We start from the raw sequence: 72,089 nt of genomic DNA, 5'->3' as shown, positions 1-72,089 counted from the left end.
TTAATATGTGTGTTTCTAAAATTGAACAATTAACACAAGAAAATATCACATTAAGGAAACAACTTCAAGAAACCAAGATGGATCTGGATGAACTGGACCAATATGGAAGGCGAAATACCCTAGAAATTCAAGGTGTTCCTGAACAACCAAATGAAAATACCTTTGACGTTGTAGCAAATGTAGGGACAGCCTTAGATCTAAATATTACAAAGGACATGATAGATGTTTGTCACAGGCTAAAAAAATTCCCACATCAAAAGTCAAGTGGGATAGTTGTCAAATTTGTTCGTCGTATTGACAAAGATATGTTTATTCAGAAAAGAAAAGTAAAAAGAAATTTAAATACTTCTCACTTGGGTTACTCAAGTAATGACATGGTGTATATTAATCAATCTTTAACTCCCTATAGAAAGCGTATATTCAGTCAGGCCAGACATATTAGAAATGCTAAGAACTATGCTTATTTATGGGTTGATTATGCAGGAAATATCAAACTAAAGAAAAATCAAGATGATCAAAATATAATATTACTGAAAACAATTGAAGACGTGGAGAAGTTAATGTAATGGCGAATTCTGAGAATGTCACAATTTACTATCAAAATGTAAGGGGGCTCAACATAAAGATACAAGAATTTTATGTAAATAACATTGCAAATGAATATGATATAGTTATTATTACTGAAACTTGGCTACATAAAGGTGTATATAGCAATGAGTTATTTACTGATAATTATAGAATTTATCGTCATGATAGGTTAGATCGGAATAGAGATGGTGGAGTACTTATAGCAATTAAGCAAAATATTATGTCTAAGAATATTATACTGCACGATAATTTTGATTCTTTATGTGTCAAAGTAAATCTAAAAAATGTAATTTATTATATAGTTACCGTATATTTTAGTAGACGGTACTACCCTTGACGTCGTCTTTCATCGATTATCTGTCATTTTTAATTATGATTAATGTTTTTTTAATTCAGTATCGAGGGTGACGCTATTGTTAATTAATCTAGCGCCACGTGTCGTGGGTGGAGGAGGAGATGAGTCATCGATGACTCATGCACACGTGTGAGTTTGAAATTAATGGTTTTCCATTAGTGCACAAAAGACACTATTATGTATTCCGTTTTCGGCCTAAGCTAACACTATTGTTGTATTTTATTAATGCGTTTCTGCCGGATATGAGTCATGGGTGCTTTATGCACACGTGGGAACTTGGAATTAATGGTTTTTCCATTAAGGTACAAAAGACACTTTCGGCCTATTCTAAGGCGTCATGTCCGGCCATTTTGGCGTCGGTGGTGAGTCATATTTGGTATAATTAAGGATCCGGATTTACCCGAATTCAACCGGTGTCGACGCGTTCGATCGGAGGTAGAAGATATTATAACACATGTTCGCTTTAAAGGCGAAGAAATTGAACGATGTATCCTATATGCAAACGAAGTATGCGGGCAGAAGATATGTTATTAATATTAACCTGTTACGGAAGAACCTGTTATGTGGTTGCATTCATCGGCACCCCCAAACCGCGCGCGTTCATGGACATGTGAGGGGGAAGAAAGGTTCTCTATTGTTACGGCCCCCATCGCTTGGTCTTCTTCCGAAGTTGAATGGAAGTCAAGTGTCGCCAAATTTTTACACACGAGTATTGATTTTCTTTGAGGTTCCAATTTTATTTGGCAGAAGTAATCTACGCGGTATTTCTGCCGCCTTTCGTAACATTGCAAAGACTATTTGACCAAAACCGTAAGGAATTTGGCTGAACTAGGAACATTCAGTTCCAGTATCTACAAGTTAAAGTGGATGGCATCCACTATTTGCCCTTATTTCGGGGTTGCGAACCACAGACCATTTGATTATTGCCTTATAAACATCAGGATTCACGTAAAATTGACCAGATGTTTTTACTGTTAGAGACAATATTTCGCATTTTTTGTGTATTTTTACTCAGAAAACGCTATTTGAACGATTCAAGCAAGAGTTCGCATGGGAATTTAGACACACAAACTGTGTTTCTTCAACTTTAGCTGAAATTTAGGTTTATTTTTTTACTCTAATATCACAATTTCTTCTATTCAGGCAACATTTTTTATTAAATTTTGGACTCACAAAGACATTTTTCAACTTTTAACTTGATATTTTAAAAGTTTATTTCCATTTTTTACTCTAATATCACAATTTCATCTATTCTTGCAGAAGTGTTTATTGCAATTTTGACTTGCAAAGATAATTTTTTCAACTTCTTTTATTATTTTTTCTATTTATTGCCTTTTGTATCTTATATTTTTAATTCTTAACTTTGAGTTTTGTTCTTTATTTAAAAAATTTCTCTAATCACTAAGGAAGAAGTACTTTTAAGTAAAACTGTACCCACAAACTTTATTATTACTATTATTATTATTATTATTATTATTATTATTGTTGTTGTTGTTTTTGTTTTGATGTAGTTGTTGAATCTTGTTGTTGTTGTTAGGGTTTATTGACTTCCACTACGCTATTTTTGGTTTGCTTCGTAGGAAAGTTTGTTTATTTTAGAGTTTCCTCGGTATTTTCTTACTGTTAGGGTAGGTAAAGTTTCTTAAATATATGAGTAGGGTTCCATATATTCTTGTTCTTACATGTTTTTCATATGATGTGATCACAACAACTCTCCAAGTGCTTTTACTGCATGTTTCCATTTTTATTGAGGCTTAGTGATTCCTAGAGCCGCTTTATGCATGAGAGAAAGCTTGAAAATTTCGATCTCAGATAGCCGTCAACCTTATGTCAGAGTATTTTCGAGTATATTTTAGACTTATTATGGAGCAGTAGAATATCACGGCTTGCTTATTTTTTAAGTATGTTGCGCAGTTATTGTATTTTTGCTTTTGCTTTCTAGATAAACTGTATGAAATGTTTAATATTTGTACTTTTTTTTTGCACTTATAAGAGGCCAAACTTTTACTGTAACTAAAATTATTATGTCTCTAAGCACTGAAACCCCTTTACCAAGAGTACTATAACTGAATGTTTATTAATATTGTTTCTTTCATCCCTTAAATATAACTACTTAACAATATAATGACAAATCACAGGACAAGACGATGTTAGCAGATGACTACGTGGCTCTTAAGTCCACCTGCCAAACTTTTCTTACCATGCTATTTACCCTTATAGTCTTTTATTCGGGGTACGTTTCAAGTACTATTGAATTTTTGAGTGTTTGATTAACACCAGGGGTTATTTGTATCTGTTATGCTGTATTATTTGAGGCTTCTTTTTTTATTCTACAATCACTATATGTCCCTGAGAACTAAATTTCCACTGACTGAAGCTTAAAGCTTACGCTCTACAGCATGTTGAATGGTTAAGCACTGGTCAATATGAATTTTACAGAGGCTAGTAGGAGGCATAGGAACACACGCCAGAGCCTTATTAGCATGCAAGAAGCATTTTCAGGGAGTACTACGAGGAAACGAAGTTGATTTTTTGAGTGATTTACCAGTTACACAGCCAATATTTGCTATTTCAAGTAACTATAGGTACCAAAACATTTTACAGCCCAACACTAACTAGACTTCAATTTATATTTTATTAGGTGCTAAATGTAGCAAGAACACTGATTGTACATACTTTTGAGAATCCAACTATTTCAGGATTTTTTCTATGTAAGCATATTTTTATTGATTACTAACTTTAACAGACCAATCAGGAAGACGCCAAAATTCACTAAACTTAGTACTATAGTGTAGGTGATTGCATGAAAAGTAGAAATTATAACAACCACAAGATTTCGCTTTTTTGCTTTTGTGACTAATTGTGACGCTGAGGATGAATGGATGGCCAAAAATCTTAAGGACTGGATGTATTTTACCACTACAGGCGCCTATGTAGAGACACTAGAGTACTGTTAGCTTCCAAAATTGAGGTTATACTGTACTGTTTTTTAAATATTTCGTATTTGGCACGCTTAACAAGTTACATTTATATCCATTTCAGGACAAATATTGCTAAAACTCTCAAATTAATGTGTACAACTTTATATTTCTGCTATCAAAGGAATTAACAACCCTATTTTACAAACAAAGGGTATTGTTTACACTTTATTTACTTCAATCTGAGACTAATATTTTACAGTAATTGAATCATTCAGCCCTAGTCAATATTTTACTGCATCAGAAAGTTTGTTATTAATCTAATAAGTATGCTATTTTGTGCTATTCTAACGCAAACGTTGTTTAATTCACTGGTTATAATGCAAACTTCTGCACAAATTCGATATATTCACTACCTTCAAACCAAACAATTGTATTTATTTAGCGCATTTCATTTATATTTCTTGTAATTAACTTATGTTTCTTATAATTAACAATCTAAACTAATTACTTTGGCATGTTAAAAACCTTATTTTTTACTATTTCCTATTCTATCAGGTTCTATATTGCTGTTTTTATCAATTTATGTAAGACCACACTCTGGTAAATGCCTATATATTCTTTTTTATACACACGCACGCACGCTACACACACACTCACACACACACATTTACACACTTATACGAACATACATCTGACGTTTTTCAATATTTTGCTATGAAGTTTGCATCCACGCTATTCAAACAAGGGCAGGCAATGTAGTATTTATGAGTATTAGTAATCCAAAAGTGGTGTTTTTGGTGTCCAAGTTCAGATGAGAGTCTGCTATGTGCCTTTTTGCAGGGGGATTGCATGTGAAGTGTATGCATATTGAGCATTATTGAGTGTGTATGCTTCCAAGTTTTGCTGTTATTTTCCTATAATTCTGCGAGACTGTAGAGAGTTCTCCCTTTTCAACCAGTTTTCTTTCATTGATTGGATACTTTTTGGGAACTTAGCAGTTTTTTATGTTATGAAGCAGATTGTTGTAGAATATTTTGCATGGTCTTTTGTGATATTGAGTGGCTGCTGTAACGGTAGTAAGTATCTTTCCTTCTTGTGTTGATGTTCTCGTGTAGGTTTCCTATTTTCGGTCAAGTTGCAGTAGGGAACTTAGCAGTTTTTTATGTTATGAAGCAGATTGTTGTAGAATATTTTGCATGGTCTTTTGTGATATTGAGTGGGTGCTGTAATGGTAGTAAGTATCTTTCCTTTTTGTGTTGATGTTCTTGTGTAGGTTTCCTATTTTCGGTCAAGTTGCAGTACTTAGAATATTCGCCATTGTCTTATTGATCTACGAAGCTCCTTTGAATAATCATTTGCATGTGACCCTATACTCCACGCTGTACTTTGTTCTGGGAGCTATCTTTTGAAGCCTTGGCATTCTGCTAGTACAGCATTATTATCGTAGAGGTAAATTAGTTCGTGAAAATATGTATTTTTCTGATTAACTATAGTCGCTTAGTTGTTCTAGCAGGTATAAGTAGTTACTGGTGATGTTGTTAATTTTCTATTCGCAGGGGCTATGTATGATGTAGCGTATTTGTGTTGGCTGTCCCTTTTATTCCTATGTTGTTGAGTTTCTCCATAAGCATGTCCTGTTTTACTCTATTCTATGCCTTGTTGCTGCTAGATATCTGAGGTATGTTGCTGGTTCATATCTGAGTTAGCTTGTTTGACTATCTATTATTTTTGCTATGGCTGTGGCTATTGATGTCCCTTTCTGAATTCCATGTTGGTTTCTGTTTATCCTTGTTGCTGCTTGTTATCTGAGTTAGGTTGTTTGACTTCAGGACTATCCTTTTTTTAACTTTATTGTTGATTGCTTTTTTGTTTATTTCCTTATTTGTTTTTATTTGTTTACTGAATCTATTTGTTTTGTGTCTTGTAATATTATTTACTATAGTAACAAAATTATTTTCCTTCCATCCCACATATATTATTCTGAGCAACAGAACTTCTCCTTCTTTCCCATATATTTGATTATTTCTGGTGTAAAAGTACATTTTTTCAAAGTGAATGTTTTAAAAGTACAATTTTTACAAAGTTAATGGTGTAAAAGTACATTTTTTCAAAGTGAATGTTTTAAAAGTACAATTTTTACAAAGTTAATGTTTTAAAAGTACATTTTTTCAAAGTGAATGTTTTAAAAGTACAATTTTTACAAAGTTAATGTTTTAAAAGTACAATTTTTACAAAGTTAATGTTTTAAAAATACTATTCTTTCAAAGTTAATGTTTTAAAAATACTATTCTTTCAAAGTTAATAATTTAAGAGTACAATTCTTCTGCTATTTGAACTTTTGTACAATTTTGTTATTATTGTTAAAATAAATATGTTAGTTGATATAAAATTACAGTAAATTTTCAGGAATTTATATATTAAATTTCAAAATAGTGTTACTTGCTAAAGATAGCGGACAAAATAAATTAAACTTTGACAAATACTGAACAAAAAATATACAAGTATGTTGATAAATATCAATTTTTAAAAATAATTTTGTTACTATAGTAAATAATATTACAAGACACAAAACAAATAGATTCAGTAAACAAATAAAAACAAATAAGGAAATAAACAAAAAAGCAATCAACAATAAAGTTAAAAAAAGGATAGTCCTGAAGTCAAACAACCTAACTTAGATAACAAGCAGCAACAAGGATAAACAGAAACCAACATGGAATTCAGAAAGGGACATCAATAGCCACAGCCATAGCAAAAATAATAGATAGTCAAACAAGCTAACTCAGATATGAACCAGCAACATACCTCAGATATCTAGCAGCAACAAGGCATAGAATAGAGTAAAACAGGACATGCTTATGGAGAAACTCAACAACATAGGAATAAAAGGGACAGCCAACACAAATACGCTACATCATACATAGCCCCTGCGAATAGAAAATTAACAACATCACCAGTAACTACTTATACCTGCTAGAACAACTAAGCGACTATAGTTAATCAGAAAAATACATATTTTCACGAACTAATTTACCTCTACGATAATAATGCTGTACTAGCAGAATGCCAAGGCTTCAAAAGATAGCTCCCAGAACAAAGTACAGCGTGGAGTATAGGGTCACATGCAAATGATTATTCAAAGGAGCTTCGTAGATCAATAAGACAATGGCGAATATTCTAAGTACTGCAACTTGACCGAAAATAGGAAACCTACACAAGAACATCAACACAAAAAGGAAAGATACTTACTACCATTACAGCACCCACTCAATATCACAAAAGACCATGCAAAATATTCTACAACAATCTGCTTCATAACATAAAAAACTGCTAAGTTCCCTACTGCAACTTGACCGAAAATAGGAAACCTACACGAGAACATCAACACAAGAAGGAAAGATACTTACTACCGTTACAGCAGCCACTCAATATCACAAAAGACCATGCAAAATATTCTACAACAATCTGCTTCATAACATAAAAAACTGCTAAGTTCCCAAAAAGTATCCAATCAATGAAAGAAAACTGGTTGAAAAGGGAGAACTCTCTACAGTCTCGCAGAATTATAGGAAAATAACAGCAAAACTTGGAAGCATACACACTCAATAATGCTCAATATGCATACACTTCACATGCAATCCCCCTGCAAAAAGGCACATAGCAGACTCTCATCTGAACTTGGACACCAAAAACACCACTTTTGGATTACTAATACTCATAAATACTACATTGCCTGCCCTTGTTTGAATAGCGTGGATGCAAACTTCATAGCAAAATATTGAAAAACGTCAGATGTATGTTCGTATAAGTGTGTAAATGTGTGTGTGTGAGTGTGTGTGTAGCGTGCGTGCGTGTGTATAAAAAAGAATATATAGGCATTTACCAGAGTGTGGTCTTACATAAATTGATAAAAACAGCAATATAGAACCTGATAGAATAGGAAATAGTAAAAAATAAGGTTTTTAACATGCCAAAGTAATTAGTTTAGATTGTTAATTATAAGAAACATAAGTTAATTACAAGAAATATAAATGAAATGCGCTAAATAAATACAATTGTTTGGTTTGAAGGTAGTGAATATATCGAATTTGTGCAGAAGTTTGCATTATAACCAGTGAATTAAACAACGTTTGCGTTAGAATAGCACAAAATAGCATACTTATTAGATTAATAACAAACTTTCTGATGCAGTAAAATATTGACTAGGGCTGAATGATTCAATTACTGTAAAATATTAGTCTCAGATTGAAGTAAATAAAGTGTAAACAATACCCTTTGTTTGTAAAATAGGGTTGTTAATTCCTTTGATAGCAGAAATATAAAGTTGTACACATTAATTTGAGAGTTTTAGCAATATTTGTCCTGAAATGGATATAAATGTAACTTGTTAAGCGTGCCAAATACGAAATATTTAAAAAACAGTACAGTATAACCTCAATTTTGGAAGCTAACAGTACTCTAGTGTTTCTACATAGGCGCCTGTAGTGGTAAAATACATCCAGTCCTTAAGATTTTTGGCCATCCATTCATCCTCAGCGTCACAATTAGTCACAAAAGCAAAAAAGCGAAATCTTGTGGTTGTTATAATTTCTACTTTTCATGCAATCACCTACACTATAGTACTAAGTTTAGTGAATTTTGGCGTCTTCCTGATTGGTCTGTTAAAGTTAGTAATCAATAAAAATATGCTTACATAGAAAAAATCCTGAAATAGTTGGATTCTCAAAAGTATGTACAATCAGTGTTCTTGCTACATTTAGCACCTAATAAAATATAAATTGAAGTCTAGTTAGTGTTGGGCTGTAAAATGTTTTGGTACCTATAGTTACTTGAAATAGCAAATATTGGCTGTGTAACTGGTAAATCACTCAAAAAATCAACTTCGTTTCCTCGTAGTACTCCCTGAAAATGCTTCTTGCATGCTAATAAGGCTCTGGCGTGTGTTCCTATGCCTCCTACTAGCCTCTGTAAAATTCATATTGACCAGTGCTTAACCATTCAACATGCTGTAGAGCGTAAGCTTTAAGCTTCAGTCAGTGGAAATTTAGTTCTCAGGGACATATAGTGATTGTAGAATAAAAAAAGAAGCCTCAAATAATACAGCATAACAGATACAAATAACCCCTGGTGTTAATCAAACACTCAAAAATTCAATAGTACTTGAAACGTACCCCGAATAAAAGACTATAAGGGTAAATAGCATGGTAAGAAAAGTTTGGCAGGTGGACTTAAGAGCCACGTAGTCATCTGCTAACATCGTCTTGTCCTGTGATTTGTCATTATATTGTTAAGTAGTTATATTTAAGGGATGAAAGAAACAATATTAATAAACATTCAGTTATAGTACTCTTGGTAAAGGGGTTTCAGTGCTTAGAGACATAATAATTTTAGTTACAGTAAAAGTTTGGCCTCTTATAAGTGCAAAAAAAAAGTACAAATATTAAACATTTCATACAGTTTATCTAGAAAGCAAAAGCAAAAATACAATAACTGCGCAACATACTTAAAAAATAAGCAAGCCGTGATATTCTACTGCTCCATAATAAGTCTAAAATATACTCGAAAATACTCTGACATAAGGTTGACGGCTATCTGAGATCGAAATTTTCAAGCTTTCTCTCATGCATAAAGTGGCTCTAGGAATCACTAAGCCTCAATAAAAATGGAAACATGCAGTAAAAGCACTTGGAGAGTTGTTGTGATCACATCATATGAAAAACATGTAAGAACAAGAATATATGGAACCCTACTCATATATTTAAGAAACTTTACCTACCCTAACAGTAAGAAAATACCGAGGAAACTCTAAAATAAACAAACTTTCCTACGAAGCAAACCAAAAATAGCGTAGTGGAAGTCAATAAACCCTAACAACAACAACAAGATTCAACAACTACATCAAAACAAAAACAACAACAACAATAATAATAATAATAATAATAATAATAGTAATAATAAAGTTTGTGGGTACAGTTTTACTTAAAAGTACTTCTTCCTTAGTGATTAGAGAAATTTTTTAAATAAAGAACAAAACTCAAAGTTAAGAATTAAAAATATAAGATACAAAAGGCAATAAATAGAAAAAATAATAAAAGAAGTTGAAAAAATTATCTTTGCAAGTCAAAATTGCAATAAACACTTCTGCAAGAATAGATGAAATTGTGATATTAGAGTAAAAAATGGAAATAAACTTTTAAAATATCAAGTTAAAAGTTGAAAAATGTCTTTGTGAGTCCAAAATTTAATAAAAAATGTTGCCTGAATAGAAGAAATTGTGATATTAGAGTAAAAAAATAAACCTAAATTTCAGCTAAAGTTGAAGAAACACAGTTTGTGTGTCTAAATTCCCATGCGAACTCTTGCTTGAATCGTTCAAATAGCGTTTTCTGAGTAAAAATACACAAAAAATGCGAAATATTGTCTCTAACAGTAAAAACATCTGGTCAATTTTACGTGAATCCTGATGTTTATAAGGCAATAATCAAATGGTCTGTGGTTCGCAACCCCGAAATAAGGGCAAATAGTGGATGCCATCCACTTTAACTTGTAGATACTGGAACTGAATGTTCCTAGTTCAGCCAAATTCCTTACGGTTTTGGTCAAATAGTCTTTGCAATGTTACGAAAGGCGGCAGAAATACCGCGTAGATTACTTCTGCCAAATAAAATTGGAACCTCAAAGAAAATCAATACCCGTGTGTAAAAATTTGGCGACACTTGACTTCCATTCAACTTCGGAAGAAGACCAAGCGATGGGGGCCGTAACAATAGAGAACCTTTCTTCCCCCTCACATGTCCATGAACGCGCGCGGTTTGGGGGTGCCGATGAATGCAACCACATAACAGGTTCTTCCGTAACAGGTTAATATTAATAACATATCTTCTGCCCGCATACTTCGTTTGCATATAGGATACATCGTTCAATTTCTTCGCCTTTAAAGCGAACATGTGTTATAATATCTTCTACCTCCGATCGAACGCGTCGACACCGGTTGAATTCGGGTAAATCCGGATCCTTAATTATACCAAATATGACTCACCACCGACGCCAAAATGGCCGGACATGACGCCTTAGAATAGGCCGAAAGTGTCTTTTGTACCTTAATGGAAAAACCATTAATTCCAAGTTCCCACGTGTGCATAAAGCACCCATGACTCATATCCGGCAGAAACGCATTAATAAAATACAACAATAGTGTTAGCTTAGGCCGAAAACGGAATACATAATAGTGTCTTTTGTGCACTAATGGAAAACCATTAATTTCAAACTCACACGTGTGCATGAGTCATCGATGACTCATCTCCTCCTCCACCCACGACACGTGGCGCTAGATTAATTAACAATAGCGTCACCCTCGATACTGAATTAAAAAAACATTAATCATAATTAAAAATGACAGATAATCGATGAAAAACGACGTCAAGGGTAGTACCGTCTACTTATTTCACACCAAACAGTGGTATTGATCAATACACAGCATTTAACGATTTCTTTGAAAATAAAGAAGAATTGCAAGGCAGTAATGTAATAATTGCTGGGGATTTCAATCTCCCATTAATAATTGATTCTTCATACGAATTTCAAAAAGGGGGGCCTTGTTATAGAGCATTAGATAATTTTTTGAATTTGTATTCCTTACACTCTATTAATGATGTTCGAAATGTTAACAATAGAACATTAGATTTAGTACTAACTAATGATGATAGTACCATGGTAGTAAGTAAAGAGGATCTACCCCTTGTTAAAGAAGATCTACACCATCCAGCTCTAATTATAAAATTAAATCTAAGAAAAGGAGGAAATAATACAAAAAATGAAGTGGTATTGGATTATAATTTTTGTAAGGCTAATTTCCCAAAATTGTATGAAATGCTGCGCGATACAGATTGGAATTCTCTATATAAATTAAAGGATGTGGAAACAGCTATTAATTTATTTTATGATAGAATAAATTTTGTATTTGATTCAACTATACCAAAGAGAAAATTTTACAGGAATAATAAATATCCCTGTTGGTTTGCAAAAGAGATTATAAAAACATTAAAATTAAGAGTATTATAGGAAATGTATGAAAGACACTGGGAAATCCATCAAATTTATTGAAGAAAATAACATGTTATATAAAGAAACAAGAAAAATAGTTAAAACAATGGTACGAAGGGCTTATTCTAGGTATGTTAAAGAAACCGAAGAAAATATTAAAAATAATACAAGATCTTTCTGGAACTTTATACAAAATAAAAGAGGGAGATATAACTGTACTAAACAGACTATGGTTTTTGAAAATAGAAAATTAGAAACAAGTCAAAGTGTAGCAAATAGTTTTGCGTCTTTTTCAAATCTGTATATGCGAAAGGTATAAGCTCATATGATATTCATGATGATGTTAAAATGAATGTATCATATTCTATATCAAATCATAAAATTACTGATAATGAATAGTTTGATGCTGTAAAGAAATTGAAACCTAATAGAGCTAGTGGTCCTGATAAAATTTCACCCTATTTATTAAAGGCATGTGCAGATATACTAAAGAAGCCACTCTGTTTTATATACAATTTAGTTCTAAAATATCAAACTTTTCCGAATATCTGGAAAACAACTCGAGTTTGCCCAATTTTTAAGTCAGGAGACAACTGTAAAATAGAAAATTATAGACCTATAGTAATTCTCTGTGCGCCCGCCAAAATATTAGAGCAAGTATTGTACACAAGAATCTGGAATCACAGTAAATGTTACATAAATGAAAATCAACATGGTTTCATTCCTGGAAGGTCAACAACAACACATTTAATTAATTTTGTTCAAGATGTTCATGCAGCATCTCAAAATCGATTACCTATACATCCGATCTATCTTGATTTTGCTAAGGCTTTTGATTCAATTAATCACAATATTTTATTACGCAAACTTTCAAGTTTCGACTTGACTAGTGATTTTCTTGCTCTCATGGCCTCATATCTTAATGGTCGAAAACAATATGTAACCTATAGACAATCGAAGTCGTTTGAATATATTGTGAAGTCAGGTGTACCACAAGGATCGAATCTTGGTTCACTACTTTTTGTATTGTTTATAAATGATCTAGCATTACAAATTGAATATTCTAAATGTCTCATGTATGCTGATGACATAAAGATTTATAAACAAATTAATAATGATGGAGACATTAGGAAACTTCAAAGAGATTTAGATATGGTGTATGAGTGGAGTATAAACAATGACCTTAATTTTAATATCAAGAAGTGTTCTTTTATGGAGTTATCAAGTAAAATAAATACATCTAAAATCTCCTATTTTATGTGTGGAGAAGAGCTTGAAAGAATAAATTTTATTAAGGACCTAGGCATTATTATGGATCGTAATATGATGTTTAACAAACATGTATCATACATGGTAAACAATGCATTTAGGTCATTAGGTTTTCTTATAAGAAATACGAGGAATCTAACTAATGTAGACAGTATTTCTCTCTTGTATAATGCATTAGTTAGAAGTAAGCTTGAATATGGTTCTAATGTTTGGTTTACATATTATAAATCCCAGGAGTTGGTAATTGAAAGAATTCAAAAACGATTTTTAAGATATTTGTATTACAAAAAGTATAATGGACCATCATACTATAATAACTTATCATACAATGACCTACTTAATGAGTTTAATTATGAAAGTCTTATTAATAGAAGGGAAATAACACAACAAATATTTCTGTACAAAACAATGACTGGTATCATAGATAACCCTACTTTTCTGCAAAAGATATGTTTCAATGCAAAGAAATGTGGCTTAAGGCTGCGGCAATTGATGTTGTATGATATTCCTAAAACAGAAAGATTCAAGAATTCGCCATTATTTAGAATGTCCTTTGCATACAACAAAATATCTATATTGCAATCTAATCTTGATTTTAGTATCAATCAATGAGTACAAAAAAATATTAAGACAAGTGTTTACAACATAAATTATAAGATTTAGTGTTATACTTAGCAATATATCACTGCATGTGAATAAAAATGACTTTTTTTTGGTCTTGTTCTGTATTGTTTTGGGTGAAGCGCTTCTAAATTGCTAATTGAGTGTTATATGATTCTATAGTATAGTTTAGTAATTTATATTACATTATATTTGTGTATGTGTTCTACCTGTCTTATGTCTCACTGTATTATATTATGTGTTTCTCTTGTTTTTGTATTTGTATTTTTATTTGTATTTTTATTGGCTACCTTCTGTAAAGGGAGAAAATTTCTCTGTTGAAGGAAATAAATAAATAAATAAATAAACAGCTTCGTGTTGGTTTACTCGTACATTAACAAAGCACACCACAGGCTAACTTCACGAGCAACAATCACAGACTCGGCTTACACAGAATCGGCACAGTGTTGCCAATCCACGAACTTTCGGAACCTCCCTCGTATAAATATAAACTGGGAAGTGTTGGAATTGGTCTTATATGAGTTCAGATAATTAAAAACAGTATTGTAACTCACAAATATTTCTTGGCAATTATATTCGCTCGCATATGGTTGTGCCACGTAAACTTACCTAAATATTTTTCTTCTAAACAAGAAAACAAAACAAACAGAAGAAGGAGAGAAACGTTAAGGAAAGCAACTAACTTTCATTAAAAAGATGTACATTATTATTACAAAACAACCTTCTCACTTAGATTTAAACTTTAACCGGCTAAAGGTAAACAGGGTAAAAAAAAAGTTATCGTCTGTGCATTTCACTATGCTATGCAGGCACACAGTGAAGGTGATGTGTTCAGAACGTTAGATCTGTAGAACATTAGATAAAATACAAATCTGGGAGACCCCTTGGCTCTTGGGACTACAGATTTTATCTTTTTATAAATGTTTTCTACTTTCTTACATTAGGTAACTTTTGTGGAAATGAAGAAAACTTTGAGAGCTGGGGGGGGGGCTCTTGGAAAAGGGAGCCTAAGGAAAAGTGCCCCATTTGCCCCGTAACCCTGTCGGTGACCCTGCATTTATCAAAGTACGAGGTAAATATTTGCCTTTTTTTACATTTGTTCTTATTAAACAAACACATTATTTTACAAACACAAACATAAACAACATGCTGTACACCCTGTTAAATTGTAGTTCAATCACGTACTTACCGAAGCAATAGATGTATGCACCACACCAAAGGAGCAACCACGAATTTTTGTCTGAGTGGGGGGGGGGCACCAGGATAAACGTGCCAATAATAAAAATATTATTATTATTAATAATAATATTGGTAATAGTAGTAGTAATAATGGTGGTGATAGTAGTAGTAATATCAAACACATTATCCTCGTAAATCACGCAAGAAGAGGGTAGAAGTCGGCGCTAAAGCAATTGTGTCGGAATAAAAGATATCAAATATTTATTTCAACACGTTCAATTTCACATTAGCTAATAATGGAAAACAAACACAAAAACTGTATTTCTGAAAGATTGAAAATTCTTTCTTATTGTACGTATGACAATTGCATGTATATTGCGACCGATCCAATTTTTTGCAAACTGAAAACAATATTGATTTAATAGGGCACAAATAATTTCAGGCCCCCCGTGGTTGCACCACTGCATCACACAACATCCACAATACACCTGTTGTACTCTACAGCCGAGCCGAGCGTGACGCATGCCGGAGCTAAACGAACAGACGCGAAATTACACGAGAGAGTAGCTGACGTAATCAACGGGAAAACTTCCACCCTAGAAACCTGCAGACTTCTGGCCGGAAATTCCTTGCTTCGTTCTCGGACGTTTCGCTGTAATGGACTTTACACCATTTGATTTCAATAGTAGCAGACGACAGAAGTTCTGTTGCCGGATTTTTCCGTGTTTCCCCGCGTCTCAGTGAGGGAGGTCCTTTGGGCCGCGTTCATACGGCGGTAGCGTCGTTGCCTTGTAATCAAGGGGTCCCGAGTTCGATTCCCGGTGGAGACACATATTGGTTCGGATCCCACTTTAATCTGTAGGTCCAGTCCCGATTAGACTTACTGTGCATAAAGTGAATCAATACTGTCAGGCCACCAAGGACGCACATGTGGAAATCTACTGAAACTTGATGAATTTCCGTAACAAAAAAAGAAAATCCTAGCATTATTAGTTTCGGAAATATATCATTTTCATTAGTAGTAATTCTACCAATATACACGCACAACACACATATGGAACGTCGGAACTTATTTAAATAATATTTTGAATAAGTTCCGACATCGCTGGTACAGGTAGCTCTCAGTAGTTAATAAGCCCCACAACGGCGTCAACGTGGCTACCATCTGTGGGGGCCTCTTTTGTTTTAAGTTGGAGAGGGACGCAAGGCCACCTGTACCTTGCGACCTTGCGCCGAAGAACCAATCTGTTTGCCTGACCTGTATCATAGATTGAATAACATAATTACAGATGTGCATAAAATAATACCAGATTTTCATTAATTATGAACAAAGGATTGCAGCTTCTTCACAATTAAATATCGAAGTTTCAGTAACAACTATGATTATTTATCTTTCCTTAGGATATAGACACAACTTCAAACTATATATGTAGATGAAACCATCACTCATCCTCAGTGGTAGCGGTTAGGTTGCTAATGCCCCCAAACTTTTTGTCACGTTTTATCCGCTCTATGGCCTCTTAATACTAAGCCTTGTCTACCAAGAGATAATAAACTGTCCTTGCACCCCCCCCCCCACCGCCTAGTTTTGGCACTAATCGCCGCTTCTGCAACATCCTCATCGCCGAGATTAGCCGAAAGTAGCAGAAAAGCTAAAGAACAAAATTACAAACATAATATGTAAATATACAAAATTTCTGTCCCACTTGAGAAATTTTGCGAGGCGTGCCTTGTCCTCCTATGAAATAGGAGGTTTGTTCACTAGGTTAGAAGGAATAGAAATATACAACAATGTACTGTACAGCAAACGACGTTTATGTTTAAGCCAAATGCACAATTAGTAATCGTGGCGAGCATATATTTTTCTCAGCAACTAAGATCATTTCAGAGAGGTCTAAAAAAGGTGTTACAAAATGGTAAAAAGCACAGCACTTCTTGTATTTAAAGAAATTTTGTGTTGAGCTTGTGTTATGCACAAATTCAAACTGACAGATACCAAAAACAAGGTTACACTCAGTTCTATACGAGATTTAACTTACATGTAGACCTGAAAACATGCAATAAATTTAAATTTATTTACATTGCACATCAACCTGAGGAAAAGAAGAATGTGTAGAGGTGTGCCTGTCGCGTGTTTCTTTGTTTTAGGGAAGTCTCGGCTTCGTAGTTTGGGACGTTAAGAAGTATTTACAATTCACACGAAATAATAATTTGTATTGTTAATAATTGTGTTTTTCCAGGGAAAATACAACATATTTAAGATATACGTGCGAAGTTGATTGCATTACATACAAAAACGCACCTATGTCCAATAAAGTATGTAATGTCTCATCCAAACCTATTACTATTGATAAATGAAATGTAATAGATCTCAATAGATGGCAGGGACAATTTAAATAAAAAATAACATGCAAATATGAATATAATATAAATATTTTAAATATACTTAGACTTTAAGTTGTAGGAACTTGGAAATAATAAACTAAGATTATTGCTTAATTCTTTTATTCATAAATAATGAAAATCTGGAAAAGAGTCTAAATTCTCAGAGGTGTTTTTTATATCGTGTATTATAAGGTGACACAGGTCAAGTTTTAGATAACACCAGATACCGATAATTTTTTGACCAGGGCACGCATTCTCCAGTGTCGTTTGTCCGTAGTCGCCTCTTGAAAAACGGAGGTTTCGGACAGCGACCTGTCGAGCGTGCCCTCAAAAGAAGCAATTAACAATAAAATAATAAAGGGCAGCATTCTCAGTGAACAGGGACCCACGCTCTATAGAACGTCCATAGTTTCTACAGAGCCTTATTCGAATATCACATGTGCTTTAAGGTCATGATAGCATTTTGCAATGATCACATTGATTCAATGTGTGACAATTTTATATGAGTTATGTAAATATGATATGTGTCTTTCATAATAAAATATTTAAAGCAGATAAATGAATTTATTTTTTCACTTTAAGTAGTATTTTAATCCAGAAGCTAAATAATTTTTAGCACAGCAGATTAAAATCCAAATTAATTATTTAAAAGAAAAGTCATCGGTTGAAAACAATGTTAACCACCAAAGAAAGAAAAATACCACTTTTCATGATATTAAATTTATATTGATAAGTTTGTCAAAAACTTTTCAAACGTGTGCCGGAATCTTCGTTCTGCAAATGTAATAAATACACTGACAAGAATTTATATCTAAGAAGGAGTAGTTTTAACATGGCATCTATATTGTTTTGGTATTTTACTATTTAATAAAAGCTTGATAAAATGCAATTTGTCGGAATATGAAGCATAATTGTATAAGAAATGATTCATTATGAAAGTTGCACCATCTCACCTACCCTGAATTATCTCCCGATAAAACTCAAAAGCGCAGTAGTTTTTCTTAGGGGGGAGCAGTGCAATAGATACGTCAATCTCCCAGTTAAGAAAATTCTCAGAAAGCTACACAAATCCAAAATTATATATGACTGAAAGTAGTGTTTTCTTGGCATTTTTTACTTTTTGCTCGTTTTCTGTATATTTTATCTTAACTTTTATTTTCAATTAGTATGCGCCGTTTCATCTACTGATTGTTGATTTCACACACAATTAGAATTATATACAAATTTGTGTACTTAGGCCTAATAAGATATGCCATTTGTAATATTTTGGTATCATTGAACACTTATGTTCATCAATGAATATAGCTGAGACAATAAAGATGATGTTTTCTATACAGTACTTATGTGCATTGGTCAACGAAAATAAATTATTACTATTCAAGGAAAAAGTAGGACAAAGTAGATTTAATGATAATGCAAGTCTGAGAATAATATAGGTAATATTCCTATTTGCAGTTATTGTGTGTGCGTCATTCTGTTAATTTGCTAAGAGGGAGTGAATAGTGAAAAATCCTAAAGCCCTGTAGTAAACTAATGACTTGGGACGGTCTATAGATTAGCAGGTCACGTTACACTCGGGCGATTTACAGAATAAATTAAATTAATTAAATATATTAAAAATAAAACCGTTATATATAATTCAGTTCGTTAAAGAAAGATATAAACTAGATACGTCTATCGAAATTAATACAGTGAAGCACCGATTTTGCGTTTCCTTATTTTAAATTTTCGTGAGTTTTAATGTTATTTTTTCACCTTGTTTCCCTGAAAAAAACCTTATATTTTTTACTTAACCGCAATGGACAATTTGTAAGACCCGTTAAGACACTGTTCCAGTTCAAAATAATACCAACGTTTAGCACCATCTAAAATATTAGCGTTTGCTTACAAGAACTGGAGCCTCGCTTACTCTACAACAGTGATTAGGATTACTAATCGGGAATAGACAAATTGATCTTCTATATCGTAGAACTGTCGGAAGACCTAGGGTCATTAACGGCGTCAATGATAGTGCGAGATGGTGCTTGCGCACCCTCTTTATTCAGGCAAGCTTCCCCTTCCGCAGCCTCAATTTCCATATTCACAATATGTGGATATATAGCTATGAAGGCAAGTAGGGTTTAAGTACTGACTATGGCATATGTTGCAATAAAGTGATACACTCTTCCCTTTTGGGTAGCAATAGTCATATTCAATGTGTAATCCAGCTGACGATTAACCTCTGTGAAATAGGAGGAACCTTTTTATAAAAAAAACAATCCATTTTTAAAGCTGTTTTATATAGGTTGTCGCTTATATAAATGCGTTATGAAATTGATGGTGTTATTTTTATTATTCTTTTAAGACATACCCTCGTCTATACTATTACTGCAATTTATCTACATTTTATGTAATATACTAAACTAATTCTATCTTATAATAAAATACCTGCAAGCGAAGTTCTTTAACTCACATATAGAAAGAGTTGTGGTATCGTAGCAATTCTCTTCCTCTTCAACAATGTTGAAATATTGTTGTTCAAAGACAATTGTTGAATTCTTTCTGCCTCCAAATAAGTGACAATTGGTGACTCAACATGTTCAGTGACTGACAGCTATTGTTGCGCGAGATTAAAGTTGAAGTCCTGATTCGAATGCCATTTTACTTCAAAGAAAGTTACGAAAGATCAGTTGTCCTCTGAAAACCATATGGAAGGTCTACGTGGAGCCCAGTATATCCTCCCCTCAAACCTATCCCACCAATAGCGTCCGTTTTAGGAACTGACAGCTCTTGTCAAGTCCACGTGCAGTAAATGAGATGTCGCCAATTCAGTTTCTTGAGAGATTTCATAGCGTGAGATTGCGGTTATCTTTTAGGTTGTGTTATTGTGTTGTGCTATTTTTTTTTTTTTACAAATAGAGCGTGGAGACCTTGGGAGTGTAACGTCGCAGTGAATGAATGGATGCCTAGGCAGTGCAGGTAAACTTGACAACAGCGCTTCTCAGAAAAACAGGTGGTGGCTCGAAACCAGATACGTCTTCGATCGGCTTCTTCTCGAGCTATGTCAGATATACCAAACTGGCGTTCGAATCAGGACTTCAGCTATACCTTGAATGGCAGAGACGTTACAACCCGGCGTTGGGGCTATTTGCCTTCATAATCATCATTGAAGAGGTAAGGCACGCCTATGAATATAATGGAGATAAAATAATTTTTGTGTTTACTACAATCAGTTTAACTACACTCTTTTGTTTTGTCAAATTTGAGGGCGTGCAAGGAGTAAAATTTGGATTGAAGGGTTTAAGGGGTACTGTAATCCCCCTCCAAAATTTTGCAGGGGTACAAAACTCCTGAATCGCTTGTTCACTGTTCGTAACAGCTTATATAATTTACTGTAGTCACATTGTACTGTAGAAGAACCCCGCACCAGTGCTGGATCTACAAATCTTGCCCCCCCCACAAAATATTACCAAAGCCCCCCTACCTACCTACCTTCACACACACACACAGAAATATATATATATATATATATTATGTATGTGTGTGTGTAATTCTTGATCTCATGTTGACAAAGTCAAATATAGCGCCTAGAGGGTGATTACCTATAAAAAGTAAAGGAGTTAGGCTGGGTACAATTGGTCATTATAGAAACAACAGGTTAGGCTTATGGCCTTAGGGGAAACCATATTGGTGTGATCCAAGCGGACGTCCGCCATATTGAGTTCTACTATTTTTTTAAAAAAAATGCGAGAGGGTTGATGCCCGTTTCAGAGCAGAATCCTGAGTAATTTCCCACTTGTGTGCAAAAGTTATATACCAGGTGGTTATAAATAAAGTGACGGTGTTCAGAGTGGTACGTACAGCACGAGCTGTAATGAGAGTAGAAGTCTGAAACTTCGTAGATATGCTAATGAAGCAATGCGCTCGCGAATTATGCAAAAAAAGTCCCAATTCTCGCCACCAGGGTAAAAAATGGCGCTGTAAGCAGTCAAAACGTGGAATTTTCCATGACTCTGACGTCGAAGTCGGTGACATTGCCTAACCATTGTGTGAGCTCCCTGGTTGTTGGTGACGCTTGTTGCTTTTTTTTCCTTTAAAAGTTTGAATTTTTCCGTGTAAAAAGCAATGGCTATTGCGAAGAAAGACCGTGCAATGCTAGTGAAGTTATTTTACCAGAATGGGAGCAATAGCAACTCTGCACTGCGGAAATATCACCAACAGAAAGGGTTGAGAAGAGGGCCAACGTCAAATAATGGGCTGAAGAAGATGATGAAGAAACAGGTGAATTGGGTGTTGCACCAGGGAGAGGAAGGCGGCCCATCCCCGTGGAAGTTGTGGACGGACAAAGTTGCTGTAGCTGTAGCTGATCATGCAGCACATGCCTCAACTTCTGCAACCAGTGCTAGAGCTGTGGCACGTGAATTGTCACTCCCCTGGTCAACAGTTCTCTAGGTATTGCGGTGCATTTTACACTGGTATCCCTACAAGATTCAAACTGTGCATCAATTGAAACCCTAAGATATTCCACAACACCGTGAGTTTGCGCATCGGTTTTTTTCACACATGGAAGTGGATGACATGTGGCCGGGGAATATTCTGTGGACTGACGAGGCGCATTTTACTCTGGACGGTGCAGTGAATACTCAGAACTGTCGCATATGGGGTTCCACTCGTCCACATGTTGTGCAGAAACAACCATTGCACTCAGTTTACGTGACTGCTCGGTGTGGGTTCACTAGCTCCTTCATTCTTGGTCCGTTTTTCTTTGAGGAGATGACACCTCGAGGGCCTGTTAGGTGTACAGTGACATCTGCACGTTATAGGGACCTCCTTGTACAACACACGTGATTCCAGCTTTGCAAGAACGGAGCTGTGAATACACCACCATTTTCATGCAAGATGGGGCAACACCACATGTCGCTCGCCACGTGAAAGATTTGCTGCGAGAAACCTCACTAATGACCGCATCATCTCTAGGCAGTTTCCAGATGCATGATAGATTAGGGTGGGCAGTATAAATGTAAGACCATGTATGTGTATGTAAGACGTATCTATCCCCCTCTCTCTCACACTCCCGATTTTCCTCTTACTTCTTTTCCCTTTCCTTTTCTTGTTTTCATCTTTATTCTTTTCTAATCTATTGTCGCATCTTGTTCCATTTCCTTTCGCTTTGTCGCTGATGGACACAATTATTTCAAGGAAGTGTTTACCCATGTGCAGCCATACATTCTAATCACATTCTTTCATGCATGTTAATACAGTGAAATAAATGTGAAGTAGGTTTAAGCTTGTTTTGCAAATACAAGGCACATACTTGATTTTATGTATTCGGCGACAATGATAGAAAGTGCGATGGTAGACAATCGTAAAGTTTCTCGTAATTTAAATGCATGTTCCTGAGCATAGTATTTTCATCGTATGAGTTTTTGACTGAAAGAGTTATCTTACTCCTTGCGGGTCACTTTTCTTAGCTTAGAAGGTTTATATAACTGACAAATCTATCTGAATGTTTGTAGTAGCAGCGATTGGGTGCCAACATTTGAGGGGCAAGGACAATATACGCAGGGGTGCCCATGCCCCCCAAGGCCAATGGCGCATCCCCACAAAAATCATGTCCCCCCCCCCCAAATCATATCATTTGCGCCCTGAAACTATATCGTAATCCCTACACCGAAAGTAACTTTTTCCTTAGCTTTTTGTTACAAATGATGCACCTGCTTTAAAATAAGCAGTATACCAACACTAAGCACTATATTTTAAGAAGTGATGTTACTCATGAATATGGAGAATATTGCTCATGTCTTGTAATGCAGCTATAGCATAAAAATTCACATCCACCTCAGTAAAGCGCCAAACACGCATTGTTGTAACAAACACATTATTGCGAGCGAAGCAAGCAAGAACATTTTTACATCCATTTCTTTGCAGGCTTTCAAGAATATTAATTTAACTGGGTGTCAATACTTTCTCAGGATCCCGGGATATTTAGTCTTTTCCAACTTCTGTTTTGTCACGTTCGGGGTCGAAAACGTGTGGATACCATATCGCTAAATACAGTCTCCAAAATTTAATGTTCAAACTCTCTCTTCGCTACAGAAATTCCTTGACAATCTAAGATTTAACACTTTATCAAAAGCTTCCTATCTCCCCCTTTAAATTTAATACTCAATCCTACCACAAAAATGTCCATGCCAATTTTAGATTTACTGTTGATATTGAAGACTGGGTATTTCCTCCTCCAAAAAATTAATTCTCAGTCTCCACACCAGAATTTCTGCAACATTCTAAGACAATAGTAATACACAATAATTGAATACCTTAATCCTCAATGCCCCTCTAACTAAAATACCCGCCATAATCTAAGACTTAGAGTTGAATACTGTCCCCGCCAACGTTTAATGCAGAATTCCCCCCAGAACCCACGTGTCAATTAAGGCCTAATATATAAGAGTTGGATATTTACCCCCCCCTGTTCCTCGCACCTTCAATAATGACCTTAAACGCTTTCTTTTCTTCATCTAATGGATTAAATATGGTGAATTTAAGGTGTAAAATTTTTACCTGTATTTTGGAAAAATATATAAATGTTCAATTTTACATTATTTGAAGGGAAAAAATCCCCCAAAGAATCTCGATGGCGCAGCCTGCGCCATAATCCTCCCCTGTGGGCACCCCTGAATATACGTTTTCTTGGTAGAAAAGGCTTAGCATATAGAGGCCATAGTGCGGGGGAAAAAGTGGTAAAATGTGGCTGGGGAACTGCATCCCCCACTTCCCGCTCCTCCTAATCGCCGCCACTGAATATTTGGATTAAAATGAACGTCTTATTAGGAATGATTTAAAACACATTATTTGAAACAAAGTAAGAAACAAATTATTTGTTCATTGTCCATTAAGTATCCCTACATAAGTAATAAACAAGTAAGATTGAGAAATCTGTTCAGAATTTAAGAGATTCGTTTTCTGAAGAACTGTCATATTACTAATGCGGGAGAAGCAATACACGTATGGTTACATGAACATATTTTTTGAGGTAACAAAATTATTTAGGACACAAGAAATTCATCGAAGTTGATCATCGTACCAGTAATACTTCATCTATTTTTCATTGGATTGTATGGCGTGACCATTTCGAACACACTAGAATGTCAACCTCTATCCTGTGCAGCATACCCTGGAAACTTTATTCTTTCAGGGCAACGAGTCCCTGGCGCCTGGGACACCTGTCAAAGTAATAATATATGAGGGTTTGTATTTTGAGTGTCAGCGTGTGTTTGTTTTCGCTCTTTCGTTACTTTCATCTAATCACCATTGAATCTTATAAAGTCGTCATTATTAAAATTAGCAAAAAAATGACTTACAATAAAACAAATCAACCAGAACTTACTCTTCCAAAAATGGAGTTTCATTAGTTTATACCTCTTAGAAAGTTGAGGTGGTAATTTCAATCGCACAGCGTTTCATTAGTGGATCAAGGCATCTAATTCCGTGAACAATGACGTTGTTTTCCGAAAGTCTCAAATATTTGTCTCAGGCAATCACCTTAAAATAGACGCATCTTCTGTGGTGATAAAATGCCACGTTTGGTGCGAGTTCTTTCTGTATATTTTTCACCAATGGCATAACGCTGTCGCATTATAATGAAGAGGTTCTGTGTTTGACTCCCCCCTCATCTGGTGGAAGCACAATGCACACTGGTTCGGACTACACGTTAAACTGTAGGTTTAGTCCCGATTAGCCTATCTGAGCATGAAAGTGGGCTTAGAAACAAACTAACAAAATCTCTTCTGGATACTTCGTGACATAACTTGTTTTTCTTTACTTCAGCTGTATCCTCAGATTCTGTTGACTTTTTCGGCTGATTCATGTGGCAAAATTTATGTGTGGAACGAGGATTTCTAAATAGGATAAGCCACTAATTAGCAATTGAATAATTCTGTAGCTTTTTCCATTTATAACTGATTTATTAAAATTTATTCACATCGGTATTGTAGTGATTGTTGTGATTCCTTCTTATTAGTAGAACGAATATAAAGTTGATATTTCGTATACCATATTGATATTTGAAGATAACAGGTATATAAAAATTGTAATGAAAAAAAGGGGCACTTCTGGAATTTCAATGCAGAGCTAATTAAAATTATATTATACTCTATAGCAGGCATGTCCAACTTCAATCAAGCAGTGATCTACTTTTTACTGTCACAACAGGCAGTGAGCTACTATTAATCTTTCATCTTTGCAAAAATTTGTACCTACTCAGCCACTATACATTATAGAATTTGAATTCAAATAACGTATATTCGTATAATTACAATATATAACTGCGATCGACGCGTTGGATATGCCTGCTCTATAGTATACTTAAACCCGAAGGTTTATGGCTGCAGCAACACAAGCCTTCCATCTGTCCCTATCCTGGGCAAGATCAATCCAATCTTTCCCATCCTTACGGATTTATTTTAGGTCCATCTCAACGTTGTCCCTCCATCCTCGTCTTAGCCTTCCTACTGGTCCCTTACCATCAGGTTTCCCAACAAGAATCCTGTAAACTATTATTTCCTCTGCCGTTCGTGTCACATGGCCTGCCCATCTAAGTCTTCTTGATTAAACTATTCTAATATTAATTAAAAAGTCGAAATAATTTATTGTGTTGCTGTTGGAAGTAACGCTAAGATAATGTTTAGATTTGTTTATTTGCAGATTATTTTAACCATAGCCAGGCCGGAATATATATACGTAGTGGAGACCCGGATCTGCAGCCCTCAAGTTCACCCGCAATTCTGATTTACTCTTGATCATACCCTGCATAATTTTGAGTCTCCTAAGCCTACTAGCTGCTTTTAAACATAGAAGTATTCATTTGATCACAGTTTTTGTTTCAACAATGACAAAAGTGGCTTTTTATGGGTTGATAATATGTGAACATTTCCAGCATAGATAATATTCACAAGTAAAATATACATGCTATGAACACCAGGTTACACTTAAATATTTAATCATTCATATATCCCCGAGTATATGTACTTATTGAATTTGATTGGGTGGGCACACGAATTTTTGGGTGGGCGCTTGCCCACCCGTGCCCACCCCTGTCGCCGTCCCTGCATGCCAGAACCTTTGTTCTCATGTGTTTGATCTTTCCTGCCTTTTTCCTGTAACTATACCACGTTTTGACTGCTTACAGTGCCATTTTTTACCCTGGTGGCGAGAATTGGAACTATTTTTTTTCTTCATAATTCGCGAGCGCATTGCTTCATTAGCATATCTACGAAGTTTCAGACTGCTACTCTCATTACAGCCTGTGCTGTACCACTCTGAACACCGTCACTTTAAATATAACCACCTGGTATTATGTTAAAAGTTATACATTGTACCCCTTATAGGCGCGGCAGGATGGGGAAGGAGAACTGGAGGGGACCGGGCCCCCTGGCCCCTCCGGTTTCGGCGCCCGTGGTGATGTGATATATGCTACAATATATAACTGTGTTCTCACACCTGGAAAATGATACATGTGTTACAATCATGCAGTCATAAATTTTCCTGATTGAAGATAGGTTGAAGAAACTTTCACCACTTCATTTCTCGTGAAATTCTAACCTGACTGCCACGCGGGAGACCCTAGGTGGGTGATCTAAGGTCGGAATTTTTCCGGCTTTTTCCCCGCATAAAGCAACTCCAGGGTCCACCCAGCCTCAAATCAAATGGTACCCAGCGGGGAGTAAAGGCGGGCAGAGCGTGTCGCTGATCACATCACCTCCAAGATGTCCGACATCGGAAATTTGGAGGGCCCCATTCTCACATACCCTAAATGTATGTGCCTTCATGGCACAGTGCTATATGCACAGGGAGCTTTTCCTTTACCTGCATTTATTGTATTCGTTTCTGCACCCCTGAGCAAGTACGTTCTTTTTACATACGCGAACCCTCTACTATGTCAATGGCTGAGGGTAACGTCCACCTTTGTGTTGTCTGCAATAAAGTAGATGCGGAGACGCCCCCGTGGTGACCCGCGTGGGAGGGAGGCCAGCAGTCGGTAGATAAGCCTTGGCCCAATATTGGGCTGTAGTGCTATAGGGTTACATTTTATGATTTCAATTTTATTAAACTAGTTTTGTATTGAGAAGTTTCAAAACTATTTGCAATTTGTATTAAAAAGTAAAAACATTTGCCATCAAATACCCAATAAATATTTCTCAGACTTACATTAATTGGCATTCTATCGTTTAAAAAAAGTGTTGTAGGGGAGAATCGAACCAGGGACCCTTCGTTGGCGAGCAGGTATCATAGTGAGTGGACCACACCGTCCTTCTTGACCTATCGCTCATATGCTCCTATCCATATGTTGAACCATATTGCACTATTTTATCTGCTATTCATAGAAAGTATTTCAAACAGAATATTACAATCAAATTGGCGGTTTTCGAAAGTACGAAACATTATGTTTTCTTGTTAACTCTAAATATTGAAAACGATAGAATTGCGAGTTCGGTCACAGACAGGATAGCCCATGTCATGTATGATTCCCTCAGCATTATGACGTCATATTTGGTTGATTTGCAGCGATGTGCCCAGGAATTTGTAAACGAGGTATATGGATTGTAAGGCTTCTACTTTTTTAAAAACATTCAACTCATATTTTACCTCACAGTTGGGCTATAAAGGGTTTAAATTTTCACCAATACCTTTTTGTTTACCCTATTGCTTCCTGCAGGAAGTAATTTAGTATTGGAGAAGCTACATGAAAAAAAAAAAACATCCTAAGTGGTGCCGACAAGTAATTAGATTTATCAAAAGAAGAGTTTTCATACATTCTCCCTCTTATAAATGTCCAAATGCAATAATTCTACTAAATAAAGAAGTAGGTTCTACAAAAGGATTGAAACTGTGATCTTCAGACAACTGGGCCAGCTCTTTACCACTTTCACTCGATCAAACCAAGTTTAAAATTTGTCCTAAGAGTCTTCACAAATCTTGCAAACTTTGTTAACATACCTGCTGTTTTACACTAGTGTATTTTTACAAGCTGGAATAGACTTGAGGTCTGCTGCCACTCAGAACTAGACTTCTGTGGTAACTTATTCTCTCCTGTCTACTGTAATGTGACAAATCTCATGTATCGTAAATACGAAGTGGCATTGTCACACGTTGCAAATAATTTATCATACCAATGTTAGTTCCAGCTTTGGCCACATCCACCGAGCATTTACTTTTTGGACACATAGTACATATACATTGCTACATTACTGGAAGAAGTTAAGAAAAAGTACAGAAAAAGACATTTTTATTTCGACGTAGAAGACAGTTTGTACCAAAAAAAACGACATTTTCGACTGACTCAATACATAGGAACATTAATTGTACACAAATACGGCATTGTTTTACAATGAATATTTACACCGCAATATATTTACGTACCCCAACATCCTCTTTCGATGTGGTTTTAAGTCTTTTTCGTTTCCGAAGTTGGCGGTGAGGCACTCGTTTCTTAGGAACTACAGTGTTGCCAGACACTTTTACATTGCTTCCACTTTGGATCGTGTCAGTTTGTTCAACGGTTTCTTCTGTGGAGAGAGATTGTTCGTCAACTGTTTTCTTGTCTTCGGTATTCGTCCCCACCGATTCTTGCTGCTTTTCCTTTTTGAACACTGATTCAGGGATCGGTATAGGAATTGGTATGGGTATAGGGATGGGTATAATGATAGGGTGGGGTACCAAGACCGTGACTGGTGGGAGCAGGGAGGGCATAGGGCGGAAGGGAGGCTGGAAGGTTCCTCTGGGAGAATTCTGGGAAGAAGGAGGCGGGCAAGATGGCGGAGAGTCTGGCGGTGCCGGATGTGACGTCAGCACAGGTGGGCGAAAAAGCGGAAATCGTGGATGTTCCGACGGTAGCATGTGCGGAGGGAACAGATTGGGTTGGAGGTAAGGGGAGTGGGGTACTTCGGAGGGCGGGAACATGTGCGGAGGTATTCCAGGAGGTATCGGGTTCAGCGGGAGTAGATGTGGAGGAGGAAATCCGTGACTCTTTGGCGAACTGGCAGTGCTGTGAGATGCGCTCCCGGAAGTACTTTTAGGCGATGACGTCTTGGCTCTCTCCGGCTCTGCTTCTCGACTCGGAAGCTGCAGGTGGCTCCGCTTACGTTCGGGTTCTCCCGACCTGTTCCTGATTCGAATTCGCGTCGACGACTTGGTAACTGTCGCCGCGGGCTCGGTGTCCTGCCGCGGCGACGTCGGGGCGCAGCTCTTCGACGAACTCACCGTCGAAGTGGCCGAAGAGGTGCTGGTCCTTTGCGGCGGCGCTTCGGTCGCGGTATGCGGCGGTGGCGAGTCGCACGCGCGGCAGTCGCGCAGCCACAGCTCGGGGGTGATAAGAGCCTCGCTTCCCGCAGCTTCCTGAAGGTGAGGATGCATTTTTAGATGGGCTTGCGTCTCCTTGCAGAATATGTTCATCTTGTACTGGTTCAAACACTTGTCACTGAAAGAAACAAAATTTATATAACGCTCTAGAAAAAGTACACAACAACAAAAATAAAATGATGACATTACAGTAGAAACCGGATAATTCGATGTCGACGGAATCAAGACTACTTTAATTACATAAAACTCGAACTAGGGAAAACCGGAAGAGGCGAAATAAAATAACAACTGCAGCATTTGAAAAAGGGGACATACAGTAATGTTATGAATACTGTACTTACATTTCTAAATACAGTAGTGTAACATAGACAATATTGAACTTATACTTTGAAGAAACGGTCAAGTGTCTTCTGCTTTAGGACGCTGCGTCATTTCCGAGCAACAATGTCACAGCATTGTCTGAATAATCGATTGTCGGCAGGTGTTGCCTCTAGCTATTGTTCTACTTGGTACAGTGCAATCTCCAACGCGGGCAATGGTATTCCTTTAGGGAGTTTCTTTTTTTTTCCTCGGATTAACGAGACTCGAATTACCGAGACTCTACTGTATGTACCAAATGCAAATGAGATGGGTGTTCAATAATAGGACAAATACACATAAAAACAATGAAAACTTGCCTCAAAATGTTATTTTTGGAGCTTCGGCTTTGATTAATGTTGTTAGCAAATGCAAATATGAAAAAAGTGTAAAAATACACAAAAAGTGATACATGGTATGGAATAATACCACTGGTGACAACGAGAAGGAGAAATAAGGACATAAAGAAAGGATTTACCATAAAGTGCGGCAAATTTATGATAAATATGTTTCATGTTCACTCCATTACTAACATGCATTTTTGTAGGCGTATATCAACGAGAAAAAAGGTAAAGATAAATTTATCCCTTGTTCATTATAACATGCGGTGAGAGCACAGAGAGAATGCGAAGGTAGTGTTCCCACACATTAACAATCTCGGCCATTTGTGGAGCAGATGTGATCATCACCACGCTCCGGCCGCCTTTACCCCCATCTCCAGGGCTTCATTTTATCTGAGACTGAGTGAACCCCAGAGCCCCTCAATGCAGGGACATTGCTGGAGAAATTCCCACTTGAACAAACTTGGGTCTCCTGCGTGGCAATGACGCTCTACCGACTGGACCACCCCGCCTCTGGTATACTGAAAAAATATTAAACACAGGAAAAATAGCAACTTAATATTTTCTGTAGTTAAAATAATGATTTTGATGCGGTCTCATTTACAGGAAGAGTTTACAGGATTCTTGTTGGGAAACCTGATGGTAAGAGACCTGTAGGAAGGCCAAGACGAAGATGGAGGGATAACGTTTAGATGGATCTAAAGGAAATCGGTTAGGATGGAAAATGTTGAATTGATCTTGCCCAGGATAGGGACAGAAAGAAGGCTTGTGTTGCTGCAGCCATAAACCTTCGGGTGTAAGAAGGCTAGAGAGTTAGTTAGTTATGTTGGCGCATTAAGGAGTATTCTACCCTACCTCAGGCGTGAGATTTTCATTCCGGTTCCCATGACTATGCAAGCGTGTGGACCATATTGAATGCATTCTAATATTAACGGATTTAGCGGGAGGGGCACGGAGGCACGTGCCCCTCACAAAAGAGATGACTAAATATTATAAAAAGTATTGACAACAATATATTGCAACGATTTTCTTGCAATTCTATTGTTATCAATGTTTAAGCAGCAGTGGCGAAGCGTGACATTTTTACGTAGACATCGCAAGACTTGCCAAACGTCAGGATCAATCTTTCAACCGTGGAGAGGGGGGGGGGGTTCTACATTGATAATTATGATAACAGTGATCGTACAGACGTGTGAAGTAGAGATGGCCAAACTCATTCTTTTCTACGGAGTATATGATTCTAAAATAAGGAAGACTAAACTATCTTAAATTCTACCCAGAAAAGAAAAATTGTTAAACCTATCTCTCCGAAATTTGGATTGCCTTCAAAATCCGGGTAGTAAAATTTCCGAATCGAGATTTTAAATTTTCCGGAATCCTGATGTTTTTGACCATCCCTGGTGTGAAAGTAAGATATGTTAGGGAAAAGGTTCTGTCTAAGTAAGTATGTCTGTCACCTCGAGAACACAAATTTTGAACAGTCTTGTCATTCGTAAGCATAGTAAACACAAAACAACATGAAGTAGACTTCGTGTTTTATAAAGCAAGAACATTGTTTTCCGAAATCGATATTTGAACAGCAGGATCAAAAAAAAAATGAAAAGGAGAAATACTGTGAAGGAAACACAATGGACCCAGACTTCAATGTGTTTTTCTCTTAAAAACAAAAGCGTTGGATGCTTTAGGCCTACAGTGCTGGACATTCTGAGAAGTTTCATCTTGATGACGTCACAGAAAACCTGCCGTGTTTGTAAACTAGGGGACTGAAAAAAAGGTCTCTTATGACCAGACCTTCAAAAGCGGGGGAACAGTAATCGAAGGACCTTGGATTCGCAGACCTGCTGCGATGACTTGACCCGCCTGACACAATTGCACTCAAGAGAAAACGTAGCGGGACGGTTGGGCACGGGGGGTAGAACTGGGCTCTCCTTTCGATGCGCTAAACTTAGCGAATCTCTTGCGTATTTCTAGCTGTTTCATTGCGTCGCGTGACTAATTTCGCTCAAATATGCGAATATTCTGACTTATTTTTTACTTCATCTCTAAAATATTTTAAAATGCATTTTTTTATTATTTTGCTTTGTCATCGCCGCATCTCTGTTAAGCAGTCCAGCAAAATATTATTCGAAATGTTCATTTAGTGTATTTCCTTCCCTACAAGTACTAACAGTTCTGTATTAAGGGTTTAACTTTCATAAATGTCAGTTAAATACAATCATGCTCAAGCTTGTTAAAAATTCTCGAATTATTTACCTGCAAAACTGCAGTTGTTGCTCCCCGTCCTGGAAATCCACGTAGTTGACGGTGTGCCTCACGTGGCGACACCAGTCGCATATCTTGTTCTTTTTGAACGACGCACGGCGACACTGGGTGAAGCAGAGCTCAGAGCAGAATTCCTTCTGGCCGAAAGCAGTTTTCAGAGTGAACAGCTTCATCCCCAACTTCTGGCACCATGAGCACACGATGTGGTTGCCCTGACCGCTCGAAGATTCTGGAATGGAAGTATAAAGAAGCAGGCATTAGAGATTCGCATCTGGTTTCAGGCTTGCAAAAAAGGAGTTGCTAGATTATCCCTGTTACACGAACATTATAAGTGCACGAAATCTTTCCAAGGAGAAATCTAGGAAATCGGAAAAATACACATAAGTCAGAAATTGTGATTTTCTGTATCTTTCATTTAAGTCACACTGAATCAATCAAAGAAAATATTATCAGTATAATTTCATATTATGAATGTGTAATGATTCTACACAAATAAAAAAATAATATCTGCTATAAAATTGCATTTTTTGACATGAGTGTTTTTTTCTCGAACAGCCTAGAAATTATAACTGTACTTCAAGGCACATGCGCTAAGAATGCATATATATATATATATGTGTGTGTGTGTGTGTGTGTGTGTGTGTGTGTGTGTGTGTGTGTGTGTGTGTGTGTGTGTCTGTATGCATTAGTATGCACGTGTGATGTATGTAGATAGTAAAACTTAACTCCGTGGAGCAACAGATCTTTGAAATATATATATAGGAGGACTATCTAGAAAGTCTCTCACGTTTCGGCGGGGTGCCGCTAGGGGCGGGGCGAGCGCCGCCATTTTGAGCAGGGACTTCCGCCCGTTCAGTGTGCATCCAGCTGTGGACGTGTGAAGTTCGTGTCGCTTCTGCTCTGTTTATAATACAATGTTAACATGAGTGCTCCGATTGAAAAATCCCGCCAGTTGTGAAGTGAGGTCGGTCATACGATTTTTGTTGGCGAAAGACACTAAACCGATTGACATTCATCGACAACTGTGTGAGGTTTACGGTAAAGATGTGATGAGCGAAAGTGGAGTGAGGCGGTGGTGCCTCATGTTTAAAGATGGCTGCACAAACGTTTACGATGAATACCGAAGTGGGCGAAGAGCAATTCAAAACAAACGCCGAGGAAAACTGAGTGCAAAAGTCCTGCTGATTCATGACAACGCCCGCCCGCAGTCGGCCAACCGGACGCAGGAACTTTTACAGGCCTTTCATTGGTAGGTTTTCGATCATCCGCCATATAGCCCGGATCTCGCACCAAGTGACTACCACTTGTTTCCCCACATGAAGACCTGGCTAGATGACGCTTTGATGACGACGCAGACCTTCAGGCTGGTGTGCAGAAATGGTTGAAATCACAGGCGTGAACTTTTATGACAATGGACTTTGTAAGCTTGTTCGCCTGAACTTGTACGGCGACTATATCGAAAAGTAGTGTAAGAGTGTCGCTCCAAAATGTCTATAATAAAAAAATGTCTACTTTCACTTCTCTTCTGTGTGTGTATCGTACTAAAGAAGTTAGTTTTCAACAGTTTCCTTTGGCCTGGTTAGTGGGATTTACACACATTTATGTATTCTCGTGTAGCCAAAATAATAATAATAAATAAATAAATACAATATATAAATAAATACTCTAAGATAATTCAACCGAACTCTAAAACCATTACTTTGCCAGCCAAAAAATTATCAATGCATATTTGTAAGTCAATTTTTGAAGAAAAACTTTTACCTTTAAAAACTCGAAATAAGACTTTTTCTACTTAATTGATGGAATAATTAAAAAAATGGGAAGTTTTTTTTTTAAATTGGAACATCTTTTCTTAACGCAGCATAGGCTGATTAAATGTGCAACCGAATCTCGTATAATTAAAAGAGAGACATCATTCCGGATGTGCATAATGAATGTAATTATTACTAAGCCTATATTGGGTCTCATTAAAGGCTCTCGGAAGCCAACTTGATCAGTGCCGATGTATCAGGTGTTGCCGTCTTTCTTACAAGAGCATCTTTCTTCTGGATTGTTATCCCCGCGTGGGATAACTTTCCAATGCTCAATTAGTGATAACTCGCTTTTTTTTTCTTTCTTCTTGTCAGAATCGGCCACAAGAAAACAAGGACATTGATGAAAAAATTTGTAGCTACGAATGAATTCAAAACCACCATTCATGCCACCCCACACGGTACATTCCTTGTCTATTGTTCCTGGACCTTCAAGCAGATCCAGAACTTACAGTTGGGAGGAACGATTTCAGTCGGGTAGCTCACCACACCAAGAATCAATTCTAACTTACACTTGCACTGTTTTATGTAGACAATATATGGCACTGCGAGCAGGAACAAAGCAGACTTCCATGTTCTAGAGATTAGAGTATTGTTTTCCAAAAATAAAGGTTTAGGGCTGGAATAGATTGTTATGTTTTAGGGCCCGGGACTTTATGTTATAACATATTTTTTATTTGACATCGAATCGAATACTGGGGTGAGATCTGTACGTATCTGATGAAAATCAGTTGAAATAGACGAACTTGATAAGGCATATTTCGACATATTTTACCAATTTCGCGTATTTACAACATATTACTTCGATTTTTTCGTAATAAGACATATGTCTGTGTAATTTCGTAATTGTGTTTCATAGAATCAGTTATTTTATAATTTATTCCTCGTACCTTTAGCAGATCTTTTCTTACCAACTACCTTTTTTGTGGCGAGCTGCCAATTATACTTTAATTCCCACAAATGTGTATATCTGACACGATAATTGCAGTGATTCTCAAGATATTTTCAGTATTTTCCCACTACATTCTACGGTTAAAGGGATTCTGGCTTCATTTAATACCCTACCCACAATTCTAGTCGATCTTCCCTGGAAGATGCTGACATCCTGCATGAGAAATTCGAAAGTTGCTGTTGTGCATATTTTTGGCTTTACTGGGAATATTTCTGCATTTTTCATGACAAATTTTCCCATTTTCATGACAACATTACATACATATTTTACAGTTTTATAGGGCATAAAATCCCGGGCCCTAGTTATCATAAATCTTCCCATTGCTACGGTAAACTGAAAGATCAGATGGAACAAAGTGAATAAACAAAGAAAACAAAAACCTATTATGAAGAGCTCTTGGGTTCAGTTCCACTTGGAGGCACAGTGGTTCGGATCCAAATTTAACCTGTAGGTCCAGTTCCGATTAACCTATCCAGTGGACTTAAACAAAACTTTAAAATATTATCCAGTCTATTATACAAAAGGCAGAACATTTGAGTCTTCAAAAATACGAGGCATAATAATAAATGTATATTAAAAAAACATGGCAGTTGGGAGGGGCGACCGCCCCTATCACCCTCCCCGTGGATCCGCGCCTGCCTTTAAGATAACTACTGTATTCGTTAAGGGGAAGAGTGACAATTACGCACCAGTTTTGCATTTATTTCAATTTCGTCAGAATGGGCACTACTGCTACAAAAAAAAAAAAAAAAAAAAAAATTGACTATACAAGAGAGTATGCATTTCTCTCCATGTTGCATGTGGAAGCGCTATTTTAAGGTGATTATTAAGCTAGACACGATGTTTGAAAATACCTATGTAACGTATTCCTTATGGGAAATCAACTTCAACTTCCTTCAATAAAGGAATTCCGGATAACAATATTATGTCATCTTCACGTCAGCCACGGCCCTATGAAAAAGTAGCTGGGGATGTAAGAGGGGGTGAGGCGACGCAGCCAATATAACAATATCACATCACGTGCAAAATATATACTCATGGCAAAAGTTGGTCTTTGTAGGCCGGAGACAGTTCTATCTCTCTTGCTCTCACTAACAATTTCTATCTTCGCTTCTTCATTTCTCCCTCTTTTCAGTCACTTTCATCCATTCTCTCTTTCTTTTTCCTTCCTCAATTTCTCTCTTCTCCCATCTTTCTCTATTTTTCTACTCTTCTCTCTCTTTTTGTTCTTTCCTCTTCTCCCTCTCTCTTTTCGGTCTCTCTTCTCCTCTCTCTCTCTGTTTGGTCTTTCTTTTCTCTCTCTCTCTCTCTCTCTCTCATACTATTTCTTCCATCCCTTCTTTACATTTTCCTACTTTATTTTTCTACCTATTTCTTTATTCCGTTCATTTCAATCTCTCTCTCTCTCTCTCCGTCCATTCTTTCTTCTCTACTTTTCCTGCTTTATTTCTCTCACTTCAATTATTTCCTTTAATTTAACTCTTTATTTCATTTTACTCCTTTCTCTCTCTCATTTTTATTCTACACATTTTCTTTAATCGTTCTTCTGTTTCTCTATTCCTTTTGCTATTCCTATTATCTTTCCTTATGATTCTGAAAATTACTCATGCAGGCCATTTGGGTGGGCAAGAGCCCACCTGACAGGGATGCCTCCGTTTCCAAACAATTCTCGCTCACCCGTGCCTGCACACAAGGGTCCACGGCGAGCTAGAATTCACGAAAATGGGTCGGTCGCCTTGAAACACAAGTTGCGCGATAGATAGCCTATCTGAAACGCGGAAGGAGCGTCTGACGGTGGGAAACCTTATCCGCCGTATGCATCGGGGTGGAGGGGGAGAAAGGGGGGGGGAAGGGGGCAGCGCGGGAAGCTTGAGAAATGATCTGGCGTGGCTGTGCGGACAAAAATAGAGATGAGCAACCTGAGGAGGCTGCGTGATACTCGGGCCTCCTCCGAGGAGTGTTTTGTGCAAGTTGGATTCCTGCAAGTCGAGCTGCCGCCCCATCCGAGGGGATTGGGTTACCACATAAATTCAAGAGTTCTTTTGTATTGCGTAGGAGCTCCGGCTGATATTATTACAGGATGAAACATTATTATAGAGACGCCAGGGGTTTTTAATTCACATCCCGAAAAACAGTAACCCAATACCACGCTCTGGCAGTGAGGATATATATATATAGAGATGTATTATATATGTATGTATATGAAGACAGACACAAATATACATACGCCCGTGTGTGTGCATCTTGGAGTAATGTTTCCCAGTGTAGACTGTGTGGGGTTTCCTGTTTTCAGAAAATATGTTGTTTACTTGAGGAAGGAGAATTGTTCGAGTTGTGATCCAAATGCGGGGGGCTTCAGAATTTTTTAAATCCATGTTTAGATATTTCAAAAGGACAATTGAGCCTTTTATTATTGAAAGGGCACATGTCCATATTGGGGTGGGGTTTGCGAAAATAAGTTTTTGGCGTGATCTTATAGACGATTCTGCCTGTTTATTGTTCAAGCGGTTCATAGTTAATGCAAGTGTCTGTTCATATGGCCTACCAATTCCGACGCGAAAACACGAAAAAAACAACGAAAAAAAAAAAACCGCCATTCAAAATGTTGGAAAGTTTTATGTCATGTAAAATAATGGACAAGTGACCTTTCAATAATAAATTATTCAATTGACTTGTATCACCACAATAACAGTAGTAACGATGTGTACTATTTAGATAAAGCATTTGTCAAGGTCACAATTCATTGTTTTTAAAAATACTATTTTACATCTTGTGACTTATAATCTCACAAATTACCTTTTTCTCAGAGATTTGCCATGCCAGTAGTGGAGTTATCACTTAAATTAAGTTCTAGTAACTAAAAATATATTATGAATAATTAAAAATAACTGCCCGGGTTTTGCATAAATACTCAAGTAGAATCTTAGGTATTTGAACCTAAAAAAGATGAAACAAGAGATTAGTGAACAAGGTTACATAATACTGAACTGTATAGATTATATATTCGTCTCCTGATATTATTAGAATAATTACATCAAGGAGGCTTCGGTTGGACAAGCCATGTATTAGCAGGATAGAAAAGTTTGCAATATGCATTATGGGAAACCTCATGGTAAATAACCTGTCGGAAGGTCAAGATGAATGGATTGATCTTGTCCAGAATAATGACAAATGGACGATTTATTGCTGCCAGGGAATGAAGTTAGGATATTAGACAGCTTGACAGATGCCTTTATTCAGAATGTCCATCTTAGGGTTGTGATAATGTTTCTGGGAGGGTGATTAGGGGACGTGTGGATAAGTCACATAAGTCACTCAGGGAGGGGGGTAACAAAAGGATGCCATAAATCAGTGGATATTCATTTACACACATAAAACTTGACCGCGAATATAATTTATTCGTTTAATGGATAAAGCGGCCTTGGATAACACAGTACAAATAACTACAGAGTGGATACAACATGAAAATGCGTTTCAGAATGAATGGCTGCATGTAGCACGAGCCACAGTCCGGTCTACACACACTTGCAAATTGTTGTGAAGGCTACATGTAAATTTTAAAATATATTTACTCCCTTGTATGGAAAAAGAACATCACCCAGTTTTAGTGGGATGCAGAAAATACATGGGAGCTCAAAGTATTTGAAAATGAGCAAAATCAATTGGAGGGGGGCTTTTCAACTTTCAAAACGTCGAATGCTTGGTCAAAAAGTGTTGGAAATAGTTATTTGAACAGGTATTAACGATCCTTAACTCGAAAATAAGACCGGTTTTTATCGTCATTTACTATAGCTTGATTCGTTCCCGAGAAATATGCATTTGACAATACCAGTAACACATGGCCATGAGTTTTGGTTGTCCCACAGTTTTACGATTTTAACTCATTTTCATCTGACCTTTTCTTTTAATGAAAGCTGGATCAAGACAGGGGAGAAGTACAAGTCATCATAAGGTGGGAGAACAGTATATGATTTACCTCGCCCGCTGAATAAATATGTATTACTATACACATTGCAACATTTTTACTGACCTGGTAAATGCAGGTTGCTCTTTTCTTGACTAGATATGTCCAGCTTCCCCGAGCAGGAGCTCCGAGTGCCTTCGGTGTCCGACGAATGCTCCGAAGGGGAAGAGTGGGCGGCGAAGTGGTGGAGATTCAACCCCTGCGTGTCTCTGCTGTCCACCTTGTCATAGCCGTACCAGCCCAGAAGCTCGTTCATGGCCGTTTCCGCATATTCCTACAGTGAAAAGAGAAGACGTTTAACAGCTATCAAAAGCACCATAATCTATTATAAAGTTAAAGTCTACAAAAAGCCGTTAAATTTGTTGCAGAACGATAACACGAGTAATATGCGTGAACAATGAAAATTCAATTGGTGGAACAGTGAAGCTTGGGTAATATGGTTCATTTGGATTTACTGTTAAGAATAATAATGTGCATTTGCTGTTTACACTCGGATATACAAGGCAAGGAATTTAATTCGTGTACTGATGTTAATCAGTTGCTAATGTTGCGTTACGTTATGTTGTTGTTTTATGAAGTGTATTATTATAGTGTCGGCGAAGAGAATTAGCCAATGCATGATTCACATATTGTTTTATGAAAACTCAACAAGTCTCTCATTCATTACTATTCCAACTCTTATGCACAGTAAGGATAATCGGAACTGGACCTACGGTTTAAGGTGGGATCCGAACCACTGTGCCATGTGCCTCCACCTGGTATCGAACCCAGGACCCCTTGATTACAAGACGACGACGCTACCACTGCGCCATCGGGGAGGCTCCGGCAAGTAAGGAAGTGTAAACCCGAAGTAGTGGAGGCACACAGTGATTCGGCGTCCACTTTAAACTACAGCTCCGGTAACTCAAAACACTTACTTCTCTTATAAATGAATAAGGAAGATGATAACACCATTAAGTCTTGTTTCCATTGTATGACAAACTCAATATGCTGACCAAGGCAGAAAGTTATTTTATTATAAAACATAAACTAAACGTAACGTTTCAACTTTCTAGCAAGGTCCTCTTCAGACTCTGCACCAAGTACAAATGTTCATTTAATGTCTGAAGAAGACCTTGCTAGAAAATTGAAACGTTACGTTTAGTATATGTTTTATAATAAAATAAATTTCTGCCTTGATCAGCATATTGAGTTTTTCATACAAAGGATGATTCTTTGATTTTTTTGTTATTTAGCGTTGCTTTTATGCCTTTTGTCTAACCGTGACGATGAGGATGAGTGATGAAATTTATGAAGGGACACTCCCAAAGAACACCAATGCCCGGACCAGGATTCGAACCCAGTAACTCTGGCGTCGTAGCGCTCTCTGCTAACCACTCTGCCACGAAGGTCGGCTAGAAAATGAATCCACCAGCTCATGAAATTTCTGGTGAAACGACAACCCAAAGGAAAGAACAAGAAAGATGCAAGTGCAAGGAAAGAAGTATGAATTCAAAACAAAATATTTCCCTCAACAATGTACAAAAGAACATGACTCCACCAGCTGATTAAATTTCTGATGAAAAAAAAACCACAAGTCAGAGGACAAGAAAAAGCACACGGGCAAACAAGAAAAGTGTGTACTCAAAACAATTACTTCTCTTGTCAATTGATATGTACAGAACATGAATCCACTACCTAACGAGCAAGTAGGCGTTAAGTACGAAAAATGTTTCCTTCTGAAAATAGATCGTTACACACGCAATGCAACATTACACTTCACTATCAGTGCTCACGCATCCATCCACATGGTATGAAGTTACCCGCGGTTCGGGTACACGATCAATATCCACGCTTTGGTAATATCGGGTTACATACGGTGTCAGGTTAACTGATGGAAGAATTTGCCTTGGAAATGTAATCAAACATATACATTTACATGATGTAATTTCTGCGTAGCGTTGACTGTCTGACATTCTTGTCTCTTTTTGAAGACTAAGCAAGGACTATCATGTTACGTGGTATCATATTATCATGTAGCGCTGCACAAATAATGCGCGAAGCTGAGTAATGGAAAAGGTTTCGGGCAACAGAGAAATCGGTTCATGAATTTGTATTGACATCCAAGTTTCTTTTTTAAAGTAAAAAATGAGTAAAAATTTTGAAACTGCCAATGTGATATTTCGATATATCAATCTCTAATTCGATATTTATATGTATTCAAGTTTTGAAGTACATGACACAGGCTCTGTCCGAAAGGTACAAAGTACAGACTTGAAGTATGGTCTTGGCGGAAGTGACGTCACCTAGTACAGTTCGAAAGCGCCAAGAACAGAAGGACGCAAGTACACAGCGTACAGTACAGATGGTTGGTGACTAGGTCACGTGGTTTCCACACTCGTTGTTCATTTGTTTAAAATCACGGAGGTAGAAAGCGAGCAGCAAGTTGTTGGTTATAGTTCTTCTAATGTGTGGAAATGTATGTGTACGAACATTTGAAAATGCTATGTGATTTCTATTGTGAGAAACAAGTGTTTAAATGGCAAGGAAAATAACGAGTACTCAGATTTATCTCCTGATCGTATTTGGCACTGCAGTCGAAGTGCAATTCGAAAGACAACACTTCCAGTCCACGACTTGAGGACCGCACTTCAAGACCATACTCGGAGGATGCTCGCTTCAAGTACAGTCTTGCACCTTTCGGACACGGCCAGAGCTAAAGATTTTAAAAAAGAAAAACCTTATACAAGGTAAAATATATAGTTATATCCCTTGCGCATTGCACCATGTCATGAATGCATCACATAAAAAGGTGTGATTGTAGAGCCTCATTCATTCTCTATCTGGGCCATAGTGGAGATGTTATCGACACCAAGCTCCTGTCAGCTTTTTTCGGAGGGAGCTGGAATTGCAAAGATAGAGATTACCAGCGCTTAAAGTGGAAAATGGCTGTGGGATATTTTGTCGAGCCTTGTGGTTAGCTAGTGAGGAATGCTCATATGTCTAACACGGAGATAATGAGACAGCTGGTGGGATGCTTTGCGAAAATTTTGCTAGCTGGGGATGTACCATCCTCCCTCACTTTGAGTACAGATATTATTATATAGCTGCGTTCTAGGGGGCGGGAAAATATTTCGTTATCACACGTTTCAACCTTCGTTTTAAAACTTATCCCGGCTGTTAACTGTAATGTCGCTTATAAATCACTTCGTTTCTGCCCGACAGAAAGTCTGAAACTATCAATGCTTTAATTAAAAAGCCTCCCCGATGGCGCAGCGGTGGCGTCGTCGCTTTGTAATCAAGGGGTCCCGGGGTCGATTCCCGGTGGAGACACACAGTGGTTCGGGTGCTACTTTAAACTGCAGGACCAGTCCTGATTAGCCTTACTGTGCATAAAATGGACTTAAAACACCAACTCAATCAATCAGTCAGAATTAGTCCGAAACTTCAATTAAGAACATGAGGGAGTAATTTTAAAGGCTCGTTAATCATTTTTTAAAGATAATATACCATTCTAATTCGCATAAACCCATCAAATGTTTCATTTCTGCTAAGTGACTTCACGTATTAAGCAACGGGAACAAATAGCATTAGTGGTCAGGATCGCGCACTTCAAATTTTAACACCCAGTTGTTCCCAGCCAATTGTAAGTAAAGTTCAATTTCTGTGTGTGGATATGAACTGTGTTAATCATAGATATGGTTATGCTGTAAAGCAGAAGATATAAAAATTGCAAACTTTACATTTTGTTGTCCGGATAGGTTAGATAGATTCGTCCACAGACTGCTCACAGCGAAACGGCAACTGTTTTCCATTCTGCCGTCAGTTTGTTATGCCGGCTGCCTGCTTACCAGGAGCTTTCCAAGTTAGTCAGGTTAGGCTGGTCTTCACCAGCTATCAAAACCTTATTCGCGAATTGTAATGTTACGCACATTTGTCACGCAGTGCACGGCTGTTCTTTACCGTAAATTTGCTGCAAGGCGAGCAAAGTTCCAAGGTTGAGTGGTGTCATATTCATGTCCCCCAAGGCTGAAAGCGCATCCCTCCAGATCATGCCATAATCCCCATAAAGTGTTTAATTAGGACAACGTGTCTCCTACTATCCTATTACTGAAAGTCACTTTGTTATGCTTTACTGAACAATTTGCTTCATCTGTCCCAACTCACAATTCTTCCTTTTCTTCATTTAATGGATTAAAATTGGTGCATCTAGTAGCAAAAGTGACTTGGAACCAGCTACAGTAAATGAATTACTAAGGAAATATATTCTGGTTCCTCCCAGCCCCTACTCTTTGCTAATATTGCAGCATGGTGCCAAGGTGTGAACTTATATATATATATATATATATATATATATATATATATATTAGAAAAATATACACATCTTGAATATTATATTACTTTCAGGTAAAATTACTACCAACTCAAGGTTTGATGGCGTGGTCAACGCCATTATTCTCCACCTATACTCCCCTGTTTTCACGGAACCAGGAAAATGGCTAATATATCAAGTTACTTGGAAGTACCAACAAAATGAGGGGTCTCACCGATAGGGTACAGAGCGACCATAAGAAAAAGTCCCAAAGTCTCCGCGCACCTTCTCCTCCATCGGTTCAACTCTGACCATAAGGAAGCATGCTCCACTCTGCCCCTACCCTCCACGCGGGAGAGTCGCGGGTGGTTCCACTATAGTGGTTAATATTGTCACCTTGAAACCAAAGTGACCCGGGTTCGATCAGCGGTGGAGGCATATTGAACCAGTGGTTCGTATCCGACGCGAGGTTCAATCTCGTTTACTTTATCTGAGTATCAAGTGGACTTACACAATTTTTGACGAACACAAATGGCATGCTATTTTCCCAGTTATGTTATGAAACGTTTCGAAAGAAGCTTGCTTTTCAGAGAAAATGAACACATAAAAAAAATGGAAACGAGGTTTTGTTATTCCAAGCTACCTTCTGGAAACTTGAATTACGCATTAATTGCGCAAGTTAAGTTGCACATCGTTACTAGTTCTCCGAAAATTAACGGCATGGAGAACGAGAGACTGAGGGGGGGGGGGAGGAGCGTAGTGTTTCCGCTGGCTCGAGTTGAGTCGAGAGAGAGAGAGAAACTACCCGGCGAGGAACTGCATGTTATCAGAAACCATGAAATTTGATCCGATCAACATCCAGGAGTTTCGTCTTTCTGAATCAATCCATTAGCCTTGTTCTGGCTGATTTATTAGCTGAAACTCAACTCCCGGTGTAGGATTTCTGCCATCCGGCACTTCATTTCTCGACGGACGGGGATCGGGTTACACCGTGCTGAGCAGTGGGATACGTGACACACCGCTGTTTCATCAAGGCCAGCTCCGGAGACAGAGAGAGCTCGGTTGGAAGAGGCGAATTCTGTGCCCACGCACCCGGTTCTTGGAACGGCGTCAGATCGCGCTCCTGACGCAACTCTTGCTCTAGTCTGTGTTCATTTTTTGTTCAAATGTTGCCTTGCCTTCTTATTAATGAACCTTATTGTCGTTTGCTGAACCTATCCTGTTGCAACATCTATCAGGGTTGGGGCCTCCCCGATGGCGCAGTGGCAGCGTCGTTGCCTTGTAATCAAGGGGTCCCCGGTTCGATACCCGTTGGAGGCACATAGTGGTTCGGATCCGGCTTTAAGCTGTAGGTCCAGTCCCGATTAGCTTTACTGTGCATAAAGTGGACTTAAAACACCAAATCAATCAATCAATCAATTCTATCAGGGTTGATATTTAACGTAGTGTTTATTTCTTACAGCTCCCCGTCTTTCTCTCACACGCCAGAGAAAAATAAACACACACATACACAGTGGCACATAGAGAGAAAGAGGGGGATGGCCTCGATGGCGGAGTGGTCAGTGTAACATGAGACGAAGCCAGAGGTTGTAGGTTCGAACCTTGGTTAAGACATAAATGTGTCTTCTGCTTATCCATTGTCCAGTTCATCATTCATTCTCATACTCACGAGGGCCTCCACGATAGCGCAGTGGTAGCGTCGTCGCCTTGTAATTAAGGGGTCCCGTGTTCGATACCCGGTGGAGACACATAGTGGTTCAGATCCCACTTTAAACTGTAGGTCCAGTCTCGATTAGCCTTACTGTGCATAAAGTGGACTAAGAACACCAACTCAATCAAAATCGTCGTCACGATTGACGCAAGTGAGAGAAAAGCGACGTCAACTAACCGAAATAGTAGAAGAAAAAGAGGATACAGAGAAATACACAGAGAAAGGAAAACAAAACACACACACACACACACACACACACACACACACACACACACACACACACACACACACACACACCATCACACACACACAGAGGGAGAGGGAGGAAGAAATATACATAGAGAGAGAAAAAGAAACAAGCATACACGCACGCACACACACACAAAGAGAGAGAGAGAGAGAGAGAGAGAGAGAGAGAGAGAGAGGAAGGGTTATAATTAGGGCCTGGATTCTCAGGTTTTAACCTATTTTATTCCTTACTTGGTAACGTCACTATTCTAACATATATTTTCATTTTAGACATTTCTTAATGAAATACATGAATCCTACAGGTCCTAAAAACGTCTAAAAGGAGTTCAGATCTTAAAAAAGGCTAAATTGAACTTTTCAGCTAAATAAATTTTAAAAAAAATTAAAAAAATGCTGAAACATTGTTTTGTTTCATCAGAGTGAACACATTGTTAACTGTACGGCAATATGAAACCTTATTCTCCCTCCCCCTCTCTCTCCCTCACACACACACAGAAGGGGGGTGGAAATGAGAGGAAAAAAGGAAAGCAAAGTTGGCATTACAAAAGAAATAGCTTAATAATGACACGTTTTATTTTTTTCCGAAATTTCATTGTTGTTGTGATCCAACAGATTCCCGTTTAAGATTGTTGGTTGGTTGGTTGAGTTGGTGTTTTAAAAAAGTCCACTTTATGCACAGTAAGGCTAATCGGGACTGGGCCTACAGTTTAAAGTGGAATCCGAACCACTATGTGCCTCCACCGGGTATCGAACCCGGGATCCCTTGATTACACAGCTTAAGATTGTAAATGTAAGAGAAGCAGTTACAGTTTAGAATAGAGAAGAGAACAGCGCTAGTCCAAGTTTTTCCTGCTGCAACATGTCTCAAGTGAAAGCCGCAAAAAGTAATTTACTTCGACAATGGATTGTTAAGGATTCCCGTTTTTCAACAGATGGTAAGGTAATATTTTGTCAAGTGTGTCAAAAACAATTAAGTTGTGACAAAAAATCACATTTTAAGCAACATAAGGAGTCGACAACCCACAAAAACAATTTCACAAAAAAGCTGAAAAACATTGATTCAATCATTTATTTCTTCATCTACGACAAGTTCTACGGTGGATATTTTTAATATGCGGTTGTGTGAGGCATTTGTATCAGAAAACGTGCCATGGAATGTGTTGATGAACAAGGTTTTACACAATTTCCTTGAAGATATTAGTGGTCGCAAAATTCCAGATGAGTCTACCTTGGGGAAGAACTATTTGAGGCCCCTCTATGAGAAGACACGAGATACCATAAGAGCCGACATAGGTGACCATTACATGTGGCTTTGTGTTGATGAGACCACGGATAGCTGCGGCCGTTACGTTGCCAATGTTGTCATCGGGAAGCTCGATTCTGCCGAACCTGGAAAACTGCATCTAGTCCTATGCAAAGAACTAGAGAAAACAAATCACAGAACTATAGCTCGTGTTGTTAGAGAAGCCCTACGTATCTTGTGGCCTACAGAGAATCGAGATGAAAAGTTTCTCCTCCTGCTTAGTGATAGTGCCGCCTATATGATTAAAGAAGGAGAGGTTCTGTCAAGTTTCTATGTGAATATGATCCACGTAACGTGCCTAGCCAATGGTTTACATCGGTATGCAGAAGAAATAAGAAACAATTTCCCAGGAGTAAATGATATTGTTTCTTCTGTCAGGAAAGTTTTCCTGAAATCACCAAGTCGCATTCAGACATTCAAAGAGTTGCTACCAGAAATACCTCTTCGTTTTGTATGCTAACTTTAACTTGGTATTTTAAACACTGGAACTTTGAGTTTTTATTACTTTCTGTATTTTCTAAAAACTGTGTTTTTGTATGCTTTAAGTTTAGTAAACATGTAATATTGAATGAAAATGTGTTTGCAGTATTGATGCTCATGTAAATGCAAAGATTTGTGATTGATTTCAATAAAAATACGGGTAGGGAAAAAATCCTAAAAAGGGCTAAATCATTATATATTTCTTTAAAAAGCCTAAAATGATGTATATAAAACCATAAAAGTTCGGGCCCTAGGTATAATACACACACACATAGTACACAGAGAGAGGGGGGAGATATGGAGAGAGAGAGAGACGAGGGGGAACAAAGCACAGGTGAAGTGTACTTCTGAATTACGGAGCTTGCATATGCAAGCTTATCGTTGAGAACACATTTCAGCACAGACGTACTAATCATATTTAAACATTTTCAGTTAAGAACGGGACAACAAAGCGAAATAGTTATATTAGCCTATTTTCTTCAGGAAAATGAGTCCAAGTACGAAGTTCAGACCCGCATAAATCCTACCACATATTAATAATACGTTCATGCATGACGGTACTGTTAAGCATTCAGCACACGATATTTTATCTCTACAGCTTTAACAGTTTCTGAAATCTTGATACGATAACTTTTTCACGCAGTCCTCAGCGTAATGGTGGGAATACTCTCTGTTAAAAAAAAACGCAAAGTTTGAAATATAAGTAGATAAATATCATGATGCACTATTCACTGTGCAACAAAGTTGACAGTTTCTAACAGCCACCCTCTCCCGTGCGAATGGTATGCATGTAATGTGACATGAGCCCGACGATATAATACGAAATCCGATATCAAGAGCTGCAGTCTCTACGTTGGACGTTTTTGCACATGGATAACGATGTGTATACATTTCATATGTACACAGTAATATTTCCCTTTCGTCTGCTCTAATTTCGCATTATGTCACTATTTGAAAATACTTTCCTCTTTTCAGTCTCACAGCTGAACGATATTGCAACAGTTTCCACGTTCATATCCACAATAAAATCTAGCAAGCAGTGAGAATATGTGTTGGTTTGTAGCTAAGCTACATTATAACGACGCACGCTTTTAGAAGCGATATCGGTTGGGCCACGCAGAGGGTGTGCGTGGCGATCAACCAATGGCAGGAGTGCAACGTTGTACAGTTAGGAGACTGCGGCGCGGAAGTTAAAAGCCGTGTTCTGTATTTTTATTGCGCGCAAGAAGTTTTCATAAAACACGTCACTTTAAGGTTCATCATAAGATGGGGAAAGACATTTTGAACCTGACTGTCCAAGTCCCATGAATTTCCGTCGCCTACAGCCGAAGTTATCGCTCCTTGAAGAAACAAGGGAAACAACACCTTTCATTTCCTTCAGCCTGTTTTTTTCGTTGACACCGTGTTGACGCAGCTGAGTTGTGTCTAGGGAAAACTGTGGGTGTTAAATTCGTCTCGATATAAACAATGACCCTTCATTGTTCTGGGCGTTCTCGAACATTGAAAGTCTGGGTCAGTTTGAGTTCAGCGTTTTCGTAGCAAGGCCGGTGTAAAATTATTCGCTTATCGTTCACTCGTGCGCCACAAAGAACAGTTTGTGAAAAGATTAAATACAGCCCTTTCGTGCGATAGTGTGTGTTCCGTGTGTTTTTTTATTTAAAATAATGTCACTCTCAAAACCTAGCACCAGTAGTACAGGCACCAAGGGTGCAAAATCTAATAATTAACCTCCAGGAGAGTGACTCGGAAATGAGTGAAATCAGTGGCACGGAGACCGAGGAAGACGACGAGAGCGGTGATGAATAAATATCTTCAAGCTTCTTTCAGGTATGGGTTTCTCGTATATGCTACAGTGATATGATATTATAATCCTGTGTAGAAATATTCACTATATTATTGCACTGTACTCATATATACTGTGCATGCATTATCAAAATAATGGACACCGCGAATTTGCTGTCCTTCCCTTGCGCTAACAATTAATTTGGCAACAGCGCAGTAGCATTGGCTGGGTATTGGCCGAACTCATGTTCCTTCTAAAGGCGTGTGCCGTGATACATACAAAACAGAAACCTGCACTTTCTGAAGAATCGTTCGTGCACAGTCCGGAAAGATGTCTCAATTTCTTTTTCGGTAAAATAAACCTTCAAGATTAGTGTTCAATAAACGGTTCAGAACAGCCAACTATACGAAGTTTAGTGTAACTCTGAGCTCATCGCAACAGCGTGGCAGAAAAGCTAATCGGGACTGGACCTACAGTTTAAAGTTGGATCCGAAACACAATGTGACTCCACCGGGTATCGAATCCACGACCCACTGATTACATGGCGACGACGTTTGCGCATCTGTCTTGAGAGAATAGTGTACACGTGTCGGATCTTCTGTTCTCGAAATTACTTTCCTCTAATACAGGGATACTATAAATGATTCATTCCATTTCAAAACACTGTATTTTCCAAAGTATTGCAGATACAGACATGAATGATACATGAAAATAACTGTAAACTTACCAAGTTTTCCTCACATTAATGATACATGAAAATAACTGTAAACTCACCAAGTTTTCCTCACATTCTACGAACGTTCCATGTGTGCCCCTCTGGCCACACGACACACACACAAGAGACAGTCGAGTTCCACCCATACATTTTATAACAATCCCCTGGCCAATGGTCATCAGAGAAGCATTGATGCGTTCCCTGAGCTCTACCAGTGTTCTTGGGGTACGTAAACAAATGCTCTGTTTACATGGTGATTATTTTCTGTATTATCTTCTGAATGCACGCTGCAATGCAAATAAAGATGAACATCTCGCATATTCCTACACACAAAAACTCTTTTCTCGATTTGTCGCCATTTTGTGCAGGTGAGTTTACAGTTATTTTAATGTATTATTCATATCTGTATGTACACCACTTTGGAAAATACAGTATTTTGAAATCGAATGAATCATTTATAGTAGCCCTGTATATTTACATTAGTGTAAAATGTAGGGTTTGCACTAATGAACGTAGTGCAAATATGAAGCAAATTCATCAGGTTTGTTCCCAAGTAGCATTAAATAAACAAATATACCAGTGAACGGAGCACTGCTCTACTTTAAGTACACGAAGCAACGTCCAGCAACGTTATTTCTTATTTCTCTTTGTACTGCTCAGTCTAGTATTGACATGTACTGTACATCCATGAACAGCAAACGAGCACAGATAAACATTTATCTGTGATACAAGTCGGGAGAATTGTAACGTTATTTGGGTTGTCTACACACAAGGCGTTAGCGGTGAGATATGGAGAGCTTGCTTCTATAGCCCTTCAATAGGACCGGAACAAACACGGAACTGGCTAAGCAGTGCCGGATCTACAAATTTTAGGCCCTCCTAAAATAAAATAAAATACACATACTTGTGAAGGGAAATGCCATAACTTGCCGTTATTCACTTTCTTCGTGTATGTACATGTGTGCCTCCTCCAGAAATATTTGATTTGATATTTGTTATTTAGCGTCGCTCTTCTGCCACTTTTGCATAATCGCGACGATGAGGATGACCGAAAATTTCTGTATTTCCCAGGCCTCCCAACAAGAGCCCCACTTCAATTTCTCCTCATTTTGACATTTGAGGGGGGGGGGTTGATACGGTACCCCTTTTTAGATTACCAGAAATACTTTGCTTAATCCCCCTGGTGGAAAGAAATACTAAATCGAGTGGCGCTAAGTATGACAAATATAAGAAAATGGACATTTCGAGGCTTCCGTCACTTCCCCACCATGACACGGAAACAACAGAGATGTGTGCTGTGCGGGCCACGAACGAAATCAAAAGGAGTTACCTCTGACTGCACCGTTTCCTCAACCATTCATTTTCTACACAAACCGTATGCCAGAGACCCTGGTTCGGGTCATTGCAGTTTGGGGTGTACTATGTGGAAGTTAGATGCCCAGGACCCCTTGATTACAAGGCAATGCCCCGGAGAGAGGTCGGTCTGACGCTAAGGCTAATTGGGACTGGACCTATTACCACTGAGGTGAGGGCACAGTACGAATCCCAAGGACCCGGGCCACCGAGTTTGTTTCGGGAGGGAAGGGGGGGGGGGAGGAAAAGGAGTTTCAAACGAAAAAAACTTTCGCGGTATAACTGTTTGCCCAGATGATGAGAAACTATTTTGCATCTAAAGGAACAGAAGAAGGACAAAGAAATTCATGAAATTGATTATGGCACACTCTGGAGTCGTAAAACTCTGTGCTAACCACTCCGTACGGAGGTCGGTATACCTCTGGACTTTTAAATAATTTGCAAGTCCACTTTTTTGCACAGATAGGGTAATTGGGACTAGACATACAGTTTTAAAGTGGGATCTGAACCACTATGTGCCTCCACCCGGTATCAAACCTGTTATACCTATGAAGAACAAGGTAGAATTGTATTGTGCTTCTCAAACATAATTTTTCAAAATCATGTACAGATGAAACTTCTTGTTAGTCAATTTTGAGAGATTTCTAAAGAGACAATTCAGTTGGAAATGATGGTCTAATACCTGTTTCATAAAATTTCTGTAATTGCTCTGATTTAGTTATCAGTATCATGAGTTGGGTTGGGTATGCAGTGGTGGATAGGTAAGCAAATCAAGTTTGATGGCCCACCAGAGTAAATAGTAATTTTGTTCTAGACACGGGATTTGCGTCTCTTCCTCCGCGGTGCTGGAAAAATTACAATGTTTGTTGTTTTGCATACAAATTTGAGTATGTAGCTTTAGAAATAAATGGAATCTTTCGTAAGTGACACGATACGCTGTACGTACGTGTCACTTGTCTCCACTGTACGAATTAAGCTTCTTGCTTTGGGAGGGGGGAGGGGATGTCTACTCAGTGGCCAGGAGCGTATATTCTAGGCTATCTGCGAAGCCTGAAGTCTAGAGAATAAAATGCAGGAGGAAAATCGATCAGAAATTGTAAATAAAATTATTCATATCAGTGAAATGATGATGGTGATTCTGGAGTTGGCAACCTGATTTCTTGTGAGTTGGCAACCTGATTTCCTATGAGTTGGTAACCTGATTTCCTATGAGTTGGCAACCTGATTTCTTATGAGTTGGCAACCTGATTTCTTATGAGTTGGCAACCTGATTTCTTATGAGTTGGCAACCTGATTTCCTATGAGTTGGCAACCTGATATCTTAGAAGTTGGTAAACTTATTTCTATTCATAGCCTAGGGCCACGTGACATAGTGAGATAGCCCAGATCTTGGACTCAGTATACGCCACTATCAGTGGCAGTGGCGTATTTGTGATTTCATTTCGGGAGGTAGTTTTGTTTTGGGTATGTAAATTTGTATATGTTACCAGTCAGTCAAGTATTGCCTTGTCGTGCTAAGTACCTTACAACAATGGTTAGTCTTATGATAACATTTACAAGTCATTTAGAAATGCATTCTAAGAAATCAGTCATACACAAAAAGAACTATCGAACTAGTAACACCGAAAGCTTGACAAAATTTCCATTGCCAAGTTCAAACTTAATATCCATCTAACGAGTTTCTTGTAAAGCCCGCATCACACGGAACTGGATTTCCAGTAGGTATGCCCTAGTTGGCGCTGGACTGGTTACCAATTTGCTAATTTTCGCCTCACACGATACTTATCAGCGTAATTGTCGATAGACTTTTGTTCCCATACGAGGAAAGTTGTAATGGCGGCCGCGTGAGATAAACAATGTATCACTTCACAATTTTAAAAGCTGATAACTATTCAACCGAGAGGAATAACGTTTCGTATAAAACGTTATTAGGTACAAAACAATGGCGCTGCTTAAATACATACTTTACAACGTTTACTGTACACGTAACATGTTATGGAAGAATATTTTAGTTGTTTCAAATGTAAACACCGTGCACTCAGCATAGATTGTGTAACGTAACGCGCCTTTCATGCTGTATACGTTATACATTGCTGGAGTAACACTCGGAAACCACAGACAAAAACGCTCCATTGCACACTCACAGATTATCTTCACATGGCGAAACTTTGCTCTGATTGGCTGTTCCACAGAATCCAGTCGAGGAAAGCAAGTAGCAATTAGAACATGTCATATTCCTCCAAACCAGTCAAGCAGTCAGCCAGGCGGCCATGATTGCTACCTAGAACGTTAGTTCAGCGACAACTAGGGCATTCCTACTAGAAATCCAGTTCGTGTGATAAGGGCTTAATACATATAAAATATCAGCACTACGCCTTGAAAACTAAAGTGGAAAACAGCCTGCTGTGTCTTGGATCGGTGAGGTTGGTCAGTTGCACAATGGTGGGCTTCTTTTAATGCACAAGGCTGCATATTGTTCGGCAGGGAAATCTTTGATACCATAAATGGACACGAATGATTTTTCAGTTGTGTCTGTTACATATTTAAGAAATGATATACAATACGGTTTCAATCTCATCTTCGTTGAGGGAGATAAAAACATCCCTGACAGGGATAAAAATAATTTTCTTTTGCCAGGGATAATTTTTTTGTGGGGGCGGGAATACAATGCCCCCCGTTAATTCGCACACTGCTGGTCTCTCAGACAGGGCTCTTTTCTCAATAGCGTGCCAAGTATCGCCTTGTCTGGTGGTGGCACATGCGGAGTGAATGCAAATCTTACAGACCAGAGGTGCCCCGTGTCGCTTGTCACTTCCGAGTCTACTTTCTGAAGTCTGAATTATCCTGTGAGTTATGCAAAAACTACGGAAAAATTGATTGTTCTGCTGCAAAAATTTGAGAAGCAGAAATGAACTCCTTTACACAGGAATAATCATAAAACTCTGATGATAATTTTTAATACATAAATGTGCTATTAGAAGGGAAATGTTCATTTTGTGTAATAAGTACAATTTTAAAATCAAATTTACGATTATGTTCACCATTTTAACACCAAAATACCATTTTATATACCGTCTTTGATCCCAAAATGTGCCCAGTTTTTGCATACAATTCTTGATCATTTATTTACCGTATAACACTACTAATATTTTGCCAGTTGCAGTGATAAAAGAAAATTGTTACCTACGCTCTTTATACCCTTCTTGTCCTCCTCGACCATGAACTATATTTCAAAAATTCTCGTACTAAAGTACAGTCTCTTCTTTTGGAGGCACCTTAGCCCAAAAGCACCACACTTTGTAGAAGTTTGTAGCTACCTATTATAAGTAACGCTACAAAGTGGTACGGGTTTTGTATCTAAATCTGTGTGTGTGTGTGTGTGTGTGTGTGTGTGTGTGTGTGTGTGTGTGTGTGTGTGTGTGTGTGTGTGTGTGTGTGTGTGAGTGAGTGAGAGAGTGTGTGTACTCCCCCCTCCTTCAACAGGGGTGTAAGGGATGACCTTCACTTAACCATGCCTGTTGCTGGTTATTGTCCTCTTTTTTCTTGTAATCCCTCAGTCTTCGGTCTGCAAAAGGGCTTCCGGGAAATGTCTTTGAAAAGGGCCACAAAACTGCCCAAAAAATATGCGACACTTTTCTTTCGTATATTCTCCCTTTTTATGAGCATGAATAGATGAAATGATGAAGGAACACACACAAGGGGGCACTCACACTAGAGCCAGGACTCAAACCCGTAACTTCTTCTGTGGCGAAAAATGTTAATGCCAGTCCATCGCCAGTAGCTGCATTAGGGGGGGGGGTGCATCTACGTCCTGGGGGGACGGACACCCCAGGCATGAACGATCATGTGAGTTTTATTGCTGACATGAGGTCAGAAAGGGCAGCCTCCTCCTGCAGACGGATATAATAGAGCACGGTTGGTTATTGCCCAGTAGTGTTGCTCACGGGACGGGACATGTCCCGTCTCGTCTCGAAAACGAGATGAGACACGAGACGGGACAAGCCTTTTGAAATTCGAGACGGGACGAGACGGAATGTCTTTCTCGTCTCGTTTTCGAGACGAGACACGAGACGGGACGGGACGGCTTTTGAAAAGTCTCGTCTCGTCTCGAATGTCTCGAAAAAATAAAAGCAAAATTTTTAATCAGTTGCAAATACTTGTTTGCTTGGAATAAAGTATTTCAATTAGAAACGTTGATAAGCGTGTATTAAGTCAAAATAAGAAGACTATTCTAGAGAGAGGCATGAATGAATACCTAAACTTATTTCCTTACTCTTTTGAAACAGAGCGTTACTCCCCATTTTTTTTTTTAAAAAAAAGAATTATTCCAGGTTAATAACTTTATGTTACGATAGTACTCCAGATACTAATACAATTCTGAATAACGTCAAGTAAAAGGGCAGGTAGAGAAAGAAGGTGGAAGGAGGGGCCAAAAGATCGTGGAATGTCTGTGTCCGAGGTTTATCTTGTAAAAATAGTCTCAGCTCTATAGGTTGGAAAGATAAACGGACCGACGGATATGGTTTATTTTTATTATTTAATTTTTACATCAAAGGCTGTACAGAAGTGATTGTTATTAGGAAGTAGGAAAAACATTGTAGGAACATGGCAGTACAAATTGATAAGGAGTTGTTGGGAAAGTTATTAAGGAGTCCAAGATATAAGCAAGACTAAGAGAAGGAGATAATTAGGGACAAATAATCCAGCATTATCCCACTCCGAACAGCTGAGAGCTAAAGAGGAGGAGAAAATACGGGAAATATGGAAAGAAGTAATTTGGTGATTTTAGTGTTTACAGGGAACCACGACAAGATTTTACCACATGATTATTTGCACGGGTTGCGAAATTATTAGAATGTTATGGAAACTTCGGATATGTCTTTGTTGAGAAAATTCTTGTTGTTTCCCTCAGGCATTCTACAGGTGGTTGGATTCGATTTTTTTACGCCCGTTTGAAGATTATTTCCAATGTTTTTATTTATTTCTTATTTAAGGAGAATACTATTCCTTGGATTGTAATAACGAAATACTGAGGCTGATATAGAATAGATTTCAAATTAAGGAAGTGCACTAAGTTCTGTATAATCGTCGTAGAAGGAAACTTTGTTCTATCGGGGACTCTCCGATAGTACAGTGGTAGCATCGTCGCCTTGTAATCAAGGGGTCCCGGTTTCGATACCCGGCGAAGGCACATTGTGATTTGAACCCCACTTTAAACTGTGGGTCCAGTCCCGATTAGCCTTTCTTTAAATCAGATGAAGGAACGTTGTAGCTGTTCTTTTTATTCTGTAAATTTAGCCTTCAAGTTTATGAGCAAAATACATGTATAGTATCTACTGTCTACATTTTCACTCTTTATTAAACACATTTCACAAAGTAGTTTTATCGAACTTCAGAGGGAAGCTGACAGCAATGTCAGGGTGGCGGGAGCTTGTTTACGACCAGGGTGTATTCCGAGACTATTTTTCGCCGTTCCCCACTGACAAAGGTTTCGCTTTGAACAATGGACACCGTTGCTTCAGGGGGCAAACACCAAACATAGGGCGAGGTTGACCTGCAGTAGCGGGTACGTGCCATAAATCCAGGCCTAAAGTAGGAATGAAAGTTGATGCAAGGGAGGGGCAATAAAAATTCTGTAATTTGGTTTGCTTGCTGACAGGAAGTTTTGCAATAAAAGCTGAAAAGGAAAACGGCAGACTTTGAATGAAAGAGGGACAGTGAACACAAGTTATTTGTATTATTCGCCGACACACAAGCTTCCATTTCGAAGGTGAGGCTATCAGCAGCGAAGTTATTAGAGGGTTGGAAGCAGTGACGACGCCAGAGGGGCAGGGGAACGCCCCATGTCAGAAACTTCGCCCCCCCCCCAACCCGGGGCCCCCAACTGAAGTTAATTAAATATCGAATAATAAGAGAGTTCATTTATAAGGGTATGACGATTTTCACCTTTTCAAAGTGGTGTATTCTGCATGATATCACTTTCCTGCTTATAATACCAACTTGATTAACAAATATTAATTTGTTTAGTGTGTATATATAGAGCTATGTGTATGTGACTTTCGTTCAAGATTCGAGCACCGACCCGGGCATAGGTGATTTCTCATTCATTTATGTCCTGTAATAGCCGAGATTAACCTAAGTTTTAACCAGTCTTAAGAACTGGGGAAAAGTGTTGAATGTGGATGATTTTAAAACATCACGAATATTTTCAGGACCACAAGACATCATCTGTAGTACGGGCAAATTATTCTATTCGTGGTCGTTAGTGACAACGCTAATTATTAAAAGACATTCAAAGTTGATTCAAGATTTGGTTGGTTGGTTGATTTGGTGTTTTAAGTCCACTTTATGCACAGAAAAGCCAATCGGGATTGGACTAATAGTTTAAAGTGCCTGCACTGGGTATCGAACCCAGGACCAAAGGTGATCGGAGAAAAACCGACACTACATGTCAGTTGTTGTGGATTCATCGCGGTTTCTTACTATTCAGGGACTTGAATTTCGAGATGATGAGTCTGAGGCAAACCTTAACAAACGGAATTTCTTCGATACTCTTGAAGCTAATGAGGGGATATTATTTGGAAATGTATTGAACGTGAACCTTAAAATGCAAATTACACTTAAAATTCGATTCAAAACATATCGCGGGCAGGTAAAAGAACGCTTATTAGGATTTGGCACTCTTCAATCATCAGATGCAGGTTCGCTCTTTCTCGTACATATCAAAATCGAAAAACTTCTTCCCACGAACTCCATAGGTGCCTGTAATTGGGTAGCACAGACATACGTTGGAGTGGTAGAGTAAGAGTAAGTATTAACAGGGTCAGAATATTTCTTGAATTATGAGATAACTGTAACCTTTGTCTTATTTTTTATCCTGTGATAACATTTCCCTGAAAGGTGAAGCACAAATTTTGCCCAAAACTCTTCAGCGTTACGAAGATGGTTGTCCTTAAAATCTTTGAAAAGGCTTGCTCGAAACAGGATGCTGGATGCAAACTGCCTCATTTGGCTGTTCTTGCCATTGAGAAGAAATGTCAAGTCCTGGACGTACCAAAGGTGCGCAATGTGTTCTCCAAAGCACATAGAGCAGAATTCTCCTACAGGAGAATTGCACTTCACTAAGTGCCTCACATTGTTCCTAGTACTTAAGAAGATTCATTTCTTCCAACGTCACGTTTATTTTGCAAGAAAATTAAACTCTTAGAAGCATAATTTTCATCATTTATATTATTATCTTATAACTAAAATATTTATATCAGTAGTTTCATCTCAAGAAAGACGATGAATTATAAAATTATGAATGTCTTTCAATACTGAAATAGGCCACTAGAGACAACGCAACTTACCAATAAAAAAGAATTAATGTCTTTATTAAAATGAATCATGTGGAGATAAACTCGTAATCAAGAAGTAAATTTAGGCAGTAAACGTCCACTCTAAATAAAAGACACACACAAAACACCATACATGAATATAATAATAATTATAATAATAATAATTATTATTATTATAATTATTATTATATCAGTATATATATGTGTAGTGTGTTCGGGCGTTTTAATGTGACTGCCTCCATACAATATTTTATTGCCAGGCTTCCCACCCCCCAGTCAAATTTCCCTGGCGCCGTCACTGGTTGGAAGTAAATTTATTGGGACGAGGAAAGTAACATTAGCTGTTGACAGTGTTGCACCAAAGGACGTGATATATGCTACTGTTTGTATAAATGATAGGAAATTTAAGCAAAAAATTATAATTGTTGAGATTTGAGAGTTGTTTCCTTCATTTGATCTTAGGAAGAGGTTTTCTGAGACAGAGTGGGATTATTTTACACATACATGGGAAAGGGTGGTTGTTTAAAAGTTCAGATCAAACGAGAATTTAGCCTTACTGTTATGAAAAGAAATAACGTAGTACGGGGAAATAATAACTTCACATTTTTCGCACCTGGTGGGATGCAACACAAGAGTATTGCAGGAAGTCTATGAACGAGGATGAAGAAGGATATGTGAAATTTCACTTACCTGCGGGTGAATTAGTTTATTCTAATATTCTTAAGGTTGATATATATATATATATTTTTAAAGTCCACTTGATTCGCAAATAGGCTAAATCGCGAGCCGACCTACTGTTTAAAGTGCGATCCTATCCACTTTATGCCTCCATTGAGTATCGACGCGAGCACCCTTCATTACAAGACCTCGACGTTATTACTAAGCCATCGGGGAGGTACCCAATTTACACAAATATGTTGATTCCAATAACACGTTATATGCATAATCTGATAATGATGCACTTTGGGTGCATCTAAACATTTTTTTTTCAACTATAGCATGTCTAAAAGAATCATTGAAGTTGGGATTTTTATAACTTCAGGAGGCACGGCTCTGTAAGCGTGCGATATAAACTTAATGCAGGTTTGCCTTCCATACGTGGTGGTTTTGTCACGTTTGTTCGCTTCGTAAAACATACACTTTTACAGGAAAGGCTTCTTGCATCCTCCTGGGGCCTTGCTCTAGCTAAACAAAAAATATATTTGTTTAGCATAATCGAGGGTTACATATTCCTGCCGAACTTACTAGAAAACAAGGATTCTATTGGGATCATACTGCTTTGAATGACAGTATCAATGAAGTTTTATGTACGCTACTACTTATAATAATGAGCATAAAATATTAATCAGGAACTTTATTTTTCGTCAACTGGATGTAACATCTTTTTTTGTTATTCAGCAAATATTCAATTCATCACCTCTTTTGACATTAATTTTCTTGCCAGGACAGCTGTTTTTATGCAGATTTTGACGATCTTAACTACACATAAGCTAGATATTAGCTAATATTCGTACTGTTACATTACTATTCTTCTACCATCTTTGTAACATGTCCTTAACTACACATAAGCTAGATATTAGCTAATATTCGTAATGTTATATTACTATTCTTCTACCATCTTTGTAACATGTCATGCAATAACAATAATAGAATTGATTAATTTACATATTCAAGTGAATAGACCTATGAATTATATTAATGCATTAATTTAAACATTTGCTTAATTGTTGTCGTTAATGTTATTATTACCATTTATTTTTTCTGAAACACTTGGCTCAGACACCCTCCCCCGACATATATTTCTAGATGCGTGCCTGCCGAAGGATAAATTAGATCAAGCGGTGGTGGTACCGGATTTAAAGGCTAAAGGAAAAACAAAGAAGTATGTGCGTCATAAGCTGGGCATAAGAAACAACACAATATCACAAAGAAACACTTTTTGAAACTTATGTCATAGAAGATGTTTAACGATATTAAGAACAATAAATGCTTTCTATTTGTAATATACTAAATATTGAAATTTTAAATAGTCTTTTGTGTTCGTACTACACATTTAAAAACTTTTTGGTTGCTCCCCAGCGCCAAGCTTAGAATCTAAAGAAAAAAATGTACATTTTCATAGTGCATGGAAGTTCGACATTCAGAAAGAAAGAAGGTCTATTGGAAAACATTTCAAGACTTCCAAAAGGTATAGCAGTAATGAAAAGAGCACTCTTGTATGGAAGACAGAAAAACAACAAGGTAGATTTCATAAGATACCTAGCAATCAGTAACCAACAAACTGCATTTTTAATATTAATGACCTCATGATTAACGAACCTTATTTATTCTCACCACGCAATGGGTAAAATATTTGGAGCTTTATCCCACTTTCCGGAAAAATATTTCGTGTTTCTGCTACTTTTGACTTTTGTTGTCATGATATCCCGGATCACTTTTACGAGACGAGACGGGACAAAACGAGACGGGACGAGACGAGACGAGACAGAACCCTTCGAGACGGGACACGAGACGGGACAAACGAATATTTTCGAGACGAGACGCGAGACGAGACAGCATTTTCACGAGACGGGACGGGACAGACCAAAGTCTCGTCTCGTCTCGTCTCGTCTCGTCTCGTCTCGTCTCGTGGGCAACACTATTGCCCAGAAGTAAGCCTTGGATATCGTCACGTAGCGGGGAGGAGCATACCACTACTCTTCCCATTTGCTCACGTATTCGTTTATTTTTTTCTTCAGAGCATTCGAGGCAACCTAGGAACGCACCAAGCGAGAGGAGTTGAACCTGGAACCCAAACGAGGCAAAAAAGTGGAATCAAATACCAAAAATACCCGGAACCTAATAGAGTCAAAAAGAAATGCTGATAGGATTTTCACACACATTTATTTCTCATAATCAGGGGTAGAAAAATACAGGGCGCTTGGTCACCAGGGCGCTTCAAATTCAGTTCTACGTATATTTATTTTACTATTTCGAGTTCGCTTATGGAAATGTCCATTGTGTTTTTTTTTTAAATAACGAGTATAGTGTTTTTCTTTAATGTTTGTGAATTATCTGTATCACGTGTATCGTTAAATAAAAATAATAAACATGCCATAATAAATTTCTGCACTGTTACTAGTCCAATTTTAAAATCCTCAGCGTTATGGTAGAGTCGGTCATATATAAGAATATATTTCATAGTTATTCATGCTGTTACCGGTTGAGTCTTCTTTAGGAAAGTTTCTCCGGTAGAGGAATTAATTGCTTCTTTAATTAGTTAATTAAAAACAATCTTGTATTAATTAATAAATTAAATGTTTTAAGATCACATTTCATCTTAGATTCATGACTTTCTTAGCCCATATGTGAAAAAAAAGGGCTGGCTTCTGCGAAAAAGGGGCTGGCGCCTGAATTGTTTGTGGTTTTGCGTATCCAAGGACGTATTTAGGGGGTCCAGGGGGTCCGGACCCCCCCCCCCCGAGAGATTTATCAAGTACTAAAATTAAATAATGAAAAATATATTCGTTTAGCCGTTGTTGTATAATTTCCTCTGAACTTATTGGAAGACGAGGATTATATTGGGATCATAGGGCTTTGAGGGACACGAAGGACGTATTTAGGGGATCCGGACCCACCCCCACCCCTACACACACACCCGAAAGACTTATTAAGTACGAAAATTGAATAATGAAAATATACTCATTTAGCATTTGTTGTATAATTTCCTCACTTAACTTATTGGAAGACAAGGATTATATTGGGATCATACGGCTTTAAGGGACAGGAAGGACGTATTTAGGAGGGGTCCAGATCCCCCGAAAGACTTACCAAGTCCTTACTAAAATTAAATAATGAAAATATTAGCATTTGGTGCATAATCGATGGTTATTAATTTCCTCTGAACTTTTTTTTATTAGAAACATACATGTGACATCATTTTTGTTATTCGATAAATATTCAATTATTCATGCATTTGACATTAATTTCATTGCCAGAGCACTTGTTTTTATGTAAGTTATTCCGATCTTAACTAAAAGTAAGCTACGTAATGGATATGCGCTGTTATATCTCTATTCTTATAGCTACAGTCTTTTTACCTAATCGTGTAATAATAATATAATATTAATTTATGTATTGTAATTAGTATTAATTTGATTTAATATAATTATTTTAATTTAAACATTATTATTATTATTATTCCTGGGACACTTGGTTCGGATACCCCCCCCGAAACATATTTCTATATACTTGCTTGCCTTGGTCATAATATACCGTATATGCTAGAGATTAGGTTAGTTTCAAGTTATTTAAGGTTCGTATCGTGTGTGAGCCACGGTTCTTATACCCTAAATATCACGTGTATTTGGTGGTAAACGCTCATTAACAAGCTTCCCTTACCTTTTAGGGTGGGTTGATTGATTAGTTTATTTAACGTCATATTTCTGCCACATTTGGCTAATCGCGACGATGGGGATGAATGGTGATAGGATGAAATGGGGGAAGGAACAATCACAGAAACATATGAACGACACACAACACAAGCCCCCCGGAAGATTACACTGGCTGTGAGTTCAGGCGCCAGAGCCTCGTTGTTACCGGGTCTACTACGTGGCAGTGAGGTTGACTTTTGGGTGCATTCAGTCAAGGTCACTCACTCCTTTTGAAGTGGGGAAGACTGACTGTAGAGATGCCTCCTTGTGGCAGAGTTATAGATACATTCATGCCGTTGTTACGGACTCACATGCGTGTTCATTGTGAGGGTCCCTTGGTTAATTTAATCATATCATCACTCATCCTCATCGCCGCAATTAAGTAGCAGAAAAGCGCCGTAAAATAACCTAATCTAATCTATCTCTCCCCTCGTTAAAGCTTCGTTTCGAGCCTCGAAAAATGGAATTTTACACAATTTTACTTATCCTGTATGTATGCGACCATGCAGCACAGATTAACCAAACAACAAGATAGGAAATAAGTATATTTACGAGTATTTTTTGATGAAAACGAGACTGGTACTTGACTGTCTAACATTGGCATCATCATATATAACACACATACGCCAACATGGAGAAATATATAACAAATGTTTCAATGTTCTTGTGTCACAGGTTCAGATTTCGAGTCTCGAAGGGTTCCTTTGCGATCACCCTTTCATCAATTTCATCTTCATCGTCGTCGCGATTATCCTAAAAGCGACATAAAATAAGAAAAGTACAAATATAAATAGAAAGGAAGGCTTATATACATCAGTCTCTCGAGGAAATCAAATAAAATTTAAACGAAATGTAAACAACATATGCATATATCTAAACACTGGCGTACGCAGAGGGAGGGGGGGGGGTTGATGGGGCTACAGTCTTCTCCGAAATTTTGAGAAAATCAAATTTTGAAATAAAAGCAGTGAAGAATTCTGGAAAAACCAGTGGTAAATGCAACTCAACCCCCCCCCCTTAAAATGACCCCCGGTTGCCATTTTTGCGAGTGGAAAGTTGTAAATGTATGAAATATTGTGTATGCCGATCCCCTAGAAAGCAGCTATGTACTATCCACATGTACTATTCTAGACTCTCCCGAAAAGAAATTCTGCTTACGAGAGTGCATCGTAAGTGCACTTTCTTTGGAAGGCAATAACTTGGGCAAATTATCGAATTTCGTATAATTTTAATTTCCACCCTTTTGAGTGAATTGACAATGAGGGGGGAAAGACACAAACGAATTATTGCATCGAAAGTTCTGGGTTCGAGTCGTGGGTATTTCATTGTGTTTGTTTGTCCATGTGTTTTTATGTTACATTACAGAAATCGTCAATCCTCATCGTCGTCAAATAACGTACATTATCCAGCACATCGCGAGAAACGTAAACATTCCAAAATATCATATGTCTGTCACAGATGAGCATACGCGTTGAGTGCGTGTGTGCCTTCCCAAAGTCTTGCATTTATTTTTAACTTCCGTGTTTAAATCCAGTCCCGTCCACGTGAAACAGCGGGGAACGCAACAGCACAACAACAGAGGAAGAAAAACGAGAGAAACATTAAAACTTACCTTTATTTCGTCTTCAGGCGACTCCTTTTTGATTTCGACTCTGAAGTCACTCGATGTAGGGGATGGGGTCTGAGTCCCCATGTTTCATCGCGAATGAAAATAGCATTCAACAGTAAGACACACCATGGACACACTTCCCGAATCCACTTACGGCTTAGTTTCACAAGTCACAACCGACAGTGCGCGAAGGACACAATCTGAGAAGCACAGATTCCCATTCACTTGCTGCACAATCAACTGTCAACGCCCCCAAAAGGCTGTTCTAATGTGTAAACATTCGATCACGATTCAGACGCCAAGAAGCGACATCTAACGAGAAGCGGCGATCTTTGCCGACTGAGTAAGTTGCGTAGAGGAGACTCACATCAACAAACCTCTCTCCCCGAACCCGAATACGCAGGGCTGCTTGTACAGTGTTGCCAACTGATGTTCGAAGGCTTGAAATATCCCATGTAGACGCATCAGGTTGAGTTTTTGCAATCGCGGAAAAAGTCTGTATTTTTTATGTACAGTGGTGTGAATAAACACTAACAGGCAAATTGCCCTTCACCATTTTCATTAGTCGGCCCCCGTAGCGGAGTGGTTAGCACATCGCGCTACGACGCCAGGGGTCCCGGGTTCGAATCCTGGCCTGGGCATGGTTGTTTCTCTGAACTCATCATCACTCATTCCCATCTGTCTAAATTAGACAAAAGTGACACAAGAAGCGAAGTAAAATAAATCAATCAATCAAATACCATTTTTTCATTCATTTTTTCTCTTACATCGTACGCGTTTAAAAGAAATATAAGTGCACTGACTCTGGTGCAGATATGCCAACTGCTTCGTTAGCATTTTGTTTCGATTCTTGAACTTCACGCTGCGCAAAATAAAAGAGGCCATTAAATGTGGTAATTGGCAATTTGAGTACATTAAAAAAAAAACCTGACCGTATAGTTACGAGCAGAAATGGGGTGAACTTCGAATACAAGTAATTTTATTTTACCTCGCTTTTCTGCTACTTTTGGCTAATCACGACGACATGATGATAAAATTGATGAAGGAAAAATACAGGACAGAACCTCTACTCAATTTGCTCGACTACTGGGGCGGCAACTTCGAATATAAGAAATATAACAAAAGGTGAACTTCGAATTTGAATTGAAATCCAGAGAAGAGGGGCGGCGCCAGAAAATCTTGAACTGGTGAGCAGTAGCTACGTGTTGTTCATTTAGGGTTGGCAAGTATAGGAGGCATTATATGAGTTTCAAAAACATACAATATCTCTATATTTCCAACTGCCGATTTTCTTCGCATTTCTTTCCTTTTTCCGTCCATGTCTTATTTACTTATTTCTGGCATTCTGTTACCCCTCCCTCAACCTTTCTCTCGATCCATTCTTCAGACCTTCCTCTTAAACAATTTTCCGGCCACCTTTTCTCTATTTATCTCAGGGGTGTCCATCCCCCCCAAGGCCAATGGCGCATCCCCCTCAATATCATGACATACGTTCCCCCAAATCATGATTTAATTACGACAGCGTGTCTATTAAAAGTAACTTTTCCTTAGCTTTACTGAACAGTATACTTGATCTACCCCTCCTCCTTAAACAGGAGTGCCCATCACCCTCAATACCGTGGATGCAATATCCCCCATCAAAATCGTTCATTACCATCCCCCCAAAATAGTTAGGATGAATTCGTAATAATTGATGTTTATTTGAATACAATAGTATGTTAAACTGTCCATATTTTCTTAATTGTTCAAGTTTCGAAATAACGAAAAGCTAGCACATTGATTGGTTAAATGTAATAAATTATATACATATGTATTTAAACAGTGTTTGTGAGTGGAGAATGAGATTTATAAAACCCACAATTTGAGTATTTAACACAAATTGTTACACAACTTAAGATGGAAAATTCAACCTGGCAAAAGCAAATAACATGCTGAAGCCATGTGACCGATTCAATTATTGTTTGACGAGACATTACAGATCCCTAGCCAGAAATTTCTAAGATCAGGGCGTGGATATAATACGGTTCCTTCTTCGAAGAACTCGTCCCTTCTGCTGAGGAATAGAAATATATAATTCAAATGATGCATCTGCTTTAAATTAAGCAGTAGACCAACGCTAAGCATTATATTCCTAACGAGCGATGTTACTAATCAATATCGAGAATATCGTTCATGTCTTGTAATGCAGCTACAGTACAAAACGTCACATTCATCTCAGTAAAACGCATTTTTCAAACAGATAACTGCGAGCGAAGCGAGCAAGAAAATCTTTACATCCATTTCTTTGCAGGCTTTCAAGAATATTAATTTAATGGGGTGTCAATACTTTCTTAGGATCCCGCGATATTTACTCTTTTCCAGCTTCTCTTTTCGCACTTTCGGCACGCCAAAAACGTGTGGATACCATATCACTAAATATAGTCCCCACTCCCCAAAATATAATATTCGAACTGTCCCCCGCTACAGAAATCATTAGGCTTACTGTATATATTGAAGAGTGGATATTGCCTCCTCCAAAGCAAATAATTCGGTCCCCACACCAGAATTTCCACAACAGTTTAAGACAATAGTAATACACAATAATTGGATACCCCCCTCAATTTAATGACTAATGCCCCCTAACTAAAATATCCGCCATAATCTAAGACTTAACACTAATATTGATATTGTCCCCCCAACGTTTAATTCTCAGTCCCCACAGAATCCATGTGTCAATTTAAGTAAGACCTAATATATAATAGTTGGATAATACATATTACCCGTTACAATTCCCTTGTAAGTCTACAGATTGCTATTTATGTAGCAACAATGGTAAATTGATGACGTAATGCAACTTGTGTCCAACATTATATTGTTCATGATCAAATTTCCATCATAGAAATCCCCCCCAAAGTTGGGCGGACGCAACTTGTGTCCACAAACCCACCTGTGAGAACCCTTGCCCCAAAATACTTTCTTTTCTTCATGTAATGGATTAAATATGATGTATTTAAGGCGTATTTTTTAACATATATTTTAGAAAAATTATAGTATAAATGTTGAATTTTATATTATTTGAAGGGGAAAAAAATCTCCCCCAAAAATCTCGATGGCGCAGTCTGCGCCATAATCCCCCCCTGTGGGCACCCCTGATTTTTCTTATCATTTGCTATAATCTCCCAATTTCTCTTACGAGTGTGCTTTCCTTTACTCGATCTCCTAGTCTCTTTTGACTACTCAATGTGTACCAGGGCCGGTGGAAGGGGGGCGAACCGTGCCATCGCCAAGAGCGCCAAATTTTCAGGGCGGCAAAATTTGGAGAAGAAAAAAAATAAGCCTATTGAAAACTTGAAAGTTATAATAGTATATTATATTATATAACTTGGAAGTTAATATAAAACCCACCGTTTTGAAGGAACATATCAGTAGTATCACTTTAAAACCACTGAGTGCCACAAATTGGAAAACAGATTCCACGTAATGTAATGAGCAAATGTCTTCAAAACATTAATCTACGATGTGTTAGATGATTTATTGTAAACATATCAGCGCTTTGAAAAAAGCAGGTTTGATGAAAAATTTCAAAGTTTCTTAGACACCACTTGGCAGCCTGGTAGGGCCTCCCTCCCTCCACTCGTGGAGGCGTCGGCGGGCAGCGGTGATCCGTGAGTCCCGGTTGAAGAGAAAGAATTTTCATCGAATTAAGATATAGATGATCCAAAGATAGGAAACACTGTACAGGGCCGAAATCGAAAGAAGCAGCAGTTTATGTATGATGTAACTGCTGAAGATCCACAAAACCGGTCAGGCCTGTACCCAGGATTTTTTTGAGGGAGGGACCAGATCCGTGTTTATTACACATACACACACAAAGGTGGCGATTTGGGGGAACTGGGGGCAACTGCCCCCGACTCTTTTGCCTCTTAATGCTTGTCTACTAGTTTTGGCACCGAATGGGCGATACTGGTCAGAAATATTCGCAAATTATTATATATACCAGAACCATTGAAGAGCCACGATAATTCTATGCTTAGAAATTAATATATTTATAAATTATATTATATGCATTATCAATTATTATTACAATTAAGAATTCTAAATGTGAGTTAACCCATAGCCTGCTATGAAGGCTATGGTTAACCAAAAAAAGAGAGAGATTTTCACCTGGGAGCAAAACTGGGAGCAAGGACAATTTACTGTCTCTTAGTAGACAAGTTTGTGTTTGAGTATTTGTTTTAGGTCCATTTTATGAACAGATAGACTAATTGGGGCTGGACCTACAGTTCAAAGTGGGATCCAAACCACTATATGTGCCTCCACCGGGTCTGGGTAAACAAGCCTTAGCATGGAGAAAGCCATAGTGCAGGAGCAAAAGTGGAAATATACAGGGGGAGGCGCAAACTGGCCCATGTCCCTCCAATCGCCACAACTGCTGATAACCTTGCATCAATGGTTATAAAACTAAAAGTACCCAGTATTGCAGGCTTCTGGAGACTGCCTCTCTAGACAAAAAAACACATTCATTTATGCAAGGGCAAAATTACAATTTTTACAAGTTTTGAAAAATCTTCGATGTTCTTTTCGTAGCTTTTTAAAATTTCATGGCTCGAGGGGGCCCCTCCCCTGGGTACGAGCCTGAAACCGGTACAAAGTTGATTTTTATTACCAGGTCCTAGACGATTATTTTAGCTCTAAGAGAAAGATTTGAGCAGCTTAAACATCATAGTGATTTTTAAAATGTCTTCATGATACGTATTAGTAAGATCTCTTGTCTGAAAAGTGTAGAAAACTTGCCAGAATGTTAACACATGAAGGTTACTGAATTAAAGGATGAACTAAAAGTGCTTTAATCTATAATAAAACAATTACACCAAAGGAGGCCTTAAACTGATAAAGGGTTATGATTTTGCACCTAATGTGAGTGTAGAACTTCGAATTTATTAACTTTGTCGGTAACCGTGGGAAGTGGCGAACAATGTTTATTTGGAAATTAAGGTTAATAAAAATACTATCTTCGATCAATCATGTCTGGGAGGTGATGTGATCAGCACCACTCTCCAGCCACCTATACCTCCCAGGGTTGCCCACAGGTACCTATTAATTTGAGGCTGGGTGAACCCCGGAGCCACTTTATACATGGACCACGCAGGAAAGAATTGACCTTAGATCACCCACGCGGGAGATCCGGTAATATTACATTTTAAAGATCCAATCATATATCACAGACCTACAACGGTAAACATATGAAGTCAAGCCTTCATTTCTTTCCTAATATTTGTTAATACATTTAAGATAGAGAGGGAGAGAGAGTTTTCATAAAATATAATAATAGTATAATTTTAGTGTCGTATTTTCTTAAGTTTAACTTTGGTCGAGCCAGATATTCTTTTGTGCTTAATAATATTGAATTAGCGTAACAAGTCTCATTATTTATTTTATAGTTTGATGTTTTACTTAAGAATATATTGATTTTTCAATTTCCTGTTGCTGCGTAATGACGAGGGAGGGGGTGGGGTTCGAAAGGGAGCGGCATCTGCCGGCACCGCCCAGGGTGGCAAAATGACTAGCGCCAGCCCTGATTTGTACCCACTTTCTACGTCTATAACAGTAAGGTTCCATAAATGTGTATTTTGTCCTCCTCCGTGGCTGTGCGGTCTAAGAGGCGCTGTGCTTTGGGCTCAGACTGTGGGACGACATGAGTTCGAGTCCGCCTGCGTTTTCGACCTCGGTGGCAATCCACATCGTGAGGAAATTGGCGAGATACGAGCAGGCCCGTAGCTAGAGGAGGGCAGGGGGGCAAGTGCCCCCCTGAGAGCCTGCCTTGCCCCTCCTGTGAAAAATACAGAACATATTCCTACCTGGAATTCTCACTAATCTTTACAATTATATTCTGTATTACTCTAGCAACATAACAAAGACATTTATTGATTTTGTGATTTATGAAGGTGGATTCCGTATAATGTCGTATCAGCATTGGGGGGAAAGAATTAACTTCCAGTTTCAGACTTCGGGAAATGATTTCGCAATTTTCAGTATATAGAACAGTTGTGACATTTTGGGTAGTCTTGTATTAAAGGTGCCTAATGTGTTTAGATGTTTTTCTTGGATGTGTTGCTATGAAGTTTGAACTGCATAATTTTGTTGTTTCCCAAGTCTACCTCTTGGTAATAGCGATTCATGTGATAGAGAGAGGGAGTGGATATTTGATTTTTGTTACTTAGCGTTGCTTTTCTGCCACATCTAGCTAATCGTGACAATGAGTGATGACGTGAAATTGATGAAGAGACACTCACAAACAGTGTTGCAACCACGGGGGGGGGGGGCAGGGACATTGTCCCACCCAATCTTGGAGGGAAGTCCAATCTAGGGGGCAAACATTGACGTAAAGAAACATGACTAACAGAATCTAAGAATAGCAGGACAAATGGATACTCAAGATGGAATTAGTTTTCAAGTGTTTCTTGCACTTTTCTTTCAGACGGCTAAGGGCACTTGCAGGGGGCACAGAGGGGCAATTGCACCTTCGATTTCAAATTTTATACAAAAGTACATTTCGCGAATATCTGCTATTCTCATAGTCTAAGTCAGCCTTGGAAGCCAAAACGATCTAAATGAAAAAAAAAAAATGTTAAAGAGAATGCCATGGCGTCCGTGATATTATTTGCACCCTATTAAATAAATATTGTTTTCAGTTTGCAAATATTTGGATCTAAATATTTTCCTGCTTTCTTCGATCCAAATATGATTCTTTTCTGTAATGCATTCTAAATTACCCAAGAGAGAAGGAAGGCCAGATATACAGTATATATTTCAGATTGTTGCTGCTTAACCCTTCAAACCGGGAGTTAAATACCCATCAGCCGCTGCGAGAGGCGGTAATTTTAAATCACCAAAACAGCAATTTTTGCATAATGTCACAAAATTGAACATATCTTAAAAACCATTGCTCAATTACAATGAAATTTTCAGGACTTGTAAAGGAAACTTTACAAAAATGTATAAATAATGATATTTATACTATAATAATAAAAATAAAAACTTACATGTTGCGCTTACAAAGTACTCCTTCTGTCTTGTGTTCTTGTTAGTTTGGAAGTCCAACGTTGTGTGGTACAGTTTAAAACATGCTTCGAAACACAGTCCTACTTCACTATCTGAACACCAATTAACACTTTTGAACTATACCCATAAGCATAAATATTCCCAGAACAAGATATATTTCTTCCACGGTAACTGGTTGCCATTTGCGCATTCGTGAACGTGGTTTCAATGTGCATTGTGTCGGGACAATAAGTGTCGGCATATAAGTTAGTTTCTCCGACCAGGCACGTATCCAGGAATTCCTTTCGGGGGGGGGGGCTCAACACCATGTTTTAAGGGGTATAGTAAGAACCTCACAATTGTATGTTCAAGACCAGTGGTGGCAATTGGGTTCCAAAACGAGGGGGGGGGGGTGCGGAGGGCGTTGCAAGGAAAGTTTAAT

The 72,089-nt window shown here is 38.0% G+C and overlaps 1 protein-coding gene across 1 annotated transcript; it reads right to left on the bottom strand.

The window, feature by feature from the left end:
- Positions 1 to 28,667: 28,667 nt before the first annotated feature.
- Positions 28,668 to 64,947, bottom strand: Sobp (Sine oculis-binding protein). The gene is made up of 4 exons (XM_083131898.1): positions 64,631 to 64,947; positions 39,451 to 39,658; positions 32,649 to 32,886; positions 28,668 to 29,815 (listed from the first exon to the last, which is right to left on the bottom strand). The coding sequence occupies exons 1-4, from the start codon at positions 64,709 to 64,711 to the stop codon at positions 28,735 to 28,737; spliced, it is 1,608 nt and encodes a 535-aa protein (XP_082988024.1). The 5' UTR covers positions 64,712 to 64,947; the 3' UTR covers positions 28,668 to 28,734.
- Positions 64,948 to 72,089: the final 7,142 nt, after the last annotated feature.

This window comes from Lepisma saccharinum, chromosome 11 (assembly GCF_977018435.1).
Source record: "Lepisma saccharinum chromosome 11, izLepSacc3.1, whole genome shotgun sequence".
In the NCBI taxonomy this organism is placed as follows: Eukaryota; Metazoa; Arthropoda; class Insecta; order Zygentoma; family Lepismatidae; genus Lepisma; species Lepisma saccharinum.
This window is presented reverse-complemented; position numbering and strand designations above follow the sequence as displayed.

What these genes read in the sequence shown, in the direction of transcription:
- Sobp (XM_083131898.1), bottom strand. Translation starts at nt 64,711, where the DNA reads ATGGGGACTCAGACCCCATCCCCTACATCGAGTGACTTCAGAGTCGAA. An exon ending in CGCCTGAAGACGAAATAAAG is followed by an intron (nt 39,659 to 64,630) that starts GTAAGTTTTAAT and finishes TTTTCACTGTAG; the next exon opens with GAATATGCGGAAACGGCCAT. An exon ending in GAGCAACCTGCATTTACCAG is followed by an intron (nt 32,887 to 39,450) that starts GTCAGTAAAAAT and finishes CTTCCATTCCAG; the next exon opens with AATCTTCGAGCGGTCAGGGC.